Source organism: Lycium barbarum, chromosome 5, assembly GCF_019175385.1.
Source record: "Lycium barbarum isolate Lr01 chromosome 5, ASM1917538v2, whole genome shotgun sequence".
Lineage (NCBI taxonomy): Eukaryota > Viridiplantae > Streptophyta > Magnoliopsida > Solanales > Solanaceae > Lycium > Lycium barbarum.
Genome location: NC_083341.1, coordinates 131,507,969 through 131,577,421, shown reverse-complemented (window position 1 = coordinate 131,577,421; position 69,453 = coordinate 131,507,969). Strand labels below are relative to the sequence as shown.

At 35.7% G+C, this 69,453-nt stretch overlaps 3 pseudogenes; all 3 read right to left on the bottom strand.

Moving 5' to 3' along the window:
* Nucleotides 1-9,927: 9,927 nt before the first annotated feature.
* On the bottom strand, nt 9,928-13,615 carry LOC132642742 (putative late blight resistance protein homolog R1B-8; annotated as a pseudogene).
* Nucleotides 13,616-21,714: 8,099 nt separating this feature from the next.
* LOC132639825 (putative late blight resistance protein homolog R1A-3) lies at nt 21,715-34,442 on the bottom strand (annotated as a pseudogene).
* Nucleotides 34,443-50,425: 15,983 nt separating this feature from the next.
* Nucleotides 50,426-53,246, bottom strand: LOC132639824 (putative late blight resistance protein homolog R1B-8; annotated as a pseudogene).
* Between the last annotated feature and the right edge of the window lie 16,207 nt (nt 53,247-69,453).

The following is a 69,453-nucleotide window of genomic DNA, read 5'->3' as shown; positions in this document are numbered from 1 at the left end:
CAGCAACTATTGCTCAAGACGAGGAATGATCTCCAAATGTGTTTCTGGTTCATTAGAGGATGTGGGATTACTTGTGATCGGTAACTAAGAGATGGATCAGATGAAGTGGTTGCATTGATCAAAATTGCTCCATTTTAGAACGAGACTTTTTGGTTAACCAGGTGATTAGTGATGAGCCAGAGTCTAATTTATTGGCTTTAGACTGTGTGAAATATGAATGTTCCGCCAGTCCCCCTTTAGCACAAGTCAACCTTTTGGTTTTGAAAAAATGAGTTTAAAAAGAAAAAAGATAAAACAAAAAAAAAATTAAAAAAAAATGAGTCAGTATACCGTAATGACATATTATTGCATATAAACACGTTATTGCACACATAAGTCGCGTTTTATAATGCAAGGGACCTCTTTATGCCAGAGGTAGGCCTAACGAACATTTGAAGGACAAACATGTATTTTATGTATCATTCCACAACTCCTCCTAAAAGTAATTTACAAGAATAATAAAAATTATTAAATGCCAATCCATAATACATGCCAATCCACTAATTTCATGCCAATCCACTAATTTCCTTCGGTTGTCTTCAACCTCCGGCACTAATTGAATGCTCCACGCAACCTGCGACAAAAGGTCAGTTTCTTTGAAATATTTATCTATAGAGTACTAGGTCCACATATTTCACATATTTGTCCTTCAAATAATGCACATAGATAGTGAATAGTGTCACTTAGAGTCATAGACTCATTTGGACATTTGGTAAGGTTGACTAATGAACTTAATACACCAAGGGTATTAAGCTTCCTAGGTTTAAAATGATGCATGTCCTTACAAGGTTTTGGTTTTCGCTCTACCTTAGGTAGACTAAGAGTGGGTTTACTAGACGCAAGGTTCTCGAGCGGACTACTCGAGTGAGAAGGCTACGCGGTCCCCGTTACTCGGGCACCCCGCGCATACGCCAACTCTCCTAAAATTTGGATTCTACGAAAGAAATTTGCGGGTGCGCAAAACACACCTCGCGTGTACGTGTGATAGTGTGAGTTTCCAGAAGTGGAAGAAATATGAACGGAATGCCAGTTTAAGGAAAGCAGTAATATACATATTACATAGAAGAAATGCACATAAGGAATGGAATACAAACATTTAAAAGCATATAAAGCAATTGTATAAGGAAAATAAAGCAAAACAAACAAAATGTTCCACAAATTATTTATTAACCTAAGTTGTTATGGTTAGAACCTAAGTTTCCCCAGCAGAGTCGCCAAGCTGTCACACCCTATTTTAACCGGGTTTATTTAGGAGTATGACGTATTGGTGATTCCTATTTATTTGTTTTAAGGAATCGCCACCTAATTAATTTAACGGTGAATTAGGACACCTAAATGTTAACTAAGGCAAAGTTAAAACTAAACCTCAATTAATAGTCTGCTTAACCAGTGTGATTCTAGGTAAGGGCTCTATATTATCCTAAAGGGAAGGGGTTAGGCATCCTTTAGAATCCGTTAACTTACGGTTATCCGACCAAACTTAGATTAATTAATTCAGATTAAAGATAATGTTGTTAAGCTTAAAGTAATAATTTTATTGTAAAAATGAGACTTACAAAATATAATGATTTGTATATAAATAGAAGCTTTCAAGAAAAGACCTAGCCAATTTAAACTTAAAATAAAATTATATCATATGAGTGCAATGGCGCAGAAAATCGTAGACTTATTTTTTTTTTATAAATGGAATGCAAAAGATGATGAGTTTTCTTTTCTTTATTTAATTATGCTTGGTTAAAAATAGACATGATTGATTTAAACTCGAAGAATTATTTATAAAAATAATACTTGAGTTTGTATTTGCATATTAACGATGTTTTGCAATGTTTAGATAATAAGGATAAAATGATTCTCCTCATTTAAAATATATATAATCATTCTATTTTGCAAATCGATTTTTTTTCAAAATAAATATTAGACATTATAAATGGTTTTAGCATAAAAGAAAGGAGTGATACTTATGAGGTTAATGTTAATATCTTTCTTAAATTTACTACCCATTATACTAAACTAAACCCACTAAATTCACTAAGGTTCGTCTAACTTAAGAAAATAAAAATAAAAAAAATGGTTAGTCATATAATACAAATTAACTGCATAAAATATTAAAATGGAGGAGCAAATATAGTTTAATGGGCTCAGCCAATTTTAGAACTGCCACGATCAGCTGCTGTGATTTGTTTGCTATTGGGCCTTGGCCCAAAATGTCTTCTATTCTGTTGCGGGTTGGCTGGACACAAGAGGAAGTCGTGTTGGGCTTTTAGCCCAATCAAATGCGGAGGAAACGAATCCCTCGAAATCGTATGCGATGATCATGCATAAAATGAAAGGAAAAGGATTAATATACAATCAATAAATGATGTTAAGCATATGAAATATAAACTCAAAAAACAGATCAATAAATTATGTATATTTGACGTGTTTCAATGAGGGTATACTAGCCATACACACGCGTATACATGATTCAGGCACAACGCATTACGACATAAGCAAAACAATGGACAGGAACCCAAACAGCCCCATATCGTGTGTTTAAATCAGCATGAACCGCTTCAATATGTCTAGACAACTGCCAGTTTACATTTCAGTTTCGCTGCTTACATAGGCAAACAAACAGAACCCACAGGGAGACAGCAGGCAGTTACAGATAGTCTAGTCCAAACACTCATGATAACATAATGCAACGTATAGTCTAGCAAAGCATATCATTTAGGCAGATATTTCAAGAAATTAGTCTATGACATATATACTTAAGATAGAGCATTAATAGATTTGATAATCTCAAGTCACAAAAAGGGCCATCAATCTCAGCTGAACTGAGCAGAACCACAACTATGCTGTAAAATTAATAGCAAAGCAGTTAAGTGGTCATGATAAGTTCGGGATCATCTTTTGGAATCTTTGCACATATTAGATACAGGCAAGACCATGTTCAGGAATGGGATGAAGATGATAAATATGTTAGCTTACATGAGGGTCACAATAGGATTATATGAGTGGGTCTGGACTAAATCATGTTTACATATGACAAGATCAACAATTTGAATTTCAGGCAAGGCAACAATCACAGTATGGGGGAACAGCACACAAACTCTTATTAGTGATGTTATTAGTTCATGAGTTGCACAACTTAATGATTCATACACTGATTTAGAAAAGCACCAGTTAAACAGCTCCAGTTTTAGTTGCAGGAAAATGAACCTTCACACAAAACTCAGCCCAAACATTGCTATTGTAATTTACACACTTATCATCTATCCAGAGAAGTGAATCTCTAAACACTGTTACCACGCCAGCAACTATCCTCATAGACAAAATTCAGACCACTTAAAGTTTTGAAAGGGACTAGAGGATAGACAAATGATATAAAGGAATTGACTTAGCATATGAATAGGCATGAGGAATACTGGTTTCACAAAGGGGGACACTATAAGCTGTTACTGATAGTATATAGGCATATGGGATTCCTGTTTAGTTTAGGCGAAAATCAGTGTTCAAATTCATAGGTATGGGTAAGCCCAAAGGATACAAGTGATATCCTTTAATGTGTTTTAGGACTAAAATAACACAGTACTGAAGTTGAAGCAGAAATTTAAAGTCAAAGTGTTCATGTAAAACATCTCAAACATATGACAACATCTTAGATATCAGTAAAATAAGTGATTAGACATTCTTAGACATCCTATACAGGTTAAACATCAGGTAAACAGGTGGGCATGACTACATTTGGACAACAATGATATAGAAGGCCAATTCAGATTGTCACTTATGGAAACACAAAACATGGAAGGATAGCCCAAATGGTTTCATAGACCCCGTTATGACCTATACTAATATTGACAGCATATGCGATTAAACAGGGTTTATAGACTTATACATGGTCCTAATAATCAACAACCCGGGTACTCAAATAGACTTTTAGTGAAAGAATTTAATTGAACAACCTGCTAAATACTCCCAGACAAGTTTGTTAATGACATCTTATGACTTAAATCAAACAGCACAATCGTATTAGCATGTCTTTATCCTAATCGTGCTAATTACATAATATCTAAACAATAACCTTAGCTAAGCAACCTAGGCATATAAGTATCTAACCACTAATCATGCTTGCTATTATAGTTATAACTAAGCAAAGAATATAACTTAAAACAGAATAAAATAATTTCCTAATCAAACTTACTACTGCAACTGTATTAAACACATAGCATAAACAGTATAAACAACAACTTAAATAAACAGAAAATAACTGGGGGAAGGGTTTACCTTCTTCGGGTGCAGCGAAATGAGGCCTCGAATCTTCGATCTACTTCGAACACTACCGAATCCGAGCTTGCGATGCTCGGATTCGTAACAATACCAAGGTAAATGAAAAACAAAATTGATTCGATATTTTGACTTGATAACAAAACAAGATAAAAGCTGTTAATCGAACTCGTATTTTAGGGGATTAATGGCGGCTAACGGACTTAACTTTTTAAGGGATTTCGTGCGACTCCTCCTTAGTTCGAGTTTTTCTCCGTTTTTCCAGGGTAATCCATGAACCCGAAAAAATCCCCCCTTCAACTGAATAATTGTTCTTCATTTATAGAGTGAAGACAGATATGGGGAACAAGAGGGAGTGGGGAGCAGAGGCGTGGGTGGAAGTGTCAGAGAGCGTGAGATGGAGCGAAGGGAGTGGGGTGTCAGACGAGTGGGGAGTAGAGGTATGGGTGTGACGATGTAGGAAAAACAGTGGGGGTAACGTGGGGAACAGGAGAGGATGGGGTGGCGGCTAGGGTTTAGGGGTAAAGGGAAAGGGAGTGGCAGAGAAGGGGATGGGGAGACGGTGGTGTGGTGGAGGCGACGATGGGGAGGTGGAGAAGACGGCGGAGAGGAAGCGAGGAAGAGAGAGGCGGGAGGCGAAAGAGAAGGGAAAAGGAGGTGAGGCGCGGCGCTGGTGAAAATGAGGGGAAACCCTAAGGGTTTCCCTTTTTTGAACGAGATGGGTCAGACCAGGTCCATTTATGGACCGGATCAATTTTTAAACCGGGTATTAAAAGAATGGGCTAATGAATTAAAACACGAACTGGTCTAAAAATTAGGGTAAAAAATATAGGCTGGTCAAAAATATTTATGAGTTGATTAGACTTTGATTTGGAATCCGATAAAATCAAAAATACGGACTGAGTGCAAGAAATAGTTTGGCTTCTGAACTTGAATAAAAGACCCATTTTAATTAATGATATACCAAGGGTGACAAAATATTGCTTAATACAAAAATGTGTGATTATTAGGACTCGGGTAATAAATGCGATGCGCGTGCGTGAGCTGGTACAATGCCGAAATGTAAGAAATTGTGAATTATAATAATAGTAATAAATTATAATAATAGTAATAAATAATAATAATAATAATAATAATAATAATAATAGTAACTGTAATAGAATAATGAAGTGCCGGTATTGATAAGAAGCTAATAATTATAGTAAACATAATATATATTTATTTTATTTTCTCAAAAAATATTAGAAGCACAAATAGGTATTTCGGAGGAGAGGCGGGACAAAATTGGGTGTCAACAGCCCACTGCAGTGGTGTGCGCATCTACGCGCCATGCCCGGCCGACTATAGCGTGGCACGGTGTAGTAAAATAGTGCAATACATTTATATATATGTATATACCATTATTGGGCTGGACTGGAAAAAAAACTGTGCAGGATTCCGCTTTCCTTCCGCGATGCGGAAGGAAAGCACAAAGTTCTGAAGGCTTCCGCTTTCCTTCCGCGATGCGGAAGGAAAGCGCAAGGTCCTGAGGCTTTCTGCGCAGAACTCTGTTTTCCTTCCGCAGCAATGTTCTGAGGCTGATTTTGAATGAGAAATCAAGGGTCTGATTCTTGGCTTTTCGGGGTGACATAAGGTCGTTAACCTCCGAATATTTTATGGAATTCATATCAGGTCCAAAGGAATAATCGATGACGATGAGTGAAATAATGTTTTAAAAAAAATCAATCAAACAACAAGACCTTAAGATTGAAAATACAAAGCATAAGAATGGAGTGGAATTTGTTATGGAACGCTCGTGTTTATGTACTAATTGGATTCGTGCCAAAGAAAGAGGGAAGCGAACACCTTACATACCTTATCCGTCGAGCCACCACTTAAGAATTCCTTATATCGAAGCTTGCCCTTCACCCAAGCCTATATATCGAGAAATGTATCATTAATCATACTTTCATCGCATTTCCATCAACTTATAAGTACTAATTATGGAAGACTAATTTGCACATTTCCATCAACTTATAATCACTAATTTATGGAAGTCTAATTTGGGTTACAAAAATTTGGGCAGCATTTCCCCTATATCGTCGACTTCTTCCAAATACCAAAACAACTCCCAAACAATACCAACAACATCAACAACAACATTCTCAACATTCTACAAGACAAATATATGTATTTTCATCCAAAATCTTCTTCAAACCTCAATCCATAAGCCAACAACATCAATACAACAAACTACAACTCTTATTCTTGTAACTATTCCTTAATCAATGTTAATAAGAAAAAGATTCAATGATTCATACCTTATATTCGCTAAAGTAACAAGATCTTCAATATCAACTTGTTTCCAAGCTCACTCCAACACAAAACGATATGGTAATCATGACTACAATTTATCCAGACTTCGATTAGTATTCCGTAGCTTGGATTTTGCTCAAAATCCTTACTTCTATGTGATATTTAAGACCCCTTTTGTTGCTGAAATTTCTGGAACATTTTAGAGAGTTTTTTGATGAATAAAATGGGGTTTTCACCCTTTTTATAGTGGCTGAGGCGGCAGCACTGTAGCATCACTGTAGCGGTACTGTAGCAGCCCTGTTTCTACGTTGACAGCTCAGTTTGTAACGTCTATAATTCTCTACTCCGATGTCCTATCGACGAGTGGTTTGTTGCATTAGAAACTAGACTCGACAAACTTCATTTTAGGATTTTGAAACACTTTAAAACTCCTAATATACATAGAGATATATCTCTCCAAAGTTGACTCAAAATCCTATTTCAAATTTTCAACAAACTTATTTTCCTTGATTTGCTTGGTCCCAGAGTCTTTCATAGCTTATTATATGAACTCAAACCCTCGTAACCATGAGATAAATGCTCCACGTCTAGAACGCCTAATAGATTTCACGTACACGACTACGAGGTGTAACAACGACTATTGTTCAAAGTTGAGGGGGGAATTTGATTTTTAAAGCAAAATTGGGGGGCGAAAATGATTTTCTCCCAATGATTAATATATATATATATATATATATATATATATATATATATATATATAAATATACGGATCTGTGGGAGATGATAATTTGCCGTGGAAATAAATTGTCAACATTAGGTTCCTAAATAATCGAGGAAAATGACGATTCAGATACCATTTTAAGTTTTGCACATGAATGTGGACAAATTTGAACTATTTATTGCTACCCCTTAAAGTCCTCAAGTTTTGGGATTAACGAAGGGACATTGGATAAATATTATAAGTTACATATTTAATCATTTAGCTGCACACATTTTGGGAGAACCGCACCTGAACGTGTAATTGAGTGGAGCATAAAAATAGGATTGTTGAACTTCTTATTCGCTCACCCTTTATGCAATTTAATTATCACTATTTAATTAGACATTAAATTAGGTTGTATTCAATACAGTGTGGAAAATGCTTACTGAACGTGTAAATCAAATTTCAGGTAATTAAAATAGTACCATTTAGTATTTATTTAGATGTTTTATGACATTTTGATTTATTGCAGGGACAAAATCGTAATCTAACTTTAGATGTAGGAGCTACCCACTTTTAGTATAACTAGTTTCTCGGCACGTGCGCTGCACGTATATGCCAAATCATGTAGTTCACATTTTCAGTAAATAATATCGATACAAGAAAGATAATAAAGTAAAAGTTTATGTGAATAATTAATGTGGATTGTCGTTTGGTCACATAGTTTGTCGATATCGAGATGATTGGACATTGTCTGAACCTACGAAGATGAACAATCAAAGTGTAATTAGATACATGTGATGATTTTGTTGGGCTAAACTGTCCAAAGACACTCTTAATATGATGTGATATTGTCCGCTTTGGGCCAAGCCTGCACGGTTTTGTCCAAAAGGCCTCACATAATTAAGAGTATTCAACTCTTTAAAAGTACTTTGTTTGCACACCCAACAATCTACCCCTCGAACTAAGAGTATCCAACTCTTTAAAAGTACTTTGTTTGCACACCCAACAATCTACCCCTCGAACTAAGTTCCACATTACTCATTACCATAACTCACGAGTCAGAGATATAACATGTCTGTGTGTCACCCACATCATCAAAGTATTTACGGTCATCGAAGCCCAAAGGCTGTGTATACGTCTTCAAAGCTATGCGTAAATGTCGCAAACCAGCCCATAGACTGGCAAAGGCACTTAGCCAGACCCCACGCCACACTTCGCCATCTTCATACTCGCCCCGCCAAACCATTAGCTCTGATACCAGTTGCTGGGCTAAATGGTCCATTGATACTCTTAACATGATGTGATATTGTCCGCTTTGGGCCAAGCTCGCACGGTTTTCTCCAAAAGGCCTCACATCATTAAGAGTATCCAACTCCTTATAAATAGCTCATTTTTCTTTCCAACTACCAATGTGGTACTTTGTTTGCACACCAACAGATTTTACTTAATTATTTTGCTTTTATGATATACATATCTCATGTAATATTTCCTTATAGACGATAATCCATGTATATATATGTACCTTTCATCCGTTTCAGTTGCTCTATCATAACTGAAACTCTTGTTATCCGCACTGATATCCCACTTGGTAGACCAACGTTAAGTTGGCCATGGAAGAAAACATGTTAGTGGTTATTAAAAATGAAATTCAACCCAAAGTCCTTTTCTTCTCCATGAACAAACAAAAAGTTGAGTTTTCTTGATTAAAAAATACAGTAGCAACCATTTAAAGTAGAATTGTACGAAGGAACATGGATATGACCACGAGATCGACAGAGTAATTGATATAAAAATGAATGAATAAACACTCTTCATATACCATTGCAAACTGAAGGACCTGAAATAAGCAACCAAGCAGGATAAGATCTCAAATATTTTGATATTATTGTGAGCTGAATGGTAAAGAAATTAGGAAAGACAAGCACTCAACAACATAAAATTGACTGCAGTAACTAAGGAAAAAGGACTCTGACGTAGCATTTCCATTACAGGTGCAACATGTATCCCTATATGCTGATATTGCCAAATTAACATTTTGGAAAATCAGGTACTCTGAATTTTGACAGTTCTAGAACAAGAATATAAGCCACAATTGTTTGTTGTACTTTAGGAAAAAAAGAGTATTTCAAGTTGAAGTTGAAGTCGAGAAAAAGTCCCATAGTGAACTTGCACCACAGGATCTTAAAAGGATATTTTCCTGATAGACTAAGCATGAATGAAGACAGGATATGTGACGTATAAACTGAAAGGAATTTGCATTACTATCACAGCCACTAAAATCGAGGACTGAAATAATGAATTATTTTGTACCTCAAAGGCATAAGCACATAAATAACACAGAAACTAAACATAGAAGCTAAGTGACAAACAATTTGGTCAATGTTTTGTGCCTTAAAGGCTTAATTGAGCATGAAAGAAAAAAGGGAAATTGAACAATATTTAGCATCCGATCTCTTTGGTTTCCTCAGCATTTTTTTTTTGTTCTGTCATGAGTTTATTGCTTCTTCAAGCCTCAGGTTAACTCTCTCTGACTGCATTACTTCTTGTGTTCTGCAGAATTAGATGCATTGCCCGCCATAGCTATAAGATGTAAGGAATCAAATTAACGGGTTTCAAACAGGACATATTTAACATCACCTACAATAACTGCATAAAAACTAAGAGATGACATACATGTTTTTATCACTTTTAATAGAAAAATTGAGGATTTAGACTATAGATAGTTTGTTGAAGGAAAATTACAGCATTCTAACATTAGCTTAGATCTTTGTTGGTCTTTTTTTTCCGCTTTAAGCCCCCGAGTTGTTGCTCTACTTCCGAGAGTTCTTGGTTAAGTCCAAGAGTATTTGCTTTTGCCGCTCCCACCTTTGCTTTTGCTGCTCCCACATTCTGCTCCCTAGATACACATTGGGACTACCTGCCATCTAAACAACGAAAATTAGTACTCCTATGTATGTCTATATATATCTATAGTTCAAGGAAAACTGTAGACATGTTTTTTGCTACATAAATAAAAGTGAACTTACAACTCGATTTCTACGGATCGGAGATAGTTATGACCAAGGACTTAGCGGGGAAAATAGATGGAAGGAATAGTAACGGGACCAAAGATGTGACCATCAAGGACAATTGTGAAAAACGTCTATGAGAAGAAGTTGACTATTGAAAGGATATGGCAGTTTGTTGAAGGAGAGTTACGTGACCAAACATGCTGGGCTAACAGAGAAGATGAAAAAGTTAGGGAGAAGTGCCGGGGTTCTGATTTTATACAGAAATTGAAATCAAAGGGTGCAACTATTCAGAAGATGATAGTTAGAGGGATGCCAAGTCAAAGAGGCGTCCGTGACAGAGGAGCGGTAGAAGGCAGGCGTCTATACGTTTTGTTTTGTTTTTTTATTTTATTTTTATTTTTTAAAGCAATAAGTTAAGGGTATTTATGTAATTTAAATTTCAAGTTAAGGAGTTCATGCTTTTAATATAGTATAAATATGATATGATGTTGTTGACATTTGTATCCAACCTTTATGACGAACTGTTCTTTCGATATTTATTACTGGTCCAAGTTTACAAGCCTTTTTAGCAGGTGAAAACAAGAAATGAAAGAAAACAGAAAAGACCACATGAACATATTAATTAAGAATTGACTAATAATCAAAGATGGAATTTTAACATACCATTACTTGAAGCTCATCATTTCCATAGCTTTCTTGCTCTTCTTGAATTTTCTTTGCACTAGCCTCCACAGCAGAGCCGCAATGGCGTATTTGGATCAATTTTAGTGTCATTATTTCTCCAAAACTCTGGGGAATCTCCTCCAGTTTATACAACCCAGTCAATAATAGTTGCTCAAGCATCGGAAAAGTATCACTACCTGCTTCTACCTTTCCAGATTTCCGAACATAATTTCCAGATATTTTAATTTGTGAAACACATCAACTTCATTCAGTCTCCAATCTGTTCCATCGAATCCATAATTCCCTTTGAGTTCCTCAAGATTGGGTAACTTAGCCAGCAAACCCATAACTTCCCATGGTAGACTAGTCTCTGATAATATCAATTGCTTGAGATTCGGAGAGAAAATATCCCCAGAGAGAACCATCGGGTCAATGGGGTCGTCATTTGTTTCTATTTGTAGTGTCTCCAGCTCCTTTAGGAAGAATGAGAGAATTAAGAATAGCACGCCAGTCAAGGACGCATAAATACATCAACAATCTTTAGCTTTTTTAGATTGGGAGTTCTTCTTATGATTTCCGCAACATAAGGAGAGGAATTGAGAACAAGTGTTTGCAAGTTATTGAGAAACAAAGGTTGTTGTCCAACAATATGACTTTCTGCCTCAAGAGGACTCGATATATATAGTGGCAATCCAATATCTAGATGTCTTATCTCGGACATTGTCCAGATATCTAGTGGGAACTCCAAATCTGTCCGTTCAGGATTATAAAGAATTATGGTCTGTAGATTCCTCAATTTGGCTAGTGAAAGAGCTTCATCAATTCTTGCATCAACATATCTCAAATGTACAAGCTGAGGTATTACATAAGAGAAATTGTAATCCATTGATGATACGTCCAACACCTTAAGCAGCTTGAACTGTGAAACAATGGAACAAAACCGTTCTGGAAAATCAAAATGAAAATATTCCATTGAAACAAAGGTGCGGGTTATACTTGTAATACCACTGCTATGCCTTGTAGGATAAACAGGACTCTCTAGAAGTTTAGACAGAACAATCACTCGCCGTTGATCATTTATGGCTTCTGAGAACGTGAGGTTATTCACATTCTTGACATGCATAATATTTTCAGTATGAGCTTCTCTTATGCATAGTTGGCGAAGAAGATCATGAATTTTGCAAGTTTTCATGCTTCCATTAATCCTTTGTCTACCAGCCAAAATTAAACTTCTATCAATTAAGTCTTGTAGATACTCCTCTGCCACCACTTCTAACCTTTTATTGCTTCTTGCCTTTACGAATTGCTCAGCAATCCATAGCCCCATCAACTTGGAAACACCAATCTCCCTATCTTCAGGAAAAGAGGAAACAAGCCCTCAAATATTGGGGCAAGTAACTGTAGCTCAAAGAAAGAATCGATTGTCACCTTTCAGATACCGTACCAAAGAATGAGTTCAGATTTTCCTCAACTTTCTTCCAATTATCATGCGTTGGGTCCATTTTTCCAAGAAGTCCAGCAACGACGACATCGAGAGAGGTAATCCTCGACATTGTTGTACAATATGCTTCCCTATTTTTTCTAGTAGAGGAGGACAAGGATCTTTTCTGAATAATTTTTCGATGAATAGATTCCAACTATCATCTAGACTTAGAAAAGACATACTATGAGGCAGAAAATCAGGGCAGCTGACATAATCAACAACATATGTGAGCCGCGTGGTTAATAGAATTCAGCTTTTATTGTCATCATTTGGAAATATTCTTCGCATTTCGTCCCAAGCCTCAGTACTCCAAATATCATCTATGACAATTAGAAATCTCCTACGCTTCAGACCTCTAAACACAATCTCCATCAATTGATCGTTGCTCATTTCTTGATTGCTTCCAGTGGTTGAGGAGACAACTTCAAGAAGCATTTATCTCTCATTGTATTCTTCGGAGATAGTGACCCATGCATGTTTATCAAATCGAGAACGAATAGATGAATCATCATAAACTTTCCTAGCAAGAGTTGACTTACCTATACCGCCCATACCGACAATTGGTATGACAATTAACTCATCTGTTTGGGCAGTGAGGCAATCTACGATGTTGTCCTCAGTTGCATACCTTCTTGATGATGAAGTAGTAGCAGTTGCTTCTGCTGACTTGCTTTCATGATTGTTAAACTCGATCAGCATCACCTCTTTCGTGAGAAAATAAACTTCTTTTTCCATTTCTAGCAATTCTTCATAGAAGGATCTATAAGCCCTTTCTCGGTCGTCTCCATTATCCGCTAGAATGACGCTTCTCAGGCTTGAATCAACTCTATCTTCTGCTTTGTAGACTACATCTCTGATCCTCTTTTCTATAAACTTGAGTGTTTCAATATCTTTGGCTTCCTTTGTAGTATCCTCAAGAAAAACTTGCACAGCAGATAGACTTTGATAAGCAGATTCAGCATGTTGTTGTATACAGTTTCCACAAACCAAACATTGGTTAGGTTGCAAGAGTTGCTCCAATGTATACGTAAGTGATGAAAGAGAAGCATAAGCCATTTCATTGAGTTTGAGGGGCTAAAATTTGTTCGAGATAATATGAGTTAACGGTTGTTGCAGTTTTCTTGAATAACTAAAGCAGTGCTGATGGATTTAATCTCCCCGGTTCAGTAGCTTAGTCATTATTAGGCTAGAGGTTTTTGTCCAAATGGTTTATTTTTCATCTCCCCCTTTTTCTAAATGGGGGACAAAGACTTGGTGTACTCACCTTTATCATTTTTTTAATTAACAAACTTGAATGGATTTCCAATTGGTATGTCGACAAATGAGAACATATTCTAGCCCACTTTACATTACAAAACAAGGAAATCAAATTGTTTCACTTAATTAATAGTAATATAGATATGAGATCCAGGCCTTAATAATTTCCAATTCAAAGGGGTAACTCTTTTCTTATAGCAGTTTAATTATGAGACGAGGTGTAGCGCACTAACTTTTTATCATCATCTTTAATTAAGTAATTGATGGAGTGCCACTGGGTCAAATGATCACACAATGCAGTCCAGCTCCAGTTCACACTACTAAACAAGAAAAACAAATTGTTTCACTTACTTAATCAAACTATTAATCAGGAAGAAGGATTAAGAATGGGATTCTAATCTCTCATTTAGTTCCAACACCCTAACAGACAGAGAGCCCCTGCAAGTCTTATAATGTCTTATTTAATGGAGTATTCTATTTAGCGGTTTAAAATGATAAATCTGAATTTTGAAAAGTTTGTGTAGAAAATACATGATCCCTTGGCTCTTTCATTACAATTTACAACCTAAATGAAGTATAAAAGTTGAAGTTAAGAGAAAGACACTAATTAAGGAATCGTTTTGTTCGCTGACGAAATTATTTTCGGATTACAATGCAAGGTATTTAGTACTTATGTTTTGTTTGGATCACTGCATTGAAGACGGGATATAGGGTGTACATATAGTACATAATCTAAAGATTTGTTTGATTTTAAACTAGATAAATTTGGATAACAGATTTATGGTTTACTTGCTTTTCAGAGTGTTCTATGGATAAACAGCAACTATTCTAGCTTTGTATATGTCATCTCAACATAAATAGCAAGTTACCTTCAAGACTAATATACAAGGTACAAAGAATATTTTAACTTTTCTTTTTCAAATTCCGTTAGTCTTTTCTTATGATTGCACATTTTCCCCAATTGTGTCACCATATCTTCCAAGTCATAATAAATCAAAAGAGATTTAAAATGCTACTACATCTCATTTACTCAGTGTTAACTCCACGAAACATCAGAAGATTTTCCAACTTTCACAAAGCTAGAAGTTACTCTCCAATCCTGTTTTCCTCCCATTAAAACCATATGAAATAATTTTGTTAGAGCTTCATTCCACAATCAACTCTCTACATTACACTTCTATATCAAACAAGTATATTCTGTTACTCTTCCCATGTTTTTGTATCTCTGGGGCACTAAATTGTCATAATCAAGATTAGCAAACACATCTTAGTTGCTGTACAAATTAAATATGCTGGTGTAATGTTTGTTAAAGTTTAGACGGTAACTACTGATAATCCTCCTTGGTTCGGGTGGAAAAACTAGTATTTCCATGACAATTGCCAATTTTGATCAATAAGAATAGAGGTATTATTCTTATATATAACCAAATAAAATCCTTCTGAGATTATGTTGTTGTTGCTCATTATCACTTAATATATTGTTTATAGTTAATCCAGCCTTTCAAACAACCAAGAAAAAGAAAAACTGTTTTTTTTTTTTTTTATGATTATTAGAAAGTCAAAGTTTACAAGCTCTTTTGGAAGGTGAAAACAGGAAATGAAAGAAAACAGTAATACCAGATGAACATATTAATTTAAGATATGGCTAACCCTCCTCAATAAAAGCAGCTAGTATACTTATTTATTTTTAGTCAATACCACTTTACTCCCCTAACATTTATGTGTCAGGAAATGATACCCCCTCCACATATTGAATGGGAACGATAACCCCCTTATCAAATATTTTCCGATGAGAATTTTCTTTTTTTGAGTAAAGATTTTTTTTTCTTTCTAAAATTAAAATACAAAATATGTAACTCTTATTATTGTCCATTCACTTATTCTGTTGTAAATAATGTACTTCTGTTAGGATAGCAATAAATTTCAAGTTACGTGGCATTCGTTTTATTTGCATGGGATAATTTTAATAATATACAATCCAACATAAAATCTTACATCCATGTAGCCATATTTTTAAATTACATCCGCATAGCCAACTTTTTTTTTTTTGGCAACAGTGTTTACACACACGATATACAACTTTATACACTTATGGTATAAAAATGTATAATAATGTATAAAATGGTCATTTCGGGTAATATTAGAAATATGAACCATCTCCGGTAAATATTTTATCCAAATAGACATAGAGTGTTATTTTCCCTTAAACCTTTGTGTTTTAATTGCACATCAACAATCTACCTAATTTTCTCCTCTAATATTACCTTTGGGTCATCTTTGAATTCTCTCATGTGCACCTACCACAACTTAGGTCTAAATGCTCTAACCCTTTTGAGCTCCTTCCCAACAACTAAAACACTTCGAGACATCGCTACTGTTTTCCTAGTCCTGTAGTCATTTATCAACCAAATTTTATTGAAGAAAAGTTCTTCAATTGTTGCAAAAACGAAAAAGCTTTATTTTAATGCAGTTTGGTTAAGAGAGGAAAAAAAAAGGCACCGCAAAAGTTTTTTCTATTCATGCAAACGAATGCATAACTCTAGTTTTTGAGTTTAAAATATTGGAAAACTGAATTCGAAGCTCTTGAAGAAAATACCAACAATTTTTTAAAATTTGGTTCATACAATCTTTTTTCCAAAAACTCTAAGACCTCAAACACCAATCATATCCAACCCATTAAAATTAGGGAAGAAAAATTCTTGAAATTCAATTTTAGAAAGAAAAAAAAAAAGATCTTTACTAAAAACTGAAAATTCTCACCGGATAATATTTGATAAGGGGGTTATCGTTTTGATTCAATATGTGAAGAGGATATAGTTTCCCAACCCATAAATATTAGGAGGTAAAGTGGAATTGACTCTTTTAAAAAAAACTAGTTCGTGGGAACGTGCGTTGCATGTTTATCCTAAAATATTTAGAAAAACAATTATACCGCACATGAACATAAATAAAATATGAAAAATAAAAAAAATATTGAGCATAATAAGCTCAGATAGAAAATGAATGGAGATAAACATTGAGAAAGGAGAACATATAACATAGAGAAATGGAGACTTTGCACTACGTGGGCAAATTAAAGGGCCTATAAAGAAGGTGACCTTTAAACTTCTTTAATCTATCACATAAAATATTACTCCCTCCATTGCATATAAGTGACTTTTTAGACTTTTTATTTTGTTTCAAAATAAGTGACGCTTTAGAATTTCAAAAAGAAATTAATCCTATTCTTCCAAACTTATCCTTATTTATAATCAAGAATCCTTAAATAACTTTTCTTTTTCTAAGCATTAATTAGGGGTAAGTAAACATATTCATAATTTTCTATGAGTAAGCAATTTCTTAAAGGAAGTGCATGAGCTAAAAGAGTCACTTATTATAGAATGGAGGGAGTAGTAATTGTAACACATAAATCTCCAATATAGACTATAATTACAATTAGTGTAGTTTTAAGAGCATAAAAAAAGTAGGTAACTTAAAAGGTTGATTGCGTTATTGCTCTAATTTACATTTTTATTATTTATTATAATGCAGATTTACGTTTTTTATCCAAATATATTATATAAGAATAGTGTTCGATTAAAGGGCAAAAAGAATATAAAAACTCATCAACTTTTAATAGGCATTTTAGTAATTCAATTTTTAAATTAGAGACTTCCCACTTGGGCACACGGGTTGCGCGTGTATCTATGTAGATGTGCAATTTTTTAAAAGAATATGTTCGAGTTACAAAACAAAGACAAGAAAATTGTTATGTTTTGCTAAATAATGAATGTAAATCCCTGTTTAGCTAACTCAATATCTCATTATCGGAAAAAAAAAATGTAGCCTTACCCTTAAAAGCTTTGGAATTATTGTCACGCCCCGAACCATGCCCTGGACGTAACATGGCACTCGGTGCCTTACTGCATGTGACCGAGCGAACTACATGGCTTGCTGAATCATCATGAGGCATACATAAGCGGAATATGACATAATCATGATGAGCCTAAACATGGGATATCATAATTATCAAATAAAAAACTTGTTTTAAGAAAACATGAATGTGGATTGTCATAGATAATGAGCCAAAGATGGCTATACGACTCTAAACATCTGACATAACTTAACTGTCTAGTCTATGAAACCTCTAACATGAGTCTGAACTGCTAAACGTAACTGTCGGGACAAGGCCCCCAGCATACCTTAAATGCATAACTAACATAAAGTAAATAATGACTAAACCCCGAAGAAGATGGGGCTCACCAAAAGCTGATACGTGGGTGGTCCTAGGGAGTAGATCTGTCGTCTTGTGTATCTGTACGTGCATCGTGAAATGCAGGCCCCTGGGCAATAGAAAGGGGACGTCAGCATATTGAATGTACTGGTATGTAAAGCAACTGAATGAAATAAACATGACACATAAAATAACATGATGAGAGCTGGAACTGAAACTGAAACCTGGTCATGAACATGTGTATCTGACATGGACATAAATACATATATAACATGGATAAAAAAACATTTTAAAAGTTAGGAAAGCATTAATGTAACCGACATGTAACCACCACATTGACACGTGGCGTCTGATCTCTGCCCGACCAGCTAAACCGTCTTGTACCTTGCCGGGATACAAGACGTGAACATGACATGAATGGATCCAAATCCCTCAATGGGGAAAATATGAAGGAATCGTCCTACTGGGCTGAGCGATCCTTATCCTACGTTGGCATACGTAGTTTCAGGTATGAAACCTTCTCGGTAATCTGCGCAACTCCCAAAAACATGAACATGATATAGTTGGCTAAGAAGCCCATGATTTTCGTGAAATAACTTGTAATCATGATTTCAGGAAATAACTTGTAAACATGGTTTCATGAAATAACTTGTAATCATGGTTTCATGAAATAACTTGTAATTAGCATGTATGTATCTTGAATCATGGCATGAAGATAATTATATAATACCATTGCTCGAAAACTTGTAGACATGTAGGATATTCATGAAATAAGCATTTTTGTTTAAAAACATGCATGCAAGAACCCATGTAATACGAGATATGGGTGTTCATGGATTACGGACAGATTCTCAATAATCATATGGAGTTATTAAGAACACAATGATAGAATAATAGCAATTCATACATAACCTATTCATGGATATGGACCTAGGATTGTCATGAACATGGTGTAGAAACCCTAGTTTTCGTAAAGATTCATACTTTATGGAATAAGAAGCATGGGGAAGAACACTAGTGTTCCCACACGTGGATAGCAACCGTACATACCTGGTAATGCTCCAAAACTTAAATTAAAGACTTGAACTTTGAAGAAGGTTTCCAAAATCCAAAATCTTGAATCTTGAACCTTAAGATGGGTTTTCTTGAAACCCTAGGTTAGGAATGATGATTTCTTGTTTAGATTACAAGGATATATATTAGAATTGACTTGGAATTATTAGAATAGGCTTACCTTGGTGTTCTTGATGATGAGAGAGAATAGAAGGTCATTCTAGGGCTTGGGGGTGTGAAGAATGAAGTGAAAAAACCTTAAAACGAAGTTTTAAAACTGCTGTCGGACCTGTTTTACGCCCCATTTTATGGCCTGTAAAAGTTTTACGGACCTTAGATCCCACCGTAAATCAAGGGCATTTTACATAAATAGCAAACATTTGGGGTTTAATCAAAGTGCATAGCTAATGTTTCAATATTTACGTTCTGTAGCAAATCAGCCTAGCTCCCACATGTGTATTCAATTTTTTATTTAGCTGTATTCATGAATACAACAATTTTTTTTTCACTGTATTCATGAAATAACTATCTGTATTCATAAATTGGCTTGTTGTCTTCATGAATACAACGAGTAAAAACTGAATACATATACACCAATAATTACACAAATATATCATATTTTCCGGTATGTATACAACAGATACAGGCGAAAAATACAGTATAAAACATTCATACACCAAAAAATTAACAAAGATGCCATATTTTCCGGTATGTATACAATAAATACAAGCGAAAAACATTGTATACACGGTAAATATACAACAAAATAAAGCAAAAATCTGAACTTTTTCCAGATCTGACCGGAAAAAATTCTGGCGAATCCAGATCTGACCGGAAAAACTTCCAGCGAATACAATCTGACCGGAAAAAATTCCGGCGAATACAGCGAAAATCTGGACATTTTTTTTTCGACGTAGATCTGAGTTTTTTTTCTTTTTTTCTGGCATAGATCTTAGTTTTTTTTCTTTTTTGCTTCCAACAATGCTTAGATCCGTCGGTATTCTGGCGAATCCGGATCTGACCAGAGCAGTGGGGAGAAGAGGGACGGCATTTTCGCCGGAGAAGATGCACGGCATTTTCGCCGGAGCAGTGGAAAAAAGGGCACGGCATTTTGGCATTTTCGCCGGAGCAGTGGAAAAAAGGGCACGGCATTTTCGCCGGAGCTCCGACGGCGGTGGTGGCAAGCGGCGGATCAGTGGGGAGAAGAGGGGGCGGGGAGAAAAATGGGAGGGATGGGTTGGAAGTGAATAGTGAGATGAGTATTCTATTTTGTGTGTGTATATATATATATAGTTACTAAATAGTATTAATACACAAATGTTTGCTATGAGAAGTAATTAAGTTAAACTATAGCTACTAAATGTTAATACCCACTATATGTTTGTTATATCATGTAGTTATCCCGTAAATCAATTACAATGATTTGGGATTTCTGGAACAGTTTTACGGCCCAAATCTACGGCCCGTATAATTTTTATGGCCCGTAGATTCCACCGTAAATCGGCAGAACACTGTTTTAGTAAAACGGGTATAACTTTTTGTACAAATATTTGTTTGACCTCCATAATATACCATTGGAAAGGTATTTCAAAGATCTACAACTTTCAAGGAGGAAATTTTCCCAAATTCCTTACATATTTTTCCGTATACTCATTTTAATTGAGATATGATGCAAACTCACTTGAAAACACGCTTCGTAGGGTTAGCTTCTGACTTTCCTTTGCTCAAGGACTCTTCTCATGTCTTGATTGGGCTTCAAACACCATTTATACACTATTCAAATTGGATTCATCATACCTCGTCTTACGAGTCAAATCTTAGCCTGAATGCACGAGGTGTTACAATTATCCCTTTTATATATATAACCGATAGCATTAAATTTCAAGGAAGATCATCAAGCTATTGCCCTTTTGTTAATTCATCTTCTTGCACCAAAAATGTCGCTATGTCATTTACGTGAACAGTTTATTATAATTTTGGTTTAACTTTTATACGTTAACTATTTTTCTATACTCTTAAGATGCTTAAAAGCAATTAAGCAAGTATAGGATATTAGTAAGATAGAAATATTAGCGGCTTTTTGCAACCGAAAAATTATGCTAATAATTTGATACCAGAAAGTGCTTTCTCTATGAGGTGTAACTAATAATTCAATGCTATCAAGAAACGGAGTTGCAAGATGGGAATTCTATTTGGCATGTGGAATACAATTCAAAACAAGCAGATTACATTGAGACACATAGAAAGAGATGCTTAAATTATTAGAAAGGTAAATTATATGGAAAGACACAAAGTGCATGAAAGAAGAATTACTTGTTATTGAATTCCAAACGCCATAATGACTAAAACTTTACAACACCAAACTTTCACAATTGCATAATGAACTTTTTAAAACTATTGGAAATGAAATTACAAAAGAATGGGAATGTTCAAGTGAGAATGGCTGAAAGACAGATCACTTCCTACCTTTGTTTTTTTGGTCATAAACAAGCATTTTATTAACCAAAAGTAGAGTTATGTACGCGTCGTGGTTCCTACAACATCAACTTCGTTTTGGACATACGTCCCAAGGTACCAATAACATCAGCTATCAAAATTAAGCAAAACAGACACTCGGAGAGACAACTACATATAGTAATTCAATTAAGCAATTCTCTTTGCTAATCTGGGCTTCAAACTTCCTGTTACAACTGCTTCCTGGACAATCACTTCCTACTTTAATTTGTTGCTATTAAACGCACTGCACGTCATCCATCTTTGTGAGTTGGTGGTGTTCTCTCAATCTCATCTTCAATACTGCATACACAAATATTCAGAAAAATTGACAATTCACCTCACATGGATAATATGACTTTACTCAGTACATGCGGCCTTATCATGATAAACTGGTCATGATGTTACATATAGAATTTTTAGCAAAATTCGGTTGCATTTCAGTGTGAATATTAGGTCCTTTAGTAGCCATGGGAAATGGCTAGTCACATACACCTTTGAGTTCTGTAAATGAATTTGGTCTATATTAAACTATTCATTGTAACTTTTCAAATTCTCCACCGATTAATGAAGCAAATTAATGTATTGGTTTATGAAATAATAAATTTTGTAAGGGTAAAGTGGTCATTCAATTGACGGGTATTTTGGTAATTCAACTTTGACATTTGGAGCTTTTCACTTTTAGTATAACTAGTGTCTGGGTACGCGCGTTGCGCGTGTACCCTATCGTATGAATCTAAAAATTTAAGGAATTTCATAAATATTAATTAAAAATTATGTTTTGAGCTTTAAGAGAATTCTCCTAAATTAAACAATATAAAAGTAAGAAAAAGAAGTAGAAAAAACGGTCTTAGTAAATTAGAGGCAATAACAGTAAAACGACTCATAACTAACTCAATCATGCGAAATAGTATATTATTAGTATATTTTCTAACGTATCAAGAAGCAGTTTATGATGATGGATATGAGCAAATTTCCAAAAGAAAATTTGTGAATTGGATACTTCTAACATCCTAAATGTCTTGTGTTGGCAAATAAAATTCAATTACAATTGACATGAATCTAGAGTTAAGACTATGAAACTAAATAGTCAGTTCATGTAAATAATACATTAATAACGAATTCATGATGGTGACAAAAGAAAATACTGTAATTCATTAAGTAAAACATTTTCTCATTTTCCATAAAAACACACCACAACATGAACTGCAACTATTATAAGGGAAGAGTTACCTGAGGTGCATAAAGAACTCTAGACCAAAAGGTAGACAGACAAAAAAGAATGTAAGACAATAATATAAAAACAAATGATTGTCATTATTCGATCTCTTTGTAAAATTTGTTGTAAAAGAATTGTAATACATCACAACAATTTAAACAAAATAAATCTAGTGCTATACACAAACATCAGCCACTCTGTTCTATAAACATATATAGAATCTATCAAGAAAAAGCTTCTTTTTCATAAGGCAAGCGTTATCCATCAATAGTTTGCTAGCAACTCAACGCCTTCACTTGAATTTTGTCTTATAATTGAAAGAGTAGAGTCATTTGTATGATCAAAATTGCAACAATGAAAGTGAAGAACATAAAAGAAAACTGTAGCAGAGGAGCTAGACATGGAAGAAGAAGCAACTTGAATTCATTTTCCGCCTGGTAACAAAGTATCAAGTCCCTTGCTTGTTTAGCTTAACCACATTGTTATCTGCACTGATCATCAAGTAAAAGACGGTTTGCCGTTTGCTGATTCAATAGCCTTTCACTGGTGACTTTAAATTAGGGGTGGACGTTCGGTTCTTCGGTTCGGTTTTCCCTTACTTCGGTTCGGCTATTTTGGTTTCGGTGTTTTGAAAGTGGACACCGAACACCGAACCAAACTAGTTCAGTTCGGTTCTTTCGGTTTCGGTTTTTTGAAGTTTGGTTCGGTTCGGTTTCGATTTTTTCAATTCGGTGTTTTATGTGTGAAAGAACTGGAAAATATAGCTTCTCCTTTGAAGAAGCATAAGTTACTTTTAATTTTTTCTCAACAAAATTTACTATCAATATTTACGTTTATCAGACCATTTCAACATTGATGACAAAAACTATATCATACATTGTTGATAACAAATCTATGGCCGAAGTCACGTAACTCTGCTCTCGCACAATTTGATGATTTCAGTTTTTACATTTTAGTTAAATGAAATTGAAGAATTTAAGTAATGTATATCTCATAATAACTATATCAGATCATCATTTATTTATATAAATTTTAAAAAATACTAAGTGTAAAATAAATATTTACATGTCATATTTTGTAATTTTCACTCTAGATTATCTTTCGGAAAGATAAGCCAAACAAAAATATTTTTATAATTCTAACAAAAGCATTGCCATAAACAAAATTTTACTCTCTGAAATTACTCCATTTGAATGTCAATTCTACAAAAAAAGTACTTTTCCTTAGTAAGTATATTTTGACTCGGCCTGGCAGACTTAGACCATCATTATTTTTTTTTTTGAACTTGATCACGTCCTAAGTCTCAATTTTTTTCCAAAAGAAGAAGAACTTCCAGTTTTTTTCCCAAATATTTGGGTCAAACAAGTTAACTATAAGTAATAGCTACCTTTAAATTTGCTTAAAAGAGCGTTACTAAGACAGGAGTAAAAGGACTCTGCTATTATATTTAACACTTTCCTTTTGAAATCTTAAAAAGGAAATTAGATTGAAAGAGGGTTTGAGTTCTATTTCTTTTGGGCTTAAATTTAATGGGCATGGGCTTGGACTATTTAATATTTTTGGGCTAATACATAAAATTCGGTTTAAAATCAAAAACCCGAAAAACCGAACACTAAACCCCGAACACCGAACTGAAAACCCGAAATTTTTGAAAATTGAAACCGAACCCGAACCAAAAACCCAAAAACCCGAAAACCCGAACACCGAAAAACCGAATTAATTCGGTTCAATCCGATTTTTGGTTTTCGGTATTTTTGCCGCCCTACTTTAAATAGGGGACTTTAGGTAAGGAAAGGTGAAAACAAGCAACTTATAAAATAAATTTAAGCAAAAAATAATCCATCTGTTTCCAACTCTCCTCAATGAACCCACGATTGTCCTGACCCTTAACATTCATCTGTTTCTTGACAAATTAAAGATCCTAAATAGGGGACTTTAATAGGGAAAGTAAAAACGATCAAATTAATTAGACATTTTTGGAGCTATTGAATAAAGAATATTTATTGTAGTAAATGATGGACAAGTTTAGTTTAGTTTTAAGATTTGTATAGGAAGGAATAGGAGAGTCAACAGGCTATTGTAATTCATCTGTTTCTTGACAAATTAAAGATCCTAAATAGGGCACTTTGATACGGACAGTAGAAAAGATCAAATTAATTAGATATTTTTGGAGCTATTAAATACTAAAGAATATTTATTACAGTAAATGATGGAAACGTTTAGAAGATTTGTATTTGAAGGAGTAGGAAAGCCAATAGGCTATCGTAGTTACGAGAATGAATTTAATTAATGTGCCATAACTAAGGAGTTAAAGGGCGACTTTCTACTGCCTTTGCGTAAATAAAAATATGAGTATGTAATTAGATATTTAATTAAATTTTGATTTAGTGTAGGGGCAAAATGGTAAACCAACTTCGAAGGTAGGAGCTTTTCACTTTTAGTATAATATGATATGATTAAGATATGATTAATAATGAAAGATGGAATTTTAACGTACCTAGTAATTCGAACTTCAAGCTCATAATTTCCCGGGCAATTCGCAGAATTGCCCTTCTTTTGGGGTGATCTTTAAATTTTGCCCCTCATATTTGAAATCTTTATATTTTGCCCTTCGGCTAAAACCCATGGGTTTCAGGTTTGAACCCTCACTCAGTCAAAAATTTAAAAAAAATTAGCAAGGCAGAGTTTAAATTTCGCTATGCCCCCACCGGCATACTTGTTAAGGAATTACCAAAGTTATGTCGGATCCGACATACTTATGCCTTATGGGCAGACTTGGCATAAGTATGCCGAGTCCGGCATAACTTTGGTAATTCCTTGACAAGTTTATGTCGGGTCCGACATACTTATGGGTAAACTTTTAGTTAAGCCTTAATTAAAAGTCTTTTCCTAGTTATGCCTTATGGGGCATAACTAAAAGTATGCCCGATAAAGCATAACTAAAAGTATGACCCATAAGGCATAACTTTTCCTTAAGACATAGACTTTGTCTTATAAGGCAAATTTTTAGTTATGCCCTAAAGAGAAGTTCCGTCTTATGGGGCATACTTTTAGTTATACCTTATGGGGCATACTTTTAGCTGTGCCTTAACTAAAAGTCTGCCCCATAAGGCATAACTAGGAAAAGACTTTTAGTTAAGGCTTAACTAAAAGTGTGCCCATAAGTATACCGGACCCGGCATAAACTTGTTAAGGAATTACTAAAGTTATGCCGGACCCGGCATACTCATGCCAAGTCTGCCCATAAGGCATGAGTATGCCGGGTCAAGCATAACTTTAGTGATTCCTTAACAAGTGTATGTTGGGTCCGGCATACACGCGACTCAAACCTTACCTTGCAATTTTTTTTTAATTTATGCTTGAACGGGGGTTCGAACCCAAAACCTCATGATTTCTGCGTGAACGCTCAGGGTTGCAACGCGAAGGGCAAAAATTAAAGACCAGCAATATGATGAGCATAATTTAAAGACCACAAATATGAGGGGCAAATTTAAAGACCACCCCAAACGAAGGGCAATCCGCGCAAAAAAAAATGTAATTTCCTCAGCTTTCTTGCTCTTCTTGAATTTGCTTTGCACTAGTCTCGACTGCCGAGCTACAATATTCTATTTTGATTAATTTTAATGTCATTATTTCTCCAATACTTTGAGGAATCTCCTCAAGCTTACGGAGCCCAAACAGGACTAGTTGCTCAAGCATCGGAAAATTATCACTAGTTGCTTCCCACCTTTCCAGATCTTCACATTCAAGTCGTAAGTACTTTAATCTTTGAAACACAACATCTTCATTTAGTCTCCAATCTGTTCCATGGAATGCAGGATGTCTTTTGAGCACCTCAAGATTGGGTAAATTAGCCAGCACAACCATAGTTTCCCAAGGCAACGAAGTATCAGCTAATCTCAATTACTCTAGCTTAGGCGGGCAAAAATCACTAGGGAGAATGAACAGAATCCAGCCTAGTAATTCTTCAATAATTAGTGTCTCAAGCCCTCGTAGATTTATGAGACATTCAAGCAAAGCAGACCAGTCAGAACCCATATATGTACCTACAATCAAAGGCGGATGGAGCACTATAAATAGAGGTTTAATTGAACCCCAAACTTTCGATGCGGAGTATAAATTTATGTGTAAAAATTTACAAAAATTACAATAAATAGTGAATATGAACCCATAACTTTAGAAATATAATGGTTCAATGCTACAAAATTTAAAAGGTTGAGCCCCTAAAGTTTAAATCCTAGATCCGCCTCTGCCTATAATCTTTAGCTTTTTTAGATTGGGAGTTCTTCTTATGATTTCCGCCATAAAAGGAGAGGAAGGGAGCGCAAGCTTTTGCAAGTCATTCAGAAACAAAAGTTGTTCTCCAATACTATGACTTTCTGCCTCAACAGGATTAGGCATATGTACTGATCATTTCATATCCAGATGTCTTATCTCTAACATTGTCCAGATCTCTAGTGGGAGCTCCAAGTGTCTGGTACCTAGTGTATCAAGAATTATGGTCTGTATGTTCCATAATTTGGCTAGTGAAGGAGCTTTGTCAATGTTTGCAGAAACATATCTCAAATGTACAAGCTAAGGTATTACACTAGAGAAACAATGATCAGTTGAAAGTACGTCCAACACCTTAAGCAGCCTAAAATGTGAGACAATGTAATAGGGTCGATCCACAGGAAGTGTATATCTTCTATAACAAAAGCCCGTAAAAACCAAGCTGCGGGTTGTACTTGTAACACTGATCCCATACCTTGGAAGATCAACATGCTTCCAGAGCGGAATCATCAATCGTCGTTGATAATTTATGGCTTCTGACAAAATGGGGACATTCTCATTTACGGCATGCACAACATTTTTAACTTGAGCTTCTCTTATGCACAACTGTCGCAGAAGATCATGAATTTTACAAGTTTTGATTCCTCCATTAGCCCGTCGCTTGCCAACAAAAATTAGACTTCTATCAATTAACTCTTCTAGATACTCCTCAGCGACCATTTCTACCCTTTTATAGCTTCTTTCCTTTATGAACTGCTCAACAATCCATAAGCTAATCAACCTCGAAGAAATAATCTCCATATCTTTAGGAAAGCCTCCAACATAGAGAAAACAAGCCTTCAAATGTTGAGGCAAGTACTTGGAGCTCAAAGAAAGAATTGATTGGCACTGTTCCGAAACCGTACAAAAGAATGAGTACAAATTTTTCTCAACTTTCTTCCAATTATCATTTGTCGGGTCCATATTTCTAAGAAGTCCAACAATGACAACAATTGAGAGCGGCAATCCTCGACATTGTTGTATGATATGCTTCCCAATTTCTTCTAGATGAGGTGGACATGATTCTTCTTTGAATATTCTTTCAGTAAATTGATTCCAACTATCATCTAAACTCAGAAAAGACATATTATGAGGAGGAATATCTGTTAGGATTGGAAAAGTCTTATATTCATAACCGGAACAGAATTACAATAGGAGGAGCAACTCTCACACTCAACTATTACAAAAAACCAATCCTAAACTTAATACCTATATCTCACTCAAGTGTTTTCCTTACTATTTTTCTCTCTTGCTCTTGGTGATGCTACAAATGATAGAAGACTTCCCTATTTATAGGGATGAAATGAAACTAATGATGTCATTTGTGACTCAAGCAAGCATTTGACAATTTGTCAAATACAAGGAAGATGTTTTCTTCCTTAAAAAAAGGAATATGTTTTCTTCCTCAAAACAAGGGAAATGTTTTCTTCCTTGTTTTCTTCCTTAAAACAAGGGAAATGTTTCCTTCCTCAAATTATGGGATGGACCCAACAAATCTCCCCCTCCAGTCCCATACACCTGAAGGAGGGTACACTGGCTTTTAGTTTGAATGTATGCCGACAAGTTCTTTGCACAATTCGAACTTGTCTCTCGGTACCACCTTGGTCAGCATGTCTGCAGGATTGTCGTTTGTGTTGATCTTGGAGAGCTTCAGTTCATGTTGCTCGACTGCTTCTCTGAGCCAGTGATATCGAACGTCAATATGTTTTGTGCGTGAGTGGTACCTCGAGTTTTTGCTGAGATCCATAGCGCTTTGACTATCACAATGAACTGTGTATTCTTCTTGTCGGAAACCCAGTTCTTGAAGGAAACGTTTCAGCCACATAAGCTCCTTCCCAGCTTCAACTGCGGCAATGTATTCGGCTTCTGTGGTTGATAGTGCTACACACTTTTGTAACTTGGATTGCCATGACACAGCTCCCCCTGCAAATGTGAATGTATAACTCGAAGTTGATTTCCTGCTATCATAATCTCCTGTCATGTTAGCATCAGTGTAACCTTCCAAAATCGGCTTAGCTCCCCCATAGCACAAACATAGTCTGGATGTACCCTTCAGGTACCGTAGTATCCACTTGACAGCTTCCCAATGTATTCTTCCTGGATTTGATAAGTATCTGCTCACAACACCGACAGCATGAGCAATGTCTGGCCTTGTGCACACCATTGCATACATCAAACTTCCAACTGCTGAAGAGTAGGGCACTGCTTTCGCTTCTTCTTTTCTTCTTCGGAAGAAGGACAACTTTCCTTGCTCAACTTGAAGTGATTTGCTAGTGGAGTACCAACAGGCTTGGTATTTTTCATGTTGAACCTTTTGATCACGCGTTCAACGTATTCCTCTTGTGACAAGAACAACTTCTTTGCCTTTCGATCACGAATGATTTTCATGCCCAAGATATGTTGTGCAGGGCCTAAGTCTTTCATATCAAAGAACTTAGACAAATCTTTCTTCAAGTTGTTGATCATAGTTGCATCCTGGCCTACTATCAGCATATCATCCACATAGAGCAGAAGGATGATAAATTTTCCATCGAGGAACTTCTTCAAGTGCACACAATGATCTGCAGTTGTTCTTTTGTATTGATGTTTCAGCATGAATGAGTCGAACTTTTTGTACCATTGCCTTGGGGCTTGTTTGAGACCATAGAGACTCTTCCTTAACTTGCAAACGAGATGCTCTTTCTTTGGGATTCGGAAACCATCGGGCTGCTCCATGTATATTTCTTCCTCCAAATCACTATGCAGAAAAGCCGTTTTCACGTCCATCTGCTCAAGTTCAAGATCCATACTTGCCACCAATCCGAGAACCACTCGGATAGACATCATCTTCACAACCGGCGAAAAAATCTCATCAAAGTGGATTCCTTCCTTCTGTTGGAAACCTTTGACTACGAGCCTTGCTTTGTACTTCACGATATTTCCGCTAGCATCTTTCTTGAGCTTGAAAATCCATTTGTTCTTCAAGGCCTTCTTTCCCGGAGGAAGTTTCACCAACTCATATGTTTGATTCTTTTGTAAAGAATTCATTTCTTCCTCCATGGCCTGTCGCCAATTGGATTTTTCACGATGAGATTGAGCTTCTTGAAAGCTCTCTGGCTCCCCCTCGCTGGTAAGAAGGATCCATTCTATTGGCGAGTATGACCTTTGAGGGATTAACCCTCGTGCAGAACGTCGAACTTGATTATTTCCAGCTGCGTCTTGGGGTGAAGGCTCCCCCTGCTCAAGAATTTCTTCGTTTTGATCATCATCAACATCTGCTGGATCAATGTTTTCTTGTTCATCATGGACATTATCATGAAGTTCCTCGTTGTTGAGAGGAATGTGTGGTGATTCAGGGACATCATCTGGAGCATGATAACTTCGGTGTTTGTTGACTGTTGAAGCACACTCATGAAACTGGTTTTCATGGAACACGACATCTGTACTTCAAATCACTTTCTTCATTTCGGGATCCCACAGCCTGTATCCGAACTCTTGATCTCCATAGCCGATAAAGATACACGGAGTTGATCTGAGATCAAGCTTCTGCCTCAACTCCTTGGATACATGCATAAATGCCTTACACCCGAACACTTTCAAGTGAGAATATGAAATATCTTTCCCAGACCATATCTTTTCTGGAACTTCAAAGTTCAATGGGACTGAAGGTGACCTGTTTATAAGATAACAAGCTGTCATAACAGCTTCGCCCCAGAATGGCTTTGGCAGTTTAGCCATACTGAGCATGCATCGGACTTTCTCAACAATAGTGCGGTTCATTCTTTCAGCTACACCGTTATGTTGTGGTGTTCGTGGCACCGTTTTCTCATGTCTGATCCCATGTTCAGCACAATATGCAAAAAACTCCCGGGAAGTGTACTCGCCTCCATTGTCGGATCGGAGGCATTTCAGCTTCTTTCCAGTCTCCCTTTCTACCATAGCATGGAATGTCTTGAAACGATCGAATACTTGATCCTTCGATTTGAGACAATAAGCCCAAACCTTCCGTGATGCGTCGTCGATGAATGTCACGAAGTATTTGCTACCACCAAGAGATTCTTCTTCAATGGGTCCACACACGTCAGAGTGGACAAGGCTCCGCAACTCGGAACGATTCTTTCTGGTGGAACTGAAAGAAACTCTATGTTGTTTCCCGAATAAACAGTGATCACAGGGATCCAAAGTTACGTCTTTATCTATTGAGATGGCTTCTTTCTTTGCAAAAGTCATCAATCCCTTCAGACTCATGTGGCCCAATCGTCTATGCCACAAGTTTTGGCGATGTCTCTTCTTCAACTTCATTGAGACTCGGTCGATCCAACTTTACATTGGTTTTGTAAAGAGTACCACAAATATGTCCTCTAGCAATAACCATAGAGCCTTTGGACAGCTTCCACGTACCATCCTTGAACAGATTTCCATACCCCTGTCGATCCAGAGCTACTCCTGAGATCAGATTCAATCTCAGATCCGGAACATGACGAACCTCTTTCAACACAAGTGAGCTTCCATTGCTGGTTTTTATGTGCACATCACCAATGCCAACAATGCTCGAGAAACTGGTGTTTCCCATCTTCACAACGCCGTGGTCTCCAGATTTATAAGTACTGAACAAATCCCGGTGTGGAGTGGCATGGAATGATGCAACAGTATCAATCACCCACTCAATATCATTTGTGCCCACGTGTAGGCATGCTTCCTCTCCGCATGTAACAAGTGCAATGTCTGGTGACACGGCGACCATGGTCTCACCATCTTCCTTGCTCGAACTCTGGTTAGTTTGAGGCTGCTCCCGTTTAAGCTTTCGACACTCCACCTTCTGGTGGCCATAGTTGCCACAATAGTTACAATAGCCCTCGAACCAAGTGTTGGTATCGAAGGACTTTCCCCGCTCTCGTGATCTCCCTCGAACTTGAGATCTTCTTCTACTTTGACCTCGACCTCTACCTTTGCCTCGGCCTCTTCCTCTACCTCCGCTTCTACCTCCATTGCGTCCACTATTTTCAGAAACAAGGGCATATGATTGATCTACCCCGGCTTCTTTTCTTCGCGACTCCTCGTTTATTAAGGAGTCCGTGACCATCTGCATGGTCACCTTACCATTGGGGGCGGAATTACTGAGAGTGACGACAAGAGTCTCCCAGCTATCAGGTAGAGAACTTAGGAGCAAGATTGCTTGCTCCTCATCTTTGAGAACCCATTCGGCTGCACTTAGCTGGTTCACGAGATCTTGGAACTGACTTGTGTGTTCTGTGACAGAGGTACCGCTACGTAGCTTGTGATTTACCAATCGCCTCATCAACAATGTTTTATTTCGAGCCGTTTTTGCTTGGTACATGCTCCCAAGCTTTTCCCAAAGTTTGTAAGCACTCGTTTCCTGCGCGACATGATGGAATACACTATGGTCAATCCACAGTCGAATTTTTGCGACCGTTTTCCTATTCATTCTTGCCCATTCTTCGTCTGTCTTCTTGTCGGGTTTGGCACCTTTATTTTTGAGCGGCTCGGCTAAATCCTTAAAATTTAACAAGTCCTCCATACGAGGTTTCCACATGTTATAATTTGAGGATGTTAGCGGAATCATGGTATCCGGTGATGATTTCTCCATGATAAAGTGCACCTAATCTGCTTGTACTGGACTGTGGAAGCAGAATCAGGCAAAACGGGACTCACGGTTGAATCCGGAATGGTCGAAAACTTAGGGAACCGGTCTGACCAATCTGAAAACCGGACAAAAACAGAGTGAACCGGGCTGCACTAATTCAAACCGAACCGGGCCGGTTTAACCACTGGTTGGTTGAAAGAGTCAACAAAAGGATGATGTGGCAATTGGACTTTAACCAGATCTGGTTCTGGTCAAACGGGTTGGTCTGGACAAAGCGGGTTGGTTGGATCGGGTTTCTCCGGTCGTCTTCTCCGGCGAGCTGGTGGCCGGAAGGTGGCGGAGCGGCGGCGGCGATGGTGGACAGAGAAACTTTGACTGGACTTTTGGAGGCCTTCCGGTGGTCAACAAATTCTGAAAAATATATATTCGGAATCCTCGGAACGAGATCTTTCTAATGGTATACTCAGAGCACAATTTTGGGACAAAAAAGTTTTGACTGAAAATTTTACGAAACTTTAAAAGATTGGCCTGCAGGATTAACCAAGCTCTTGATACCACTTGTTATGATTGGAAAAGTCTTCTATTCATAACCGGAACAGAATTACAATAGGAGGAGTAACTCTCACACTCAACTATTACAAAAAACCAATCCTAAACTTAATACCTATATCTCACTCAAATGTTTTCCTTACTGTTTTTGTCTCTTGCTCTTGGTGATGTTACAAATGATAGAAGGCTTCCCTATTTATAGGGATGAAATGAACCTATTGATGTCATTTGTGACTCAAGCAAACATTTGACAATTTGCCAAATACAAGGAAGATGTTTTCTTCCTTAAAACAAGGAATATGTTTTCTTCCTCAAAACAAGGGAAATGTTTTCTTCCTTGTTTTCTGCCTTAAAACAAGGGAAATGTTTCCTTCCTCAAATTATGGGATGGACCCAACAATATCAGGGCTTACATAATCAGCAACATATTTGAGTCGAGTGGTTAATAGGATTCGACTTCTCTTGCTATCATTAGGAAATAGTTTTGGTCCCAAGCCTCAGTACTCCAAAGATCATCTATGACAATTAGAAATATCCTACACATTAGACCTTTATACGCAATCTCCATTAGTTGATCGTTGCTAATTTGTTCATATCTCTGATTAGTCCTACCCTGACTAATTGAAGAGACAAGTTCTAGGAGCATCTGTCTCTCCTTAAATTCTTCAGAGATAGTGACCCATGCACATGTATCAAATGGATGTCGAATAGAGGATCATCATAAACTTTTCTAGCAAGAGTTGACTTGCTTATACCGCCCATACCAACAAGTGATATGACAGTTAGCTCATTTGTATATGCAGTGAGGCGATCTAGTATGGTGTTGAAGTCATCCTCCATTCCAACAACAATATTGTGCATAGTAGGATACATTCTTGATGAGCTAGAAGTTCTTGCTTGTGCACATCTGCTTCCGCACTTATTAAACTTGATATCCATCACCTCTTTCCAGAGAGAATCGACTTCTTTTTCCACTTTTTGAAAATTTTCATGGAAGACTTCACAAGCCATTTCTTGGAGGACTCTGGAAAAAGAACGTGCTAGAATAACGCTTCTTAGGCTTGAATCAACTGTATCTTCTACTCTGTGCACTACATCTCTGACCTTCTTTTCCAAAACCTTGAGAGTATCAATATCTTTGAATTCCTTTGTGGTATCATCAAGAAAAGCTTACAGACCACAAAGACTTTGATAAGTAGATTCAACATGTTGTTGTTGTATAGAGCTTCCACAAATCAAAGGTGATTTAGTGCAGGAGTTGCTGCAGTGTATGCTTAAGTGAAGAAAGAGCAGCATACGCCATTTCTCTGGATAATATGAGTAATGGTTGCTGCAATATGCAGGGACAGAAAGCTCCCTGCTTAGCCCTAATAATTTTGTTTACTCTAGATACTGATTGTCATTTCATGATTTGCAATGGAAATGGCGCAAGAGCATACTTCTGTAGCTATTAACTAGTGAACTTTAACCAATTGAAATGAGAAAAGTTGCATCTAATAGTATTTTTCATATAGTTTTTTAATATCTAGAAGTTTAATTATAAAATATTGAGTTGATCTTAATCCAATTTAACTTTTAAATTTAGTCAAATTGACTCGCGAGAAGCAAAACATGACAATTAATCTGGGACAGGACGAATATTGGGCTTTATATAGGTATCTTTTATTCTTCTTTTTAATGGAAGGGACATACAAGCTGGTATAGCTAGCCTGAATTCTATTTCTTTTCTTTAGTAAACTTGAGTTGGTTTAGTACAAAATACAAACAAAGTTCTTTTCTCGCAATAGTTCTGAAATTGGCATATTGAGGGTGATTTGAACCGAAAGTATCTAATTGAAACACTTTATTAAGAGTTAGGTGTTCAATTGGAGCAGAGCTTAGTTTGAATGTCTAAATCAAATATCTTAATTTTGGATACTAGTACATATTCTATGTAATCAATTTGTTTTAAGGTTGTGGTTGGTGGAGTGGCTTGGATTCTTGTGTCCATCTGATGACAGGTGTTTGTATGGTGTGAAATCTTTTGGGAACTGTGTTGCAATTTTTCTAATGGTTTTGTTGGAATTAATGAATCACCATCTTTTACTATTTAATCTAATGTTTGATCTTTAGTTAATGTTCTCAGAAAGTACATAAAGCATGTGACCTCACATGTTCATATTGAATAATTTATAGTACTTTGTATTTCATTCTTCAATGGTCATGTTTGAGTCCAAAGTTGATTAGCAGAAAAAAGAGAATCTCTGTTTTAACAACTCCTTTTCTTATTCTCAATTTCTTTGTCTCTTGGGCTGATTAATGGCGAGTGTTTAAGGATATCGCATGTTATTACTGAAACTTAATTTGCTTCTACTACACAACTAAAATTGCATTTAAAATGCTATTTATGTCTTTCGTTACTAGTTTAGCTGGAATCTTTAATGATCCAACAGTCCTTAACTGCTATATTGCTAGTAACATGTTCAATATGATGATTTCTCATCAAACATTGTTCAATCTGTAGGTGCAGTAGTAATCATGGTATATTGTTCTCATTGTGATTACAAGGGTGCCAATTGTTCAATCTTACATGGGCTATTTCCACCATTAATTAGTTGTTCAACTTCGACATAAGATATATATTTCTATCATAGTCAATAACCAGATGATGCTTCCTCCATCACTATTTACTGAATTCTGTTAATCGATACTCGAGAAGATCTGTGGTGCACAGGGAGTAGGGTTTGGGCTTACAATAAGTGTCATGACTAGTAATAAATGCTATAATTTACATAGATCTTTTCTTTTCGAAAGTTAGATGCTCTGTCTTTTTTAGTGCAAAACCTTAACTTGGTCTCAACTGACAACAACACTCTAAAAAACAGTTGTATGTTTGGTTAAAAAAAATACATGCATAAACTCATTTACTTGCTGTTAGCATCACCATCAGCAGATTTTCCAATTTTCGCAAAGCTAGGTCTTTATTCAATCATCCTGCCCCTACATTAAAACCATATAAGATTGAGTGAGAGGTTGCTTAGGATAAAATCTCAGTGAAAATCAAATAAAAGTTGCACTGCATATACTTTTTCCAATCTGCTTATCCTCATTGGTTGGGGTGTGATAAAACTACTTATTCCAAGACAATAGACTAAATCAGTTAGAATACAATCATTTTTCTTATATATCATTTCTTTTATAACCAAAACCAAGTAGAACCCTTCTAATGTACTTGCTTATTATCACTTAATCTATTATTGTCCACAGTTACATTCAGTCTTTTTACAATACTAATCTTATTATTCATAGGTCATTAATAAATTTACAGTTAACGAGAATTAACATTGAATTACCAAAACAATAAACTCAAGAAGAAGGCTTGCAGTAGATCATATTCCGAATTTCCTCAAATGTCTAGTAAAAAGCATGTTCGTAGCAAACACTACAGGTGAAAAGAAAGAGGATAGCTTCCAAAAATAACAAAAATGGTTGGAAGTACAGTGGAACATAAGACTCCAATTGTAAGTAACAGGTCTCAAACTCTACAAGCCTTTTAATCATATAAACAAGTACAATACAGGAATATCAAAGAAAACAGAAAATCACATGAACATATTAAGAATTGGCTAATCATCAAAGAGGGGCTTTAACATACCTAATTTCAATACCTGCAAAGTTGAACTCGAAACCCATAGTTACCCCAACTTTCTTGCTCTTCTCGAATTTGCTTTGCACTAGTGACGACTACAGAGTTGCAATCATATATTTCGATTAATTTTAGAGTCATTATTTCTCCAATACTCTGGGGAATCTCCTGTAGGAAATGCAACCAAGTCATGATTAGTTGCTCAAGCATCGGAAAATTATCATTAGTTGCTTCCCATCTTTCCAGATTTCCGTGATGAACGCCTAGATATTTTAATTTACGAAATACAACATCTTCATTTAGTCTCCAATCTGTTCCCTGGAATTCATTACATGCTTTGAGCACCTCAAGATTGGGTAAATTAGCCAACACGACCATATCTTCCCATGGAAAAAAAAAGTAGAATCTAAACTCAATTTGTTGAGATTAGGCAGGAAACTATTCTTATAGAGAATGAACGGACCATTGAGCGACACTGCTTGTATATTTAGTGTCATAAGCCCCTGTAGAAGATTGAGACAATCAAGAAAAGAAGACCACTCAGTACTTCGTACATCGTTAATCTTTAGCTTATTCAGATTGGGAGTTCTTTTCAAGATTTCCACCACAACAGGAGAGTATCTGAGAAGTGTTTGCAAGTTATTCAGGAACAAAGGTTGTTCTTAAATGCCATGACTTTCTGCCTCAAGAGGATTAGGCATATCCACATTTTCAATTTCCACGTGTTTTATCTCTGACATTGTCCAGATCTCCGGTGGGAGCTGCACGTTATGCCTTAGTGAATAAATAATTATGATCTGTAGATTGCACAATTTGGCTGGTGAAGAAGGATCATCAATATATGCATCAACGTATCTCAAATGTACAAGTCGGGGTATTATATGAGAGAAATCGTATAATATTTCACGTGCATCCAACACCTTAAGCAACTTGAAATGTGAAACACTATTGGGCCAGTGATATATTCCTTTAACTTGATAAGATTTACGTCCCATAAAGATCAAGCTGCGGGTTGTAATCTTGCCACTCCTATCCCTTGGATGATCACAAAAATAATCCCGAATAAAAAACGGAATGATCACTCGCCGCCTATCAAGTATGCCATCTGAGGAAGTGGCGGCATAATTATTAGTGAAATGCACAACATTTTCAAGTTAAGCTTCTCTTATGCGCAGCTGTCGTAGAAGATCGTGAATTTTACACGTTTTGATCCTTCCATAAGCCCGTCTTCTACCAACCATTAGACTCATCTCCATTAACTCTTGTAGATACTCCTCTACCACCGCTTCTAACCTTTTATTGCTTCTTGCCTTTATGAATTGCTCAGCTATCCATGAGCTTATCAACTTTGAAACACGAAGCTCCATATCTTTAGGAAAACCTCCTATATAGAGAAAGCACGCCTTCAAGTATTGGGGTAAGCAATTGTAGCTCAAAGAAAGAATTGCTTGACACAGTTCTGAAATCGTACCAAAGAATGAGTTCAAGTTTTCCTCAATTATCTTCCAATTATCGTGTGTCTGGCCTCTCTTTCCAAGAAGACCAACAATGACAATAATGGATAGCGGTAATCCTCGACATTGTTGTATGATATGCTTCCCAATTTCTTCTAGTTGTGGAGGACAAGGATCTTTCCTGAATAGTATTTTCGTAAATAGGTTCCAATTATCATCTAAACTTAGAAAAGCCACATCATGAGGAGGAAAATCAGGGCAGTTGGCATAATCAACAACATTTGTTAGACGAGTGGTTAATATAATTCGGCTTTTATTGTAATCATTTGGAAATATTCTTCGCATTTGGTCCCAAGCCTTTGTACTCCAAAGATCATCTATGACAATCAGAAATCTTCTACCCTTTAGACCTCTGTACACAATCTCCATTAGTTGATCGTCGCTCATTTCTGGATTGATTCCAATAGTCGAAGAGACAACTTCAAGGAGCATTTCTCTTATTATATTCTTCAGAGATGGTGACCCATAGACAATGAATGGTTGTAGTCATCAAAAATCTGGCAAGTGTTGTCTTACCAATACCGCCCATACCAATAACTGATATGACTATTAGCTCTTTCGCTTGAGCGGTGAGGCAATTTAGTATGGTGCTTAAGTCATCCTTCATTCCAATAACACTATTTTTGCCTGACTAGGAGGAAGTTGTTGCTAATTCTGCTGATTTGCTTCCATGCTTCTTAAACTCAGGGGCGGATTTAGGGTGTGAACACCCTCGGCAAAAAATTATATATTATATTTATGTACATATATGTTACACCCCGTACCTCGGAGAAGCACTGGTTAAAATTTGAATGTAAGTATGTCGAGTTATGGCTAGGTAAAACAACCTTGGAGTATGAGGAACGAGGCATTATTAAGTATATTATTTAAGTAAAGGATAATTATGATCTCGTAAGTCATAATCGGGAAATACTATTTTGAAATACAAGAACATGGCCATTATCATGTATAATAAATGATAAATATCATGTATGGAGAGTTTCGGAAGGTTTCGAGATCAAGCAAATTGAAGAAAATAAGTTTGATGAAAATTTGAGAAATGTTGGGCAGATTTTTAGTCAACTTTGGAGGGGCATATCTCCTAGTATATTAGGATTTTTAAGGTGAAACAAAAGCCTAAAATAAATTTCGTCGAGTCTAGTTTCTAATGCAACAAACCGCTCGTCGATAGGATATCGGAGTAGAGAACTATAGACGTTACAAACTGAGCTGACAAGCAGAAAACAGGGCTGCTACAGTACTACTACAGTGCAGCTGACCTTAGCTACTATAAAAGGGGTTAAAACCCCATTTTTCATCATCAAAATTGTCCAAAACTTTCCAGAATTTTCAGCAAACAAAAAGGGCCTTTTATACCACATAAAAGTGAGGATTTGAAGTGATTTTGGCTAATCAAGGCTCGGGTAACGCATAGTTACGGTTATAGCATCGTGTTGCGGTGGATTTCGACTCAGATTCAAGGTGAATATTGGAGATTTTATTGTTCTAACAAGAAAAAGGTATGAATCTCTCCTTATGGGTATTAATTTCGGCTTCTTTACGGAAATAAAGTTATTAAATAGTCGTATCACAAGTTGGTTAGTTGAGAAATTTAGAAAACATCGTGTGGGATGTTTTAGGAAATATATTGGTATGGATAATGTGTTGATGATGTTGGTATTGTTGTTGTTGAATGGTTGTTGATATTATGATTTCGGGCTAGGCATATAAATAGGGGAGATGCTGCCCGAATTTCAACAGAACCTAAAAGGATTTTAATTAAGGGCTTAAGACGAGTGTATGATGATGATTCTAACAATAGTATGAATGGTTGTATATGTAGATTATGAGGCTACGAATGATATTAAGTGAATTGCGAGACGGGAAGTAAGTTGGAAGTCGAGAAATTATCTTCCAGGTATGTTAAGGCTAGCCCCTTTCTTTCTAAAGGCATGATCCTTTCGTTATAAACCTTTGTGTCATACCCATAATATCATTAGTTTCACAAATGCTAGAAGTCCACGAATTTCGTAATCCTTATGATGTTATTGAGCTTCTAAGGCATGATTCTTTTCCTACCAAACCATGCATGAATTCCATAAAAATTTTCATTTCCAAGAATGTTAGAGATTCATGACTCTTAAAGTTTTTATGATGGTAAAGATGAATAATTTTTTTTTATGATAACCATGATGATGATTATGAGAGATTTATTTATCCAAGCTCCAAGGCATACGGATTTCATGTTATTATGAGATGATTTTTATTCATAGAGATTTCCATGTACATGAGCTTTATATTATTATGAGGTGATTGAGTTTACTTTGCAATTTCTTAATTTCCTTCATTGTTGGTAATCTCACCTTATGACCCTTGTTCCTTCAAGGTGGGATAAACGATGATGATTGATCCATAATATAATCGGAGGCTACCGACCTTACGTTACTCCGATATAGTTGTGGCTTTTGATTGGGATCTTATGCATGCTTTATATATATGTATTTATTTTTCTGACACCGCACCGCGCTATAGTCGGTCGGGCATGACACGTAGATGTGCACACCACTGCAGTGGGCATGTTATGATACCGCCCCGGATGCGGGCTAACGATGATAACACCGAACCTTAATGGCCGGGCATGATATTATATATATGACACCGAGCCTTAATAGTCGGGCATGGTACTATGTATATGTATAGAAATGTTTTTTTTAAAGGCTAAGCATGCATGACATCCGCCTTATGAGGCATTCAGATGTACAGGTTATCTCTCTTATTCCATGTTACCTTTCATATTTATATTATGGTGTTATTCATGCCTTACATACTCAATACATTATTCATACTGACGTCCCTTCTGGTGGACGCTGCGTTTCATGCCACGCAGTTGTATACAGATGAGTAGAGGATATTGCTAGAAGATGTTCCAGCTGGATTGGCGAGCTCCATTTCCTTCCGAAGTGTTGCCGAGTCAGAGTATCTATGTTATGCTATATTGATTTATGTTAGAGACTTTGCAGACAGAGTCACGTATATAGCATGTCATTCTTGCAAGCGGCTCTGCAAGCCAATGTATCATTATGCATTATATTACAAATTTCATATGATTACAGATTTTACTTGATTTGAGAAAGACGAAAAGAATGTTTTTGAAAATCTTTCATTATGCATTTCACTTCGTGATTTAAGAGTCCAGTAAGATTATGAATATAATGAGAACCTGCGGGTTTGCTCGGCTCTAAGTAAATGGTCGGGTGCCCATCATGCCCTATCAGGATTGGGGTGTGACAATATATTAACTTTTGAATACCCTGAACAAATGCAAAAAAGTTAGCCCAAGCGGTCCAGGGTGTTCAAAATTTTCTTTAGCATCCGAGGTTCGATTCCCATGACAACATTATTTTTTATATTTAACTTTTGTTGTTTTTTCCGAACCCCCTGAATGAAATCTTGGATCCGCCACTGGTTAAACTCGATCAGCATCACCTCTTTCGTGAGAAAATAAACTTCGTTTTCCACTTCTTGCAATTCTTCATTGAAGCATCTAAAAGCCCTTTCCCGGTTGTGTTCATTATCTGATAGAATGATGCTTCTCAAGATTGAATCAACTCTGTCTTCTGCTTTGTAGACTACATCTCTGATCCTCTTTTCTGTAACCTTGAGAGTTTCAATATCCTTGGCTTCTTTTGTAGTATCCTCAAGAAAAAATTGGAGAGCAGATAGACTTTGATAAGTAGATTCAACATGTTGTTGTTGTATAAATCTTCCACAAATCAAAGGTGATTTAATCTGCAGGAGTTGTTGCAGTGTATGCATAAGTGAGGAATGAGCAGCATAAGCCATTTCTCTTCTCTGAATTTGAAGGGCTAAATAATATAAGTTAATGGTTATTGCAGTTTGCTGGAGTAACTAAGGCATGCTGGTTTAATCTCTCAGAATGGAGAGGAGATGAAGTTTGGTTTAGGCTAGTATGATAAAGGATCAATGCAAGTATATGCTGAAATTCCCAAAAGACAGTTTGTGTCACGCCCCGAACCATGGCCTGGTAACACGGCACTTGGTGCCTTGCTACATTTGACCCAGCTAACCACATGTCTTGCTGAATCAATATGTGACATGTACTGATGCGGGATATAAGTTAAACATGCATGATTCGAGTAACATGGGACCCAATAATCATAAGTCAGAAAGTACCGTTATATCATAAATGCGAAAATACTCTGAAAGTATAGTAACATAGCCAACAAGGCCAGCTGAACTGAATATCTGACATGACACAACTGAACTAGTCTATGAAACCTCTAACGTGAGTCCGACTGCTAAACTGTTTACCGGGACAAGGCCCCCGGCATAACTAACATGAAATATAAATAATGACAAAACCCCGAATGAGATGGGGCTCACCAATAGCTGATACGAGCAATGTCCTAATGAGTAGATCTATACCTGCATTGTGAAATGCAAGCCCCCGGGCAATAAAAGGGGATGTCAGTACATTTAAATAGTATCTTGTGGGAAAGCCGTAGTATAATCGACAACATGGAATCACCACGTGGGTACGTGGAGTTTGTTACCTGGCCTGACCAGCAGAGCAGCCCCACACCTTGTCAGGGTATGAGACATAAGCATGACATGAGAGGATCCAATCCAATTATCCTACATTGGCATACGTAGTTTCAGGCTGTCTGAGCTTTCTCGGTAAACCTCTGCTACTCCCAAAAACATGAACATGGATATAGGTGGCATCTGAGCCCATGGTTTGTATAACATAACTTTTAAGTATGACTTGTAGACATGACTCGTAAACATGATTCGTGGGTATAATATAACATGAATATAAGTATATAGTATAACTTGTATAAAAACATGGAAAGCACGTAGATTTTAATGAAAATAAGCATAATAGTTCATATCTTGCATTTAAGAACCCATGGAATGCAAAGCATGGGTGTTCATAGATTACGGACGGATTCCCAATAACCAAAATGGAATATCAAGAATACAATAACTAATTATTAACACGAACATGGTATGTCATGGTACATGTACCTTAAGGTCATCATGAATTAGAGTAGAAACCTTAGGTTTATGGAACTTCGTATTTTTATGGATGAACGTAGAGTGGGAAGAACAATGATGATCCCACACATTGATAGAAACCCTACATACCTTAATTCTCTCCAAAAACTTGAGAAAAGTTTGAATCTTTGAAGAACAATTCCAAAAGCTTGAATCTTGAATCTTGAACCTTGAGACGGGTTTTCTTGAAAACCCAAGGTTAGGAACAATGTATTTTCACTTAGAATTCATGTGTTGATGTTAGAAACACTTGGAATCACTTGGAAGAGGCTTACCTTGGTGTATGAGGATGATGGGAAGAGAGAATGGTCGTTTTAGGGCTTGAGGATGTGAAGAATGAAGTGAAAAAGCCAAAAAATGAAGTTTTAAAGTTGTTGTCGGACCCGTTTTACTCTCATTTTTGGCCCATTTTACGGCCCGTAAATCTTACCGTGAAACCATAACAGTGTGCTGGATATTTTGGCATTTTTACGGAGCGGCAGAACACTGTTTAGTAAATCGTACATAACTTTTTGTACATGTGTCCATTTGACCTCCATAATATACCGTTGGAAAGGTATTGCAAACTCACTTGAAAGCATGCTCTGTAGGGTAGCTTCCGAATTTACTTTGCCCAAGGAGTCTTCTTATGACTTGATTAGGTTTCAAACACCCTGTTTACACTATTATTCATATTGGGTTCATTATACCCCGTCTTACGAGTCAAACCTTAGCCCGAATGCACGAGGTGTTACAGTTTGAGTGACAAAGCTATTGTCCCTACATATCTAGAAATTGGCATATTTTAAATGGAAAAGGGTCAAATATACCCCTGTACGGAAAAGGGCCAAATATCTGGGATTGGATGATTGGAGAACAAGAAAAGAAAAGAACGGAACTGAAATGGGTCAGGGATGGGTTTTAAAGAGAATTGGGTACTTAAAATTGTTGGGTGTGCGAACAAAGTACCGCATTGGTAGCTGAAAAGAAAAAATAGTTACTTATAAGGTGTTGGATACTCTTAATGATGTGAAGCCTTTTGGGGAAAAACCGTACGAACTTGGCCCAAAGTGGACAATATCACATCATGTTAACAGTATCTTTGGACCGTTTTAGCCCAACAAAAATTGGGGGCGGGTCATTTCATTCTAAGCTTGTCATGTGTCCTTCCATCAAAATTAAGGGCGAATTTGTGCCAAAATATAATGGGAGGGGTATATTTGGCCCTTTTCCGATATTACTGGAGTATATTTGACCCTTTTCCCTATTTTAAACTCCTTGCTTTAGCAAGCATCGTAATTTTCGGGCTTAATTTTGTATACTAGTCGTACTACTTTTCATGTAATCAATTTGGTGTAAGGTTGTGGTTGGTGGGAGTGTTGGCTAGGATTCTTGTTTGCATCTGATGACTAGTGTGTGTATGGTTTGAAAACATATATGCGGAAAACAAAAAATTTGCAACCAAAAAATGTGTTAAAGAACAATTTCATTTCAGTCACGACCAACACAGAGTGAATAAGTAAAATTGAAATTATAAGATGAAGAAGGAACCTTAAGAGTCACGATCAAAATGGTCGTTGAACAAAGAACTAAAAATCTTGAGACTCATTAGCTTAACCAAGAACTGAAACGAAGAATAAAAAATGTTGACCAGGAGAAACTCTTAGCTTTTCTAAAGGTAATGAACTCGAGCAAACCAATTATTTAAAATATTCAATCATTCTAGGCAGTGGCGGAGCCAGAATTTCCGCCGAGGGGTTCAAAATATAAAAAAATAAACATACGAAGAAGCCTAAGGGGGTTCAACATCTACTATATATACATAAAAAATAATTTAAACCTTGTAAAAACAGTATTTTTCTCCGCCAAGGAGCTTCGGATGAACCCTCGGCATAGTGTGGCTCCGCCACTGATTCTAGGGATATAGCAACTATAAGCTTGCATACTAATACAAGTCTGACTATTAAGAAAAAGAGTACATGCATAAACTCTTCATAATAGCAGTTGGGGTCAAATATTCAAAATGCTACTCCTATGCAACCAATATAGAAATTCTTCTTGGATCATCCTGACCCTGCATTAAAACCAAATGAAAGATTAAGTGAGGCTTCCCAGGATATAAAATCTCAGTGAAAATCAACGCAAAGATGCACTGCATTTTCAGATTTTGAATATCAAGTTCTTCAGCTGGATCAGCAGAATATAGTCGGCTAGTCGCTAAGTACTTTCTTCATAAGCTCACCTATTCAGATCAACTTGCTCATACTCAAAAAGTCGAAGAAAAAACGCAGATATAAACGGACAGGCTTAAACTTTTTATGTTATTAACTCGGGTATAACATTATAAGACATTTTAACCGGCTGTCAAAACAACAAGAATCGACTTGCTATTGATTGGACAGATCTCAAAGTTTACAAGCCTTTTCAAATGATACAAGCAGGTGAAGACAAGAAATGAAAGAAGACATAAAACTGTTAGCATAATGGACATATTGTAGAATATCTACATTAAGATATTCTCAATATGGTGAATATGAAGAGATACTATGAATATATGAAATATTATTAAGGATATTCTACATTTAGTGTAGAATATTATGTAACATTAGTGGTAGAATATTATGAAGAATATTTTGTAGGATTTACATTTAGTGTAGGATATTTTACTTCCTTTCCTCTCTTATTTCTCTTGTATATAAATACCATTGTATTCTGATGTATGGGAATCAAGTAATTGAGATAGTCATTCTTCAATTTCTCTCATGTTTTCTCTGTTCTTGACATGGTATTAGAGCCTTTTTTTTTTTTTTTTGAAAGTTTAGTTCTCTTGACTGTTCGTCAACAAGCAGTCCTAAGAATCTAGGGCTTTTGGTTTTGGTTATTCTAGATATTTTTTTCGTTTCATTGTGTTTTTGATTTTCTCTATTCAGAAATATGACTTCACATCAATTTGAATCTTTCAGTGTTCGTTTCACTAGAAAAAATTATTCAGCTTGGGAATTTCAATTTCAACTTTTTGTCACGCGAAAAGAATTATGGGGCCATATAGATGGAAGTGATCCTGCTCCTACTGATCTTACAAAGTTAGGTCAGTGGAAGGTCAAGGATGCTCGGGTGATGACATGGATTTTAGGGTCAATTGACCCCCTTATTGTTCTTAATCTCAGGCCGTACAAGACTTCAAAGGCCATGTGGGATTATTTACAAAAGGTTTACAATCAAGACAATAGCGCTAGAAGATTCCAGCTAGAGCATGAAATTGCTAATTACTCTCAATGAGGTCTCTCTGTTCAGGATTATTATTCTGGATTTCAATATTTATGGGTTGAATTTACTGATATTGTTTATGCTAAAGTACATGCTGAATCTCTCTCTATAATTCAAGCAGTTCATGAGCAAAGCAAGCGAGACCAATTTTTGATGAAATTGCGATACGATTTTGAGAGTGTTCGCTCTAACTTGATGAATCGTGACCCGTCTCCCTCTTTGGATGTTTGTTTTAGGGAATTACTCCGTGAAGAGTAACGTCTTGTCACACAAAATGCTTTTAAGCAAGCAAATGATGTCACTGTTGCATTTGCTGCTCAAGGAAAAGGAAAGGGCAGGGATATGACTAGAACTCAATGCTATAGCTGCAAGCAATATGGCGATATTGCTTGCAATTGTGGCAAGAAGTTTTGTAACTATTGTAAACAACATGGACATATTATCAAAGAGTGTCCCACACGCCCTCAAAATCGTAGGGTCAATGCTTATCAAGCTGAGGTAAATGGTTCCACTACTGATAACTCATCTTCTGCAGGACAAATTCTTACTCCTGAAATGGTCCAACAAATGATCGTGTCAGCCTTTTCGGCTTTGGGATTACAAGGTAATGATGCTGCATCTAATCTTTGGCTTGTTGATTCTGGTGCTTCCAATCATATGACCAACTCAACAAGTATACTAAAAAATGTTCGTAAGTATCACAGTCCATCACATATTCACGTTGCCAATGGTAGTAATTTACCCATTACCAAGGTTAGGGACATTACTCCAACTTTCAAGAATATTTTTGTTTCACCAAAACTCTCAACTAATCTTATTTCAGTTGGACAATTGGTAGAAAATAATTGTGATGTGAATTTTTCTCGTAATGGTTGTCTTGTGCAGGATCAGGTGTCGGGGACGGTAATCGCAAAGGGGCCTAAAGTTGGAAGATTGTTTCCTATACATTTTACCATTCCTCATGTTCTATCTTTTACTTGTACTTCTACTGCTAGTAAGATTGAGGTTTGGCATAAGCGTCTAGGACATCCAAATTCTGTTGTGTTGTCTCATTTATTGAATTCTAGTTTATTGGGAAATAAAAATCAATTTTTAGCTGCTTCTTTTGATTGTTCAACTTGTAAATTAGGAAAAAGTAAAACTCTTCCTTTTCCTAATTTTGGTAGTCGTGCTACAAAATGTTTTGATGTCATTCATAGTGATGTTTGGGGCATTTCACCAATTACTTCTCATGCTCATTTCAAATACTTTGTGACATTTATAGATGATTATAATCGGTTTACATGGGTATATTTTCTCCGTTTCAAATCTAAGGTATTTTTCATATTCAAGACATTTTTGGCTTACATTGAGAATCAATTTTCTACATGCATCAAAATATTAAGATCTGATTCTGGTGGAGAATATATTTCTCATGAATTCAATAATTTCTTGCTTGAGAAAGGAATTGTCTCACAACGCTCTTACCCATATACGCCACAGCAAAATGGGGTTGCTGAGCGTAAAAATCGTCATCTCTTAGATGTCACTCGTACTTTATTGATTGAGTCCTCTGTCCCATCCAAATACTGGGTGGAATCTTTGTCTACTGCTGTCTATTTAATTAATAGGCTGACATTTAAAGTGTTAAATCGTGAGTCTCCATATTATCGCCTTTATCATCATAATCCTAGCTATCATAATTTTCATACATTTGGTTGTGTTTGTTTTGTACATCTGCCTCCTTCTCAACGCAATAAAATTTCTGCTCAGTCTACTAAATGTGCTTCTATGGGTTATATTACTTCTCAGAAAGGGTTTATTTGCTATGATCCAAGTTCTAACAAATTCGTATTTCTAGAAATGTTGTTTTCTTTGAGAATCAGTATTTCTTTCCTATTCATGTTGAGTCATCTTCTGTTTCTCCTATTCTTCCTACTTTTGAGGATTTGTCATCTTCTTCTAAGAAGTTCAAACCTGGATTTGTGTATGAACGACGTCGGCTAGCTTTATCCCCTCCCGAAACTGATCCGCCACCTGAGACTGCTCCACAACCAGAAGCTGAGATTTCTTCAAGGCCAGCTTCTCTTGAGCCTACTCGACGGTCTACTAGACTGCGAAGTACTCCTAATTGGTATGGTTTTTCCTCTACTTTATCCATCATTTCTGTTCCAACTGGTTACTCACAAGCTTCCAAGCATGAATGTTGGCAGAAAACAATAGAGGAAGAACTTTTGGCTCTTAAAGAAAATGACACATGGGACATTGTTTCATGTCCTTCAAATGTCCGGCCAATTGGATGTAAATGGGTTTATTCAATTAAACTTCATTTTGATGGAACTCTTGATAGGTACAAAGCTCACTTGGTTGTCCTTGGTAACAAACAGGAGTATGGTGTGGATTATGAGGAGACTTTTGCACCAATAACAAAAATGACTACGGTGCGAATTATTATTGCCATTGCTGCATCACAGAACGGGCCTCTTCATCAAATGGACGTAAAAAATGCTTTTCTCCATGGTGATCTGAAAGAAGATATTTATATGAAACCTCCACCTAGTTTGTTTTCATCATCCACATCAGATGTTTGCAAGTTGAAGCGAACTTTGTATGGATTAAAACAATCTCCCAGAGCTTGGTTTGACAAGTTTCGATCTACTTTGCTTCAATTCTCTTTTGAACAAAGTAAATATGACTCATCTTTGTTTCTTCGGAAAACATCTACAGGTTGTGTTCTTTTTTTGGTATATGTAGATGACATCATTATCACAGGAACTGATTCTTCATTAATCACTAGCCTCCAGCAGCAACTTAAGGATTCTTTTCATATGAAAGATCTTGGTACTCTTACATATTTCTTGAGGTTGGAAGTTCATTATAATTCTTTAGGTGTTTTCTTAAACCAGCACAAATATACTCAGGATTTGATTGTTTTGGCTAGTCTTCAAGAATCACCCTCTGTTGATACTCCGTTGGAATTGAATGTAAATTATCACCGTGATGAAGGAGATCTTATTCCTGATCCAACTTTGTTTCGACAATTAGTTAGGATCCTAAATTATCTTACTATTACTAGGCCTGATATCTCTTTTGCAGTTCAACAAGTTAGTCAATTTATGCAGACTCCGCGTCATCTACATTTAGTGGTTGTTCGTCGCATCATTCGATATCTCTCAGGAACATCTACTCGTGGATTATTTTTTCCTAGTGGCTCTCCTATTCAACTTAAAGCGTTTAGTGATTCTGATTGTCCTGGATGTTCTGATACTCGCCTCTCCGTCACGGGATGGTAGTGCATGTTTCTCAGAGATTCTTTGATATCTTGGAAGAGAAAGAAGCAAGATCACGTTTCAAAATCTTCAACGGAGGCTGAATATCGAGCAATGTCTACTGCTTGTTCCGAGATTATTTGGCTTCGTGGTTTACTTGCAGAGATAGGATTTCCTCAATCTAGTCCTACTCCTCTCCATGCTGACAACACAAGTGTCATTCAGATTGCAACCAATCCAGTTTATCACGAAAGAACCAAGCATATTGAAGTGGACTGTCATTTTATCAGAGAAGTTGTATATAGAAGAGTTATTACTTTTCCACATGTATCCAGTGATCTTCAAATAGCTGATGTGTTTATAAAATCAATGGCACGACAACGTCATCGGTTTCTAGTAGGAAAATTGATGCTTGTTGATCCATCGGCATCAATTTGAGGGGGGATGTTAGCATAATGGACAGATTGTAGAATATCTACATTAAGATATTCTCAATATGGTGAATATGAAGAGATACTATGAATATATGAAATATTATTAAGGATATTCTACATTTATTTAGTGTAGAATATTATGTAACATTAGTGGTAGAATATTATGAAGAATATTTTGTAGGATTTACATTTAGTGTAGGATATTTTACTTCCTTTCCTCTCTTATTTCTCTTGTATACAAATACCAATGTATTCTGATGTATGGGAATCAAGTAATTGAGATAGTCATTCTTCAATTTCTCTCGTTCTTGACAAAAACCACATGAACATATTAAGAATTGGCTAATAATCAAAGATGGAGTTTTAACATACCTAATTTCAAAGACTAGATAATTTTGAACTTGAAGCTCATAATTTCCCCAGCTTTCTTGCTCTTGTTGAATTTCTTGGCACTAGTGATGACTGCAGATCTGCAATATTCTATTCGGATTAATTTTAGTGTCATTATTTCACCAATACTCTGGGGAATCTCCTCTAGAAAACGCAGCCCTCTTAGGACTAGTTGCTCAAGCATCGGAAAACTATCACTGGTTACTTCCCATCTTTCCAGATTTCCGCGTTGAATTCGTAGATATTTTAATTTTTGAAATACAACATCTTCATTTAGGCTCCAATCTGTTCCCCAGAATGCACCTTCTGCTTTGAGCAGCTCGAGATTTGGTAAATTAGCCAGCACAACCATACCTTCCCATGGAAAAAAAGTTTCATATAATGTCAATTTCTTGAGATTAGGCAGGAAAATATCCCTAGAGAGAATGATTGTATCACGTGATACTGTTGCCCATATATGTAGTTTCTCAAGCTCCTTTAGGAAAAAAAGACCACCAAGAAAAGCAGACCAGTAAGTGTTATATACCTCATTAATCTTTAGCTTATTTAGATTGGGAGTTCTTCTTAGGATTTTCGTCACAAAATGAGAGGAAGGGAGGGCAAGTGTTTGCAAGTTACTGAGAAACAAAGATTGTTTCTCTCCAATACTATGACATTCTGCTTCAAGAGGATTAGACATATGTATTGTAAATCCAATATCGAGTTGTCAAATATTTTCCATTGTCCACATGTCTGGTGGAAGATGCAAGTGTGTTAATCCAAATGTATCAAGAATTATGGTCTGTAGATTCCACAATTTGGCTAGTGAAGGAACTTTCTTAATGTATGCAGAAACATATCTCAAATGTACTAAATGAGGTATTACACAAGAGAAATCGCAAAGGCAGGAAGATGCATCCAACACCTTAAGCAGCTTAAAATGTGAAACAATGGAACAGGTACATTGTCCTAAAGTTTTATAATATAACCTCGTAGAAACCAAGCTCCGGGTCGTACTTGTAATATCACTCTCATGCTGTGGAAGATAAACAAACTCCTGATCAGCATAAAGTGAAAGCATTACTCGCCGTTGATCATTTATGCCTTCTGAGGAAACGTGGAGATTATCATCCGTGACATGCACGACATTCTCAATTTGAGCTTCTCTTATGCACAACTGCCGAAGAAGATCGTGAATTTGGCAACTTTTCATCCTTCCATTAAACCTTCTTCTACCAGGCAAAATTAGACTTCTATCAACTAAGTCTTGTAGATACTCCTCTGCCACCACTTCTAACCTTTTATTGCTTTCTGCTTTTATGAATTGTTCAGCAATCCATAAGCTAGTCAATTTCATAACACCAATCTCCATATCTTCAGGAAAACCTCCAATATAGAGACAACAAGCCTTCAAATGTTGGGGCAAGTAACTGTAGCTCAAAGAAAGAATTGCTTCACATTTTTCAGAAACCATACCAAAGAATGAGTTCAAATTTTCCTTAACTTTCTTCCAATATTCATGGGCGGCTCCACCTTTCCAAGAAGTCCAGCAATGACAATAATTGAGAGAGGTAATCCTTGACATTGTTGTATGATATGCTTCCCTATTCCTTCTAGCTGTGATGGGCATGGGTCTTTTTCGAATACTCTTTCTATAAATAGATTCCAACTTTCATCTAAACTTAGAAAAGACATTTTATGAGGAGGAAAATCAGGGCTTGCATAATCAGCTGCAAAGTGGAGGCGAGTAGTTAATAGGATTCGACTTTTGTTGTTATCATTAGGAAATATTCTATGCATTTGGTCCCGAGCCTCATTACTCCAAATATCATCTATGACAATTAGAAATCTTCTACCCTTCAAACCTTTATACACAATCTTTTTTAGTTGATCCTTACTCATTTCTTGATTGCTTTCAGTCATGTCTCAACTAATTGAAGATATTAGTCGAAGAAGCACCTGTCTCTCATTGTATTCTTCAGAAACAGTGACCCATGCACATGTATCAAATCGGTGTCGAATTGATGAAACATCATAGACTTTTCTAGCAAGGGTTGACTTACCGATACCGCCCATACCAACAATTGGTACCACTGTCAGCTCATATGTCTGCGCAGTTAAGCGGTCTATTATGGAGTTAAAGTCATCCACCATACCGACAACGATACTATTTTGTTCAGTTTCATACCTTCTTGATGAGGAGGAAGTTGTTGCTTCCGCAGATTTGGTTCCATGCTTGATAAACTCGATCTGCATCACCTCTTTCCTTAGAGAATCAACTTCTTTTTCCACTTCTTGCAATTCCTCCTTGAAAGCTTTACAAGCCCTTTCTCGGTTGTCTTCATTATCTGCTAGAATGATGCTTCTTAGGATTGAATCAACTCTATCCTCTACTTTGTACACTGGATCTCTGATCTTCTTTTCCAAAACTTTCAGTGTTTCAATATCTTTGGCTTCCTTTGGAGGACTAGCATCCTCAAGGAGAGCTTGGACAGCACAAAGACTTCGGTAAGTTATCTCAAGTTGTTCAGCACTTCCACAAACCAACCGTGGTTTAGGCTGCAACAGTTGCTGCAGTGTATGCATAAGTGAAGAAAGAGCAGCATAAGCCATTTTCTCGGATCTTAGATTTCAGTCCTAGTTTTGTTTCACGAGGCGAAATTTAACTGATCTAAATTAGTGTTACCATTTGCATTAATGTATTTTTAGAATTAAGGCGTGTAGTGTCGTGCACGCACTAATACTTTTCTTAAATAAACTTTATCAAGTAGTAGTTGACATTTGAACTAATAAAGAACGAAACTGTCATTTTCAGGCTAATGAACTATTTAGATGCTTGTGTTTCTATCACAGGGTGGCTAATCCTTAATTATGTCATTAATGTTATAAAATGAAGCTAAAAGAGTAATAATATTAAAGGATGAAAACTATAAACATAGAGTGACAAAGAGGAGAGATTTTATTATTCTTCCAAAATGTGTTTCAAGTACATTACATATGAAAACTTATGCCTCTATTTATAGTGCTACATATGCATTCAATATATGAGATAATGGAAGAACCATTAATATGGTGGAAGATAATGGAAGAACCATTAATACGGTGGAAGATAATGGAAGAGGCATTATATTTGTGTAGTGGACATCCATTCTATATTTCATAACACTCCCCCTTGGATGTCCATAGATGATGTGTATCGTTAAAAACCTTATTAGGAAAAACCCTGTGGGAAAAAGCCTCAATGAAGGAAAAAGAGTACACATATCTAGTAATACGCTTTGAGAGCTGCCTCATTAAAAACCTTACCAAGAAAACCTAATGGGACAAAACTTGGTTAAGGAAAAAAGAGTACAACGCGTATTTCACTCCCCCTGACGAAGACCAATATTCAGATGTCGGAGTCTTCGCATTCTAATCTTGAATATCATCTTCTCAAGAGTTGAAGTTGGCAAAGATTTGGTGAATAAATCTGCAGGATTGTCACTTGAACGAATTTGTTGCACATCAATATCACTTTTCTTCTGGAGATCATGTGTGAAAAATAACTTTGGTGAAATGTGCTTCGTTCTATCTCCTTTTATAAATCCTCCTTTTAATTGAGCTATGCATGCAGCATTATCTTCATATAATACTGTGGGTAATTTTGTATCACACTTCAAGCCACATCTTTCTCTGATGAAATGTATCACTGATCTCAACCACACACATTCTCTACTTGCTTCATGAATAGCTATTATCTCAGCATGATTCGAAGAAGTAGCAGCAATGGACTGCTTTGTGGATCGCCATGATATAGCAGTACCTCCGCATGTAAACAAATAGCCTGTTTGAGATCGAGCTTTATGTGGATCAGATAAATAACCTGCATCTGCATAACCAACAAGATCTGTACTACCTTTGTTAGTATAAAACAGACCCATCGCTAGTTCCCTTCAGATATCGCAATATATGCTTAACTCCATTCCAATGTCTTCGTGTAGGAGAAGAGCTATATCTTGCTAGCAAATTAACAGAGAACGCTATGTCAGGTCTTGTAGCGTTAGCAAGATACATAAGTGCACCAATTGCACTAAGATATGGTACTTCAGGACCAAGAAGCTCTTCATTTGCTTCTTGAGGTTGGAACGGATCTTTACTCACTTCAAGTGAGCGAACAATCATTGGAGTACTTAAAGGATGCGCATTGTCCATGTAAAATCGTTTTAAAACCTTTTCGGTATAAGCAGATTGATGGATAAAGATCCCATCTGTCAAATGTTCAATCTACAAACCAAGACAAAGTTTTTCTTTTCCCAGATCTTTCATCTCAAATTCTTTCTTTAAATATTCAATCGCCTTTTGGAACTCTTCTGGAGTTCCAATTAGGTTTATGTCATCAACATAAACAGCGATTATAACGAACTCTGATTTTGTTTTCTTAATAAAAACACATGGACAAATGGCATCATTTATATAACCTTCTTTTACCAAGTATTCACTGAGGCGATTGTACCACATGCGCCCTGATTGTTTTAGACCATACAACGATCTTTGTAATCTGATTGAATACATCTCCCGAGACTTTGAGTTAATTGCTTCAGGCATTTTAAATCCTTCAGGAATTTTCATATAGACTCAATGATAGTTCTTTATTTACTTGAGTCTCGAGTTCCCTAATATCTTCAGGAGTATCAGGATTAGTCAGATCTTGAATATCTTCATGATATTCTTTCATAGTGTCATTTTGATCATTTTTCGTGTTTTTATTTCTAGGATTTTTATCCTTAGAACCCAATGGCCTACCACGCTTCAGGCGTGCATGAGATTCAGAGGCTATGACACTAGTAGATTTTCCCTTTGGGACATCAATTCGGATAGGCACATTCTCTGCAGGGATATGTGACTTAGTTATCCTTTTCAAATCAGTAAATGCGTCTGGCATTTGATTTGCTATTTTTTGCAAGTGAATGATCTTCTGGATCTCCTGTTCACATATGGGGGCATGTGGATCAAAATGAGATAGTGATGGAACTTTCCATACAATTTCTCTTTTGATTTCTTTTCTCTCTCCCCCTAATTGTGGAATATTTGTTTCATCAAATCGACAATCTGTAAATCGGACAGTGAATAAATCTCCCGTCAATGGCTCAAGATAGCGAATAATAGAGGGTGATTCAAACCCAACATATATACCTAACCTTCTTTGGGGGCCCATCTTAGTACGCTGTGGTGGTGCTACAAGCACATATACAGCACAGCCAAAGATTCGGAGATGAGCAATGTTTGGTTCATGACCAAATACTAATTGTGACGGGGAGTATTTATTATAATGAGTCGGTCTGAGACGAATAAGAGATGCTGCATGTAAGATAGCATGTCCCCAGACGGTAGTGGGCAACCATGTTTTCATAAGTAGTGGTCTTGCTATCAATTGTAGTCGTTTAATAAATGACTCAGCAAGGCCATTTTGGGTATGAACATGTGCTACAGGATGTTCAACTTTTATCCCAACTGATAAACAATAATCATCAAAAGATTGAGACGTAAATTCTTCGGCATTATCGAGGCGTATAGCCTTAATGGTATAATCCGGACACTGTGCCCTTAAGCGTATTATTTGTGCCAATAATTTCGCAAACGCCAGGTTTCGAGACGATAGGAGGCACACATGAGACCATCTTGAAGATGCGTCTATTAGGACCATAAAATATCTGAATGACCCACAAGGTGGATGAATAGGTCCACATATATCCCCATGTATACGTTCTAGAAAAGCAGGGGATTCAATGTCAACTTTCATTGGTGATGGCTGAGCTATCAACTTACCCTGATAACAAGCAGCACATGAAAATTCACCACTTTCAAGAATCTTCAGGTTCTTAAGTGGATGCCCATTTGAATTTTCAATAATTCGTCTCATCATTATTGATCCAGGGTGACCTATTCGGTCATGCCAAAGCACAAAAATACTTGAATCATTAAACTTCTGGTTTACGATCGAGTGTGCTTCAATTGTACTAATTTTTGCATAATACAGACCAGAAGACAAAGTTGGCAATTTCTCCAAAACATATTTCTGGCCGGAGACATTCTTTGTAATGGCAAGATATTCATCATTTATTTCGTTTAATGTCTCAGCGTGATATCCATTACGGCGGATATCTTTGAAACTTAACAAGTTTCTTGGGGATTTAGAAGAGAATAATGCATCTTCTATAACAAGTTTCGTCCCCTTAGTCAGAAATATAGTAGCCTTTCCGGAGCCTTCAATCAATTTCGAATTGCCAGAAATTGTATTAATATTTCCCCTTTTTCTACGCAAGTGAGAAAAGTATTTCTCATATTTGAATATGGCATGTGTTGTTCCACTATCAATCACACAAATATCTTCATGATTGGTCATTGATCCAAATAAAATTTGAGGAATTTCCATAGATTCTTCAAAATGAAATAATAGATAAAGTGAATATCGAAGTAGATATTATGATTAGGCAAAGCATTACACACATTTTATTACATATATTACTATTTAAACAAAGCATTACACACACTTCATTTACATAAACATGGAAACATAACCACATACAAACGACACGTATGAAATATCTAAGTTTTTACAGATCCATCACTGATCAAATGATCTATTTTTCCTTCAGGGAGTTCAAAGAAATCTGCCACATCTAGATGCATGGGCTCAACATTATCTTCAGAAATAAAATTTGTTTCGGCATCCTTTTCTGCCCTTTTGAGAGAGGCTTGATACAGCATAATTAGGTGCTTTGGCGTACGACAGGTACGTGACCAGTGCCCCTTTCCTCCACATCGGAAGCATTTATTTTCTGAATTTTTCTTTTGCCCAGTTTCATACTTTTCATCCTTCCTTTTACACTGCTGGTGGTGAAGGGTATTATTTGGTGCAAGACGAGAATCATGATTAAAATTTCTTCCTTGACCACGGCCATGACCACGACTGGGGCCACGACCTCTTCCACGCCTAGAATGGCGAAAATTTGCCTCATTCACTTCAGGGAATGGGGCAGTACCAGTGGGTCGGCTTTCATGATTTTTCATTAATAATTCATTATGTTGTTCAGCCACTAGAAGATGTGCGATTAGATCAGAATATTTCTTGAACTTCATTTCTCGGTATTGCTGCTGCAGGAGCATACTCGAGACAGGAAAAGTGGAGAATGTTTTCTCCAGCATATCATGATCAGTGACATTTTCACCACATAATTTCAACTGAGAAATAATTTTAAACATGGCAGAATTATATGCTTTAATAGATTTAAAATCTTGTAGCCTTAAATGGAGCCAATCAAAACGTGTTTGTGGAAGTATGACCATCTTCAAGTGGTCATATCTATCTTTTAAATTATTCCACAGAGTAAGAGGATCTTTAACAGTGAGATATTCCATTTTCAAGTCCTCATCAAGGTGATGGCGAAGGAATATCATTGCCTTGGCACGGTCTTGGTTTGATGCCTCATTTTTATCTTTGATGGTGTCTGCCAGACCCATCGCATTAAGGTGAATTTCGGCATCAAGAATCCAAGACATATAGCTATTGCCGGATATATCTAAGGCTACAAATTCACGTTTAGTAAGATTTGTCATTAGTAAAGGGAAATAGAAAATCAATACCTTCGAGACTTTTAAAGTATTTGCTCGGAACGGCAGAGTCTCGTGCTGATAACGTGTTATAAAATGAAGCTAAAAGAGTAATAATATTAAAGGATGAAAACTATAAACATAGAGTGACAAAGAGGAGAGATTTTATTATTCTTCCAAAATGTGTTTCAAGTACATTACATATGAAAACTTATGTCTCTATTTATAGTGCTACATATGCATTCAATATATGAGATAATGGAAGAACCATTAATATGGTGGAAGATAATGGAAGAGGCATTATATTTGTGTAGTGGACATCCATTCTATATTTCATAACAATTAACAATTTTTTAGTAGTTATTCCAACTGGACATCTACACAGATCGTTGGATATTTTTATTATTCTTCTATAGAACTACAGTTTGATTAAGGATGGAATAACATCCACCCCTTTGATTAATCCTTATAAAATTAGTTTCAACATTTTACCCAGTGACAGGTCTAATTAATTGGAGAAGTTGTATTTATTTTCAAACCAGGTCCTCGGAAAGAACCTATCTAGCTCACACAGTATCTGCTGGAAAGTCCCAAAAGAAGAGCTAAGTTGAGATACAAAAACAAGTTATTGAAAAGGCCACAAAGCTACTGCACCTACCTAGCTATAAATTGGCACTCCTTGTGATATTTGGCCTAATTCTCTATCCTCCCGTGAAACTGATTAAAATTACTCTGTATCACAAGCAATGCAAGGCACAGTGTAGTTCTTATACTAGTGGTGAACTTATCCAAACTTTGATCCAGCTGGAATTATTCCAAAAAGTGCCTCAGACTTCAAATCCAGCAGAAGATTCAAAGTTCTTCCAAGTATTGCTCCAAACCAACTGTGCCAATATGAATAACAACACCTGCAATAAATCAAATTTAACCTCGACTTGATCAACTTGATAATGCCGGAATAGTAAAAATATTCAAGCGTAACAACCACTACGCCTCAATCCCAAATAAGTCGGGCAGGATGAGCTATCTGAATTATCCATTTTGATGTGTTTCATCATGAAAAAAATTCCTGGATGATGATTTTAGTTTTGTCTTAGTAATTTTGGACATAAAAGGAAAGACAAAGATGAATGAACCTACTTGAAGGGAAATGCTTAAAGATGTGAAAGGCAATGGTGACTGATTGAAATGTGCACCAGAAATATGACCAGCAGCATAAATCATGACCATAACAATTAAACCCCATGCCACACATATTCCTGGAAATGTTACTGCACCATATCCTACAAATATCAACAAGTACGTTCCGATCCCCTCTTGCTATAACCTATAATAAAATCCCAAAACGTTGTATCCTTGAGAATTCTTTTGTTTTTTGTCAGAATGAATACTAGGAATTTGCTAACCTTTTGAATCTTTTTTTTTTATATATAATCTTTCGTGCAGAAACCATTAAATCATTCCAAAAGTTGCAAGTTCTAGGTGGGAAAACATGTAACTTAAGAATTGAACGCACAATGTTCCATGAAGTAATGTTGGAAGGGTTAAATCTTCCATTATGAGGTGTCTCAGGAAATGTGTCTATAACAATTCTTTAATATGTATCATCGGTCATTACTTAAATTTACAACAAACGAGAATCAATATTGAATTAATAAAACAATAAACTCAAGAGGACAACTTCATATTTAGCGTTTCGTGAAATGCCAATGAAAGCTTATTTGTAGCAAACCGTATTGGTGAGGAAAAAGGGGGAATAGCACCCAAAAATGACAGAAACTGGTTGAAAGTACAGGGAAGCTTAGATTGTAATTGTAAATAACAGATCTCAAAGTTTACAAGCCTTTTCAATTTTTATCATTGAGCCTGCCAAGGGTTAAGCAACACTTGGACTTTATTGTGTTATAATTTTACAGAAACTAGCCCAGAGCCCAACCGCAATCCAAGTTTTCAGGCCCATTGAATAGAATATTGAAGGAAGACTTGAAGTTTTTGCACAGATTTCCTTTCAAACGCACCTGGTCTTTAATTTTTGTCCCTGCCACTCATTTAATGAAAATATCCCGATCTTTTTCGCTCGACATAAGTTATGTAACATTTATCTTCGGAAACTGAACTTTTGGTTCACCCGGCATAAGTTTTGTAGGAATTAAGTTCGCTCAGCTTAAGCCCTGTTTTTGGGGAGTTCAAAAGTTTTGTCGTGTCCGACATAACTGGTATAGTATAATTTAAATTATGCCTAGTGAAATCTAAGTTATGCCGCGCGAAAAGTGCTGAAGGACGAAATTCAAAGACTACAAAGTCTGAGGGGCCAAAATTAAAGATCACCCCGAAATAGGGGCACTTGTGCGAACATTTTTTTTGTGTGGACTGCCCTTCAAAGGCACTGGTCTTTAATTTTTGCCCCTCAAATTGGTGGTCTTTAATTTTTTATCTTGGCTAAAATCTCCTTGGTTGCGGGTTCGAACCGCCGCTTAGTCAAAAAAATTTAAAAAAAAATCACAAGGTAGAGTTTGGATTCGCCAGACAGAGTTTTGCCTCAAACTCTACCTGATCAGGTTAAAGTTTTGCTATCTTCAGGAAGAGTTTAAGGCAAAGTTTGAAACTTTGCCTGATTAGACAAAGTTTGACTGCAAACTCTACCTGATCAGGTAGAGGTTGAGGCAAACACTGCCTTAAGGTAGAGGTTTGCATGAAGGCATTTTTTTTTTTTATTCGGTTGAAATTTTGCAAAACTCTGCCTTAAGATCTAACTTTTGCCCGAATAGACCTAATTTTGCTACGAAACTCTGCCTTCCGATTGTTTTCTTTTATTGAGCCAGGGTTTGAACCCAGGACCTCAGAGTATTAGGCGAAGGACAAAAATTAAAGACCACCAATTTGAGGCTAAAAATTTAAGACCAATGCGTTTGAAGGGCAATCGCTCAAATATGACCCGTTATTGATTATTCATTTTTTTTTTTTTGTGTGCGGATTGGCCTTCTTTTTGGGATGGTCTTTAAAACCAGCTCATTTGAAGGCCAAAAATTAAGAACCAGCACAAATAAGGGAAAAAATGCAAATGACCCCAACTGCAATCCAAGTTTTGAGGCCCATTGAATAGAATATTAAGGGGAGATTTTGATTCTTTATTTGATATGGGCTTGGGCTTAATTGTACTACTCTTCACAGGCCTACCACTTCAGTAAACTCTTTTTATGTTGATCTTCTTGTTTGTATTGACAGCCCATACCAATTTGGGCAAACCTGTGCATCTTTTGTGCCTGTATATGGCCCTCACACCTCATCTTCATTTATATTTTCACATGAATTGTATATTAAACAACAAAATTTTGCAAAAGGAATTGCTAGTAATTAAGATTAAACATTGAATCCAAATCCCTTCAATTTGAGATAGTTTTACATCTAATACAAGATTGAGCAAGTTATTTGTATTATTATTTGGTATATAATACTGTCAGCAAGTATTTTGTGAGTTCTCTTTATTTTAAACCATCATGATGAAACATATACATATACATAACGGGATCCCCATTTATATGTTCATACAAAAAAGATAACAACTCGATATCGTCAAAGGAACTTGTAGTTCTGGACCACTAGAAATATCTTATGTTCTTTATAATATTCATCAACAACAATATTTATGGATTGAATTTTAAAACATCTGCCCAATAACACATGAAGCATTAACTCTTACAGAGTCATTGTAGTCAGTAATAAGGGGACCAAAACAGAATATGTTTAAATTCATTATTTTTCTGTGACCACTTTAGCTGTATTTTTTAGTTAATTATATGACAGAATGTACAATGAAGGGAAGCACATGAACAGGTCCAGGTATTTTTTTTCTTTAGTATAATTGTCATCCAAGACTTGTGGATAAGACCCAAATGAACAATTCAATTATTACTGTATGTCACTTCCATTTCTGGCCACAATTTTGCAAATGTCCACAAGTCAAAATGGACCACTTGCAAAACCACATCAATTTCACATTCAGAGTTTTATCACATGCACCAAGTTTTCCATAGATGCACTGTGAAAATGTCTCTTTAATTTTTTTTCCCCTTCTTAAAGTTGCATATTTTCTTGGGTATGATCATCAATATATCAGCCAAACTCACTAGTTATAGAGGTTTATGACTATGCACAACAAGAACAACTTTATTTAACCATGTATTTTGTTTTTGTATATAGAAATTGTATAATTTTTCTAAGCTTTGAAGAAATGCATTGCAACTGCGTGAATTTGAACTAAAAAGGGTCTCAAAATAAATACCAAATATCGAGTGGAAACCAAAAAGCCGGAAAAAAGAAGAAGAAAGGATGAGTTCCTTCACTCTAGCTTTATAGTTTATAAACTCAGAGAATATCATTAACTTAATTAGAACACCTAATGTATAAGATGATAACATATAAATAATTGAACCCTCACATAGGATAAGACAATGTGAGACTTTGTTCACACATCCAATTATGTCTTCTATGAACTATATATAGTCTATGTGGCCTATCATCATAATCCACGATGCACAGGTCAATTTTCGATATTCACCGTGTGAATATCACTCTATCATCTCCACACTAGTCTCGCCGAACCATTTGTTCTGATGACGGTTCTTGGGCTATGACAGTCTAAAACATTCTTAACATAGTGTGATATATTTCGCTTTGAATCAAGTCTACAAGATTTATCACTCATAATATTAAGAGTATCGCTCTACTATTTATGTAGCTTCCAATCTTTTCAACTATCAATATTTCGCTTACCCAATAATTACACGTAACAATATTTGGATCTTTCTTGTACTTGTACTCACAGCAGACTGAAAGTCATGAACCAAACTGAAACCGGTCAGTTTGAAAAAAGAAACAATGAATGAATCACTACGTACATACACTAGGACCTATCATATTCTTGGTCCAGCAAGTAAATTCAATCTTACAAAAACAGTCCCACGTGGCTGCATATATATTGCCAGATACTCATTTCTACTTTTGGTCCAGCTTCTTAAAATCTTGATAACTCTAACAAAATATATAACCAAAAACATAAAAAGAAGAGAGGGAGAAAAGGAAAAAAAAAATTAAGTCAATTTTCTACCTACTATAGCCAAAAAAAGTTTTATCACGTGAAGATCGTTGTTGGTACATCATGTACATGCAGTGCCAACTATTTCGGGACCAAAATAGATGCACTAGTGATAGTGAATATCTAGACATATTTTTTTAGCATCGTTCCTGTGAAATTATACCTAATTTTAAAAAAAAAAAAGATATGTAATTAATTAAGGGATCTTTTGTATCAAAACAAAGTTCTCCCGAAATTATAACAAGGATAGATAATTCTACCTTCTATATGGCTAGACAATCACATAATTTTAGTATAGATTTTGTTCTGATTTAGCTAATACTCACAATCAAACACTAGACAATTTCAATCCCAAATTTTATATTGGATAACCCTCCTAATCCCTATAACCAAATGGCTCCAAAGGGAATAAGATGAAGCTTGCAGAAGATGCATTAAGTGCATTCTACTGTATGGTCTAACAGACAATGAACTAAGTGAAAATAATGGAAGATTTATGTTCAAATTTTAGACAAGACAAAAACAACGATTTATTCCTATTTGCTAAATTTTGGTGGTAGAGTTACTCATATTTGTGTTAGTGAGAGATTTCAGACACCCAATAAAATAGGTAAAGACGCTGCACAAATTGATTCGAACACCACTGTTATTAAAAAGAATGCATCCATGCCCTTCAGTGAATGTTTTTAGCTAGGATGTATTGTCAAAGCGCGCGCTTTTTCTTTTTCAGATTGCAGACACCCAATGAAATAGGTAAAGACGCTGCACAAGTTGATTCGAACACCACTGTTATTAAAAAGAATGCATCCATGCGCCCTTCAGTGAATGTTTTTAGCTAGGATGTATTGTCAAAGCGCACACTTTTTCTTTTCTTTTTTATTTATTTAAAATTTAGCCGATTATAATGTCTCTCAAGTTCTCAAATGGTCCTCAACTGCATGTCTGTGATTCAAGCTACACAGTGTGACACTTCTTTCTTATCACTTTCGCACAAAATTACTTACTCCATGACTTTGTAGCTCTCTATCTATCCATTTCCTTCTTATTTGTTTGTTTACATTTATTCTTATTTGAACTATTGCTTAGATTTTCTGCGTCCAGGTCCTACTTGTATTTGACATCGCTGTTCTTTCCATTTTCAATCTTATATTTATCTATGAAAAGCCTTGAGATAGCTAGGTTGCTTTTATTAGATGCTCCGTTTAAAGAAAATGTATTATATAGTGATATGTCCGCATAAAAATCCTTCTCTATTTCATGAAAAATATTTTTCCGCCATAAGAAAGCAAAGCATATACCAAGGCGGATGTACATTTAAAGTTAGGAGTTCAACCGGATTCAGTAGCTTAATTTGGCTCCAATGTTGTATATGTGTTAGAAATTCTACTTCATACAAATATTAGTATTATTTTGGAACCAAATAACTCAAATGCTAGTGAATTTAATGACATCGCCCATAAAATTCAAATCCTAAATCAGCTTATAAGCATATATGTGATGAGTGAATTATTGGATAAAAATGAGGTGACGTAGTTAAAAATGGTAATATGTGTAGAAACAACCCATAATTTTAATGGTACAATGAGTTTAGTACCAACTATTTTAAAAATTGAGCCCATTAAATTTAAATCTTACATCTTTCTTTACTTTATATAATATAAAATCTATAAATATAGAAGATATATGTAGTTATGTCAAATCGCTACAATTAGGAAGATGGGCTCCTTGAAGGATGTCGAAGAATAAAGCCATGCACACAAGGACACAATCAAATGTTTGTTTTCTCTTGGAATAACATAACCATCTATTAACTTCGAATGTTTTCAGCCATTGTTTTTTTTTTAATAATAATGAAAAATATAATTAACTTTGTCCATTTTCTTCCTCTTTCACGTGATGGGATTCCTTACCATAAATAACTAGATGTACAAGTTACATAAGTCAATTATGCATGTTTAGGTATTATTGTTATTATTATTATTATTATTATTATTGTTATTATTATTATTATTATTATTATTATTATTATTATTATTGACAATATGGATAAATTGCAGGAGAAAAACGTATTAATTAAATAAGAAACATAAAAGGAGCAACCTGGAAGTATCTTACTTCATGAAGTGGAGATTTTTTAATAGGCAAAAATCATGATTGCCCAAGATTTAATGAATATATTTCGAGGTTATCCTATTTATTACTTCGAGGTTATCCGATTTATAAGATATCTCATCCATGCCCAAAAAAAGTTGCTAGATATCAACTTATCTCTAAAATAGTCCGTCAAAATTATTAAAAAAAAATCGCCATTCTATTTATTGTTTGATTAAAGACCAATAAAAAGTGTTAGCTTGTACCTAAAAGCATACACCTTCTCCCCCACATTAATAATCAAGAGTTTGCAAGATTTTCTAGTAAACTAAGTATTAGATTTATTATGTAAAAAGAAAATAGGAGTTTGCAAGAGGTTTTTTTTTCTTGTTTATTTGTAATTTTTTAATACCATATCGAATAGTTTAAGGGCAAAATTAGCTCTTTATTTCTTATTCTGGAGCAACTTTTAATGTAAAAGTCATCTTTGAGCTACTTGGTCAGTGAGATGACATTTTTGATCTAGCTAGTTAAATAGCAGCAAGGGCAATTTGTGCCAAAAATGAAACCGACAGGTACAATTATCCTATTCCCAATAGTTTAGTATTATTTTTAGCCCTTTTCTCGAAAATTACTTTAAGTATTGGGAGTAAAGAAAATATAAAGAAAATTGTATATACACACACAATATATGTCGGAAGATATAGAATGAATCTCAAACTCTTTCATGTAATTCTAAAAGATTGTAGGGACAGTTTGGTAGGCATCAAAATCTCCACCACACATATTCTTTGCTAGGTAGGAAAAGTGATTAACTCTGCAAAAAATGTGGGACATAAAAGAGGAAAATGAAAAGAGAAGCAATTAATTAAGGGGTCTATCATTTCATCCTCCATTTCACACAAAAACAAGGAAAAAGCCATAAAATGAGTAACCACAAAAGTCCACACAAGTCTCTGCCAAACTTCATTCTCACCCCCATATATAGTCCCTACCTTTAGTTGGCCATTATCTCCTCCATATCCTCCTTCCCACCTTCTCCAAAGGAACTTATATTTTAAACTCAATATTTTCGACACGAGCATATACTATTAGAAACCAGTCAATTTCCAACATATTTACGTCGGAGATTCATCCGAAAAGCATTCATCGGCGATGTTTACAATGAACTTTCCGTTAGAAATATAGTTGTGTGTGAAAAATATGAGTAAATTTTTAAAAAGTATTCAATTTTGAATCACTAATTTCAAAAGTACTATATATAATGTATTCAATTCATAAAGAGGTTCAACCAGTCAAGCATAAATTCTAAGAGCCCGTTTGGATTGACTTATAAGTGGTCAAACCAGCTTATAAGCTGTTTTTTGATTTTTTAGGTATTTGGCAAACCAGCTTATAAGCTAAAAAGATGCTTAGAATAAATTAAAAAAAATAAGTTGAGATGACCTCATTTTTTATTTTTTTTTACTTATAAACTGTTTTTTCATCAAACCAACTTATAAGTCATTTTTTTAAACTAAGTCAAACGGGCTCTAAATTGACTTCCGTTTACCCCCACTCCCACCCCACAAATTGCAATAATACTATGAAAGCCAATATATGCATGTTTGGCTTCAGTCACTTTTTCTCTACCAAAACTCTAATATATGTCGTGCACATGTCCACGGCATGGGCAGCCACATGAAAATGGAGCCCGCCTTCTCTTTGCTCACGTGTGAGTGTGAGATTTATGCCTACACAATATTGTACAATGATTGTTTGTGTGTGTACGTATTTCTATATATAATAAGTGTCAAGGAGGGACAAATTTCTATATATAATAAGTGCTAAGGAGGGACGAACATAGCAGTCCCTCCTTGTATCCACTGCTTCCGAATTGTACCCGTATTAAATTTTTATACCATGAGCTATATAATAAGTACACTTTATCTATTTCTATATATAATAAGTGCCAAGGAGGGACGAACACAGCAATCCCTCCTTGTACTCACTGCTTCATGAATTGTACCCGCATTAAATTCTTGTACCATGAGCTATATAATTTGAACACTTTATCTAACTATTTTTATATTCTATATAGACATGTGTCATAGTATTTAATATTTATTCCCTTCTCATGTATAGACGTATACACTTTAAATTTAATTTTCCGACACATTTATTTTCTCCGTGCACTTTTGACTTTTCGTGTTCTAGCTGAATATTTATTCTCTTCTCATGTATAGACATATGCAGTTCAATTTTAATTCTCCTACACAAATTTATTTCTGCCGTGCACTTTAATTTATTCATTTTTTACTTTTCACATTCTTTGAGAATTAATAAATTCCACGTGGATATATGTCATAGTACTGAATATTTATTCTCTTCTCATGTATATACGTGTGCACTTCTATTTTAATTCTCCGACACATATTTATTTCCTCCGTGCACTTTTAATTGTTCATTTTGACTTTTTACGTTATTTAAGAATTAATAAATAAAGTACTCATTCCGTCCCATATTACTTGGCCACATTACTATTCTTGACTATTCACGTTCTTTAAGAATTGATAAAAATGAAGTACTCCCTTCGTCCATATTAATGTAGACATGTGTCATAGTACTTAATATTTAATTCTCTTCTCATGTATAAACGTATGCACTTTAAATTTAATTCTCCGACACATTTATTTCCTTTGTGCACTTTTAATTGTTCACTTTTGATTTTCGTGTTCTAGCTAAATATTTATTCTCTTCTCATGTATAGACATATGCAATTCAATTTTAATTCTACACAAATTTATTTCCTCCGTGCACTTTAATTTGTTCATTTTTTACTTTTCACATTCTTTGAGAATTAATAAATCTCATGTGGATATATGTCATAGTACTGAATATTTATTCTCTTCTCATGTATACACGTGTGCACTTCTATTTTAATTCTCCGACACATATTTATTTCCTCCGTACACTTTTACTTGTTCATTGTTTACTTTTTACGTTATTTAAGAATTAATAAATGAAGTACTCCTTCCGTCTCATATTACTTGACCACATTACTATACTTGACTTTTTACGTTCTTTAAGAATTAATAAAAATGAAGTACTCCCTTTGTCCATATTACTTAGTCACAGTACTAAAAATATATGTCTATTTTTCTATTATATATTTATCTTCTTTTCTATTTCTACTATCGCCGTTTTCCTTCTTTGTCAATACTTTAAACGTGAAGAGAGGACGAACAATAGCAATGCAAATTTGCACCAAAAGTTATTTTAATGCTCCTACACATAACTTGTTCACTTTTGACTTTTCACGTTCTTTGAAAATTAATAAATCAAGTATATATTTTATCATAATATCCATATTTATTAGTACATAGTCTTAACAGCCTCAGAAAATGATTTGAAAATGAATAATGGTAAAATAAGAAAAAGAATTTTTTTCCTTGATATGTTAACATCGACAAGTAAACGTAAAGGGAGGGAGTGTCATTTATCCCCGTTTTCCTTCATTGTCAATACTTTACTTATTTACTCTCTTTTGCAGTATCTGATTATTGTTTCTTTATATTTATAAAATGTATTACTTTATATTTTTATTTCAGAATTAAAATTTGGTGATTAATGCTATAACATATATCTTTCTAATTTTGATTCCTTTGTAACAATTAATATAAAAAATTATAATATATTTTTTAATTAATTTAATAAAAATATTTTAATCCAATATATATATAACAAAATGGCTTTTATGTTTGGATCTGATTAGTTACTTAATTGAAATGGATATCAACCTGTCGGTATACATATAAAATATTAAAGAATTTAAAAGAAAAAATTTAGAATCAAAATATTAATTTTCCCTCATATTCTTATTAATTTTCTTTTACATCAATGATCAACTTTCATTGTCATGATAATGATAAAAAAAATCCGACTCTTTCCATCTCAAAGACTTTTAATTACAACTAAAGTGATGGTATATAAAATACATTTTGTACATATAATAACAATTAGAATGTTTTTAAAAGTTATTTTTAAAATACAAACCTTAAAGAC